The sequence below is a fragment of the Chiloscyllium punctatum genome, chromosome 12 (assembly GCF_047496795.1).
Source record: "Chiloscyllium punctatum isolate Juve2018m chromosome 12, sChiPun1.3, whole genome shotgun sequence".
NCBI classification, from domain to species: Eukaryota; Metazoa; Chordata; class Chondrichthyes; order Orectolobiformes; family Hemiscylliidae; genus Chiloscyllium; species Chiloscyllium punctatum.
In genome coordinates, this window is record NC_092750.1 from 61,662,236 (window position 1) to 61,733,919 (window position 71,684).

Here is a 71,684-nt window from a genome sequence, read left to right on the forward strand (position 1 = left end):
AGTGTGGTTTCGAATGCAGTGTGGTTGCGAATGCAGTGTGATTGTGAATGCAGTGTGTATGAGAATTCAGTTTGAGTGAGAATGCAGTCTGAGTGAGAATGCAGTGTGGGTTGGAATGCAGTGTGTGTTAGAATGCACTTTGAGTGATAGTGCAGTGTGAATGAGAATGAAGTGTTAGTTGAGTATGCAGTGTGAGATAAAATGCTGTATAAATGAGAATGCAGTGAGAGTGAGAATGCAGTGTGAGTGAGAATGCAGCGTGTGTTAGACTGCAGTGTGAATGACAATTATGTGAGATTGAGAATGCAGTGTGAGTTACAATGAAGTGTGAATGAGAATCTGTGTGAGTGCGAATACAGTCTGAGTGAGAATGCAATGTGAGCGAGAATGCAGTGTGAGTGAGAACGCAGTGTGAGTGAGAATGCAGTGTGAATGAGAATGCAATGTGAATTAGAATGCAGAGTGAGATAGAATGTAGTGCATGAATGAGAATGCAGTGTGAATGAGAATACACTCCAAGTCATAATGCAGTGTGTTAGAATGCAGTGTGAGTGAGACTGCAGTGAGTGAGGTTGCAGTGTGAGTTAGAATGCAGTGTGAATAAGAATGCACTCCGAGTGAGGTTGCAGTGTGAGTTAGAATGCATTGTGATTGAGAATGCATTGTGAGAGAGATTGCAGTGTAAATGAGAATGCAGAGTGAGAATGTGGAATGAGAGAGAATGCAGTCTGAGTGAAAATGCAGTATGAGTGAGAATGCAGTGTGAGTTGAGAATGCACTGTGTGAGAATGCAGGATGAGTGAGAATGCAGTTTGAACGATAGTGCAGTCTGAGTGAGAATGCAGTGTGAGTGAGAATGTTGTTTGATGGAGAATGCAGTTTGAATGAGAATGCAGAGTGAGTGAGAATGCTGTGAGATTGAGAATGCAGTGTGAATGAGAATGTGTGTGAGTGCGAATACAGTCTGAGTGAGAATGCAGTGAGGGTGAGAATGCACTCTGAGTGAGAATGCAGTGTGGCTTAGAATGCAATGTGGTTGTGAATGCAGTGTGATTGCGGACGCAGTGTGAGTGAGAATGCAGTGTGAGTGAGAATGTTGTGCGATTGAGAATGCACTCTGAGTGAGAATGCAGTGTGAATGAGAATACACCCAATTCAGAATGCAGTGTGTTAGAATGCAGTGTGAGTGAGAATGTAGTTAGAACGAGAATGCAGTGTGAGTGAGAATGCAGCGCGAGTGAGAATGGTGTGAGATTGAGAATGCACTCTGAGTGAGAATGCAGTGTGAGTGAGAATGCAGTGTGAGTGAGAATGTTGTTTGATTGAGAATGCAGTTTGAATGAGAATGCAGAGTGAGTTAGAATGCTGTGAGATTGCGAATGCAGTGAGTTACAATGAAGTGTGAATGAGAATGTGTGTGAGTGCGAATACAGTCTGAGTGAGAATGCAGTCTGAGTGAGAATACAGTGTGGGTTAGAATGCAGTCTGAGTTAGAATGCACTATGAGTGAGAATGAAGGGTGAATGAGAATGCAGTTTGAACGAGAATGCAGTGTGAGTGGGAATGCAGGGTGAGTGAGAATGCACAGAGAGTTAGAATGCTGTGAGATTGACAATGCAGTGTGAGTTACAATGAAGTGTGAATGAGAATGTGTGTGAGTGCGAATACAGTCTGAGTGAGAATGCAGTGAGGGTGAGAATGCAGTGTTAATGAGAATGCAGTGTGAGTGAGAATTCAGTGTGAATCAGAATGCAGAGTGAGTGAGGATGCTGTGAGATTGAGAATGCAGTGTGAGTTACAATGAAGTGTGAATGAGAATGTGTGTGAGTGTGAATACAGTCTGAGTGAGAATGCATTGTGAGTGAGAATGGAGTGTTAATGAGAATGCAGTGTGAGTGAGATTGCAGTGAGTGAGAATGCAGTGTGAATGAGAATGCAATGTGAATTAGAATGCAGACTGAGATAGAATGTAGTGCATGTTGAGATTACACTGACTGAGAAAATTGTGTCAGTTAGAATGCAGTGATACTGAGAATGATGTGTGAGTGAGAATGCAGTGTGTATGAAAATGCAGTTGGAATGAGAATGCAGTCTGAGTGAGAATGCAGTGTGGGTTATTTGGAATGTGAGTTAGAATGCACTATGAGTGCGAATGAAGGGTGAGTGAGAAAGCAGTTTGAACGAGAATGCAGTGTGAGTGAGAATGCAGAGTGAGTGAGAATGCTGTGAGATTGAGAATGCAGTGTGAGTTACAATGAAGTGTGAATGAGAATGTGTGTGAGTGCGAATACAGTCTGAGTGAGAATGCAGTGAGGTTGAGAATGCACTCGGAGTGAGAATGCAGTGTAATTTAGAATGCACTGTGGTTGTGAATGCAGTGTGATTGAGAATGCAGTGTGTATGAGAATGCAGTTTGAGTGAGAATGCAGTCTGAGTGAGAATGCAGTGTGGGTTAGAATGCAGTGTGGGTTAGAATGCACATTGAGCGAGAATGCAGTGTGAGTGAGAATGAAGTGTGAGTTGAGTATACATTGTGAGATAAAATGCCGTGTGAATGAGAATGCAGTGGGAGTGAGAATGCAATGTGAATGAGAATGCAGCGTGTGTTATGACTGCAGTGTGAATGAGAATGATGTGAGATTGAGAATGCACTCTGTGTGAGAATGCAGGGTGAGTGAGAATGCCGTTTGACCGATAGTGCAGTGTGTGTGAGAATGCAGTGTGAGTGAGAATGTTGTTTGATTGAGAATGCAGTTTGAATGAGAATGCAGAGTGAGTGAGAATGCTGTGAGATTGAGAATGCAGTGTGAGTTACAATGAAGTGTGAATGAGAATGTGTGTGAGTGCGAATACAGTCTGAGTGAGAATGCAGTGAGGTTGAGAATGCACTCTGAGTGAGAATGCAGTGTGATTTAGAATGCAATCTGGTTGTGAATGCAGTGTGATTGAGAATGCAGTGTGTATGAGAATGCAGTTTGAGTGAGAATGCAGTCTGAGTGAGAATGCAGTGTGGGTTAGAATGCACATTGAGCGAGAATGCAGTGTGAGTGAGAATGAAGTGTGAGTTGAGTATACATTGTGAGATAATATGCCGTGTGAATGAGAATGCAGTGAGAGTGAGAATGCAGTGTGAATGAGAATGCAGCGTGTGTTAGACTGCAGTGCGAATGAGAATGATGTGAGATTGAGAATGCACTCTGTGTGAGAATGCAGGGTGAGTGAGAATGCCGTTTGACCGATAGTGCAGTGTGTGTGAGAATGCAGCGTGAGTGAGAATGTTGTTTGATTGAGAATGCAGTTTGAATGAGAATGCAGAGTGAGTGAGAATGCTGTGTGATTGAGAATGCAGTGTGAGTTACAATGAAGTGTGTATGAGAATGTGTGTGAGTGCAAATATAGTCTGAGTGAGAATGCAGTGTTAATGAGAATGCAGTGTGAGTTACAATGAAGTGTGAATGAGAATGTGTGTGAGTGCGAATACAGTCTGAGTGAGAATGCAGTGAGGGTGAGAATGCAGTGTGAATGAGAACGCAGTGTGCGTGAGAATGCAGCATGAGTGAGAATGATGTGAGGGTGAGAATGCACTCTGAGTGAGAATGCTGTGTAGGTTAGAATGCAGTGTTAGTGTGAGTGAGAATGCAGTGTGAGTGAGAATGTAGGGAGAGTTAGAATGCAGTGTGAATGAGAATGCAGTGTGAATGAGAATGCAGAGTGAGTGAGAATGCTGTGAGATTGAGGATGCAGTGTGAGTTACAATGAAGTGTGAATGAGAATGTGTGTGAGTGTGAATACAGTCTCAGTGAGAATGCAGTGAGGGTGAGAATGCACTCTGAGTGAGAATGCAGTGTGGTTTAGAATGCACTGTGATTGCGAATACAGTGTGATTGAGAATGCAGTGTGTATGAGAATGCAGTTTGAGTGAGAATGCAGTCTGAGTGAGAATACAGTGTGGGTTAGAATGCAGTCTGAGTTAGAATGCACTATGAGTGAGAATGAAGGGTGAGTGAGAATGCAGTATGAACGAGAATGCAGTGTGAGTGAGAATGCAGCGTGAGTGAGAATGCAGAGAGAGTTAGAATGCTGTGAGATTGAGAATGCAGTGTGAGTTACAATGAAGTGTGAATGAGAATGTGTGTGAGTGCGAATACAGTCTGAGTGAGAATGCAGTGTTAATGAGAGTGCAGTGTGAGTGAGAATGCAGAGTGAGTGAGAATGCTGTGAGATTGAGAATGCAGTGAGTTACAATAAAGTGTGAATGAGAATGTGTGTGAGTGCGAATACAGTCTGAGTGAGAATGCAGTGAGGGTGAGAATGCACTCTGAGTGAGAATGCAGTGTGGTTTAGAATGCACTGTGATTGCGAATATAGTGTGATTGAGAATGCAGTGTGTATGAGAATGCAGTTTGAGTGAGAATGCAGTCTGAGTGAGAATACAGTGTGGGTTAGAATGCAGTCTGAGTTAGAATGCACTATGAGTGAGAATGAAGGGTGAGTGAGAATGCAGTATGAACGAGAATGCAGTGTGAGTGAGAATGCAGCGTGAGTGAGAATGCAGAGAGAGTTAGAATGCTGTGAGATTGAGAATGTAGTGTGAGTTACAATGAAGTGTGAATGAGAATATGTGTGAGTGCGAATACAGTCTGAGTGAGAATGCAGTGAGGGTGAGAATGCAGTGTTAATGAGAATGCAGTGTGAGTGAGAATGCAGTGAGAGTGAGAATGCAGTGTGAGTTAGAATTCAGTGTGAATGAGAATGCAGTGTGAATGAGAATGCAGAGTGAGTGAGAATGCTGTGAGATTGAGAATGCAGTGTGAGTTACAATGAAGTGTGAATGAGAATGTGTGTGAGTGTGAATACAGTCTGAGTGAGAATGCATTGTGAGTGAGAATGGAGTGTTAATGAGAATGCAGTGTGAGTGAGAATGCAGTGAGTGAGAATGCAGTGTGAATGAGATTGCAGTGTGAATGAGAATGCAATGTGAATTAGAATGCAGAGTGAGATAGAATGTAGAGCATGTTGAGATTACACTGCCTGAGAAAATTGTGAGAATACAGAGTGGGTTAGAATGCAGTCTGAGTTAGAATGCACTATGAGTGAGAATGAAGGGTGAGTGAGAATGCAGTATGAACGAGAATGCAGTGTGAGTGAGAATGCAGCGTGAGTGAGAATGCAGAGAGAGTTAGAATGCTGTGAGATTGAGAATGCAGTGTGAGTTACAATGAAGTGTGAATGAGAATGTGTGTGAGTGCGAATACAGTCTGAGTGAGAATGCAGTGAGGGTGAGAATGCAGTGTTAATGAGAGTGAAGTGTGAGTGAGAATGCAGTGCGAGTGAGAATGCAGTGTGAGTTAGAATTCAGTGTGAATGAGAATGCAGTGTGAATTAGAATGCAGAGTGAGTGAGAATGCTGTGAGATTGAGAATGCAGTGTGAGTTACAATGAAGTGTGAATGAGAATGTGTGTGACTGTGAATACAGTCTGAGTGAGAATGCATTGTGAGTGAGAATGGAGTGTTAATGAGAATGCAGTGTGAGTGAGAATGCAGTGTGAATGAGATTGCACTGTGAATGAGAATGCAATGTGAATTAGAATGCAGAGTGAGATAGAATGTAGTGCATGTTGAGATTACACTGACTGAGAAAATTGTGTCAGTTAGAATGCAGTGATAGTGAGAATGATGTGTGAGTGAGAATGCAGTGTGTATGAAAATGCAGTTGGAATGAGAATGCAGTCTGGGTGAGAATGCAGTGTGGGTTATTTGGAATGTGAGTTAGAATGCACTATGAGTGCGAATGAAGGGTGAGTGAGAAAGCAGTTTGAACGAGAATGCAGTGTGAGTGAGAATGCAGAGTGAGTGAGAATGCTGTGAGATTGAGAATGCAGTGTGAGTTACAATGAAGTGTGAATGAGAATGTGTGTGAGCGCGAATACAGTCTGAGTGAGAATGCAGTGAGGGTGAGAATGCAGTGTTAATGGGAATGCAGTGTGAGTGAGAATGTAGTGCGAGTGAGAATGCAGTGTGAGTTAGAATTCAGTGTGAATGAGAATGCAGTGTGAATGAGAATGCAGTGTGAGTGAGAATGTTGTTTGATTGAGAATGCAGTTTGAATGAGAATGCAGAGTGAGTGAGAATGCTGTGAGATTGAGAATGCAGTGTGAGTTACAATGAAGTGTGAATGAGAATGTGTGTGAGTGCGAATACAATCTGAGTGAGAATGCAGTGAGGGTGAGAATGCACTCTGAGTGAGGGTGCAATGTGGTTTAGAATGCAGTGTGATTGCGAATACAGTGTGATTGAGAATGCAGTGTGTATGAGAATGCAGTTTGAGTGAGAATGCAGTCTGAGTGAGAATACAGTGTGGGTTAGAATGCAGTCTGAGTTAGAATGCACTATGAGTGAGAATGAAGGGTGAGTGAGAATGCAGTATGAACAAGAATGCAGTGTGAGTGAGAATGCAGCGTGAGTGAGAATGCAGAGAGAGTTAGAATGCTGTGAGATTGAGAATGCAGTGTGAGTTACAATGAAGTGTGAATGAGAATGTGTGTGAGTGCGAATACAGTCTGAGTGAGAATGCACTCTGAGTGAGAATGCAGTGTTAATGAGAGTGCAGTGTGAGTGAGAATGCAGTGCGAGTGAGAATGCAGTGTGAGTTAGAATTCAGTGTGAATGAGAATGCAGTGTGAATTAGAATGCAGAGTGAGTGAGAATGCTGTGAGATTGAGAATGCAGTGTGAGTTACAATGAAGTGTGAATGAGAATGTGTGTGACTGTGAATACAGTCTGAGTGAGAATGCATTGTGAGTGAGAATGGAGTGTTAATGAGAATGCATTGTGAGTGAGAATGCAGTGAGTGAGAATGCAGTGTGAATGAGATTGCAGTGTGAATGAGAATGCAATGTGAATTAGAATGCATAGTGAGATAGAATGTAGTGCATGTTGAGATTACACTGACTGAGAAAATTGTGTCAGTTAGAATGCAGTGATAGTGAGAATGATGTGTGAGTGAGAATGCAGTGTGTATGAAAATGCAGTTGGAATGAGAATGCAGTCTGAGTGAGAATGCAGTGTGGGTTATTTGGAATGTGAGTTAGAATGCACTATGAGTGCGAATGAAGGGTGAGTGAGAAAGCAGTTTGAACGAGAATGCAGTGTGAGTGAGAATGCAGAGTGAGTGAGAATGCTGTGAGATTGAGAATGCAGTGTGAGTTACAATGAAGTGTGAATGAGAATGTGTGTTATTGCGAATACAGTCTGAGTGAGAATGCAGTGAGGTTGAGAATGCACTCGGAGTAAGAATGCAGTGTGATTTAGAATGCACTGTGGTTGCGAATGCAGTGTGATTGAGAATGCAGTGTGTATGAGAATGCAGTTTGAGTGAGAATGCAGTCTGAGTGAGAATGCAGTGTGGGTTAGAATGCAGTGTGGGTTAGAATGCACATTGAGCGAGAATGCAGTGTGAGTGAGAATGAAGTGTGAGTTGAGTATACATTGTGAGATAATATGCCGTGTGAATGAGAATGCAGTGAGAGTGAGAATGCAGTGTGAATGAGAATGCAGCGTGTGTTAGACTGCAGTGTGAATGAGAATGATGTGAGATTGAGAATGCACTCTGTGTGAGAATGCAGGGTGAGTGAGAATGCCGTTTGACCGATAGTGCAGTGTGTGTGAGAATGCAGTGTGAGTGAGAATGTTGTTTGATTGAGAATGCAGTTTGAATGAGAATGCAGAGTGAGTGAGAATACAGTGTGGGTTAGAATGCTGCCTGAGTTAGAATGCACTATGAGTGAGAATGAAGGGTGAGTGAGAATGCAGTTTGAACGAGAATGCAGTGTGAGTGAGAATGCAGCGTGAGTGTGAATGCAGAGAGAGTTAGAATGCTGTGAGATTGAGAATGCAGTGTGAGTTACAATGAAGTGTGAATGAGAATGTGTGTGAGTGCGAATACAGTCTGAGTGAGAATGCATTGTGAGTGAGAATGGAGTGTTAATGAGAATGCAGTGTGTGTGAGAATGCAGTGTGAATGAGAATGCAATGTGAATTAGAATGCAGAGTGAGATAGAATGTAGTGCATGTTGAGATTACACTGACTGAGAAAATTGTGTCATTCAGAATGCAGTGATAGTGAGAATGATGTGTGAGTGAGAATGCAGTGTGTATGAAAATGCAGTTGGAATGAGAATGCAGTCTGAGTGAGAATGCAGTGTGGGTTGTTTGGAATGTGAGTTAGAATGCACTATGAGTGAGAATGAAGGGTGAGTGAGAAAGCAGTTTGAACGAGAATGCAGTGTGAATGAGAATGCAGAGTGAGTGAGAATGCTGTGAGATTGAGAATGCAGTGTGATTTACAATGAAGTGTGAATGAGAATGTGTGTGAGTGCGAATACAGTCTGAGTGAGAATGCAGTGAGATTGAGAATGCACTCTGAGTGAGAATGCAGTGTGATTTAGAATGCAATGTGGTTGTGAATGCAGTGTGATTGAGAATGCAGTTTGAGTGAGAATGCAGTCTGAGTGAGAATGCAGTGTGGGTTAGAATGCAGTGTGGGTTAGAATGCACATTGAGCGAGAATGCAGTGTGAGTGAGAATGAAGTGTGAGTTGAGTATACATTGTGAGATAAAATGCCGTGTGAATGAGAATGCAGTGAGAGTGAGAATGCAGTGTGAATGAGAATGCAGCGTGTGTTAGACTGCAGTGTGAATGAGAATGATGTGAGATTGAGAATGCACTCTGTGTGAGAATGCAGGGTGAGTGAGAATGCCGTTTGACCGATAGTGCAGTGTGTGTGAGAATGCAGTGTGAGTGAGAATGTTGTTTGATTGAGAATGCAGTTTGAATGAGAATGCAGAGTGAGTGAGAATGCTGTGTGATTGAGAATGCAGTGTGAGTTACAATGAAGTGTGTATGAGAATGTGTGTGAGTGCAAATATAGTCTGAGTGAGAATGCAGTGTTAATGAGAATGCAGTGTGAGTTACAATTAAGTGTGAATGAGAATGTGTGTGAGTGCGAATACAGTCTGAGTGAGAATGCAGTGAGGGTAACAATGCAGCGTGAATGAGAATGCAGTGTGCGTGAGAATGCAGCGTGAGTGAGAATGCTGTGAGATTGAGAATGCAGTGAGTTACAATGAAGTGTGAATGAGAATGTGTGTGAGTGCGAATACAGTCTGAGTGAGAATGCAGTGAGGGTGAGAATGCAGTGTGAGTTAGAATTCAGTGTGAATGAGAATGCAGTGTGAATGAGAATGCTGAGTGAGTGAGAATGCTGTGAGATTGAGAATGCAGTGTGAGTTACAATGAAGTGTGAATGAGAATGTGTGTGACTGTGAATACAGTCTGAGTGAGAATGCATTGTGAGTGAGAATGGAGTGTTAATGAGAATGCAGTGTGAGTGAGAATGCAGTGAGTGAGAATGCAGTGTGAATGAGAATGCAATGTGAATTAGAATGCAGAGTGAGATAGAATGTAGTGCATGTTGAGATTACACTGACTGAGAAAATTGTGTCAGTTAGAATGCAGTGATAGTGAGAATGATGTGTGAGTGAGAATGCAGTGTGTATGAAAATGCAGTTGGAATGAGAATGCAGTCTGAGTGAGAATGCAGTGTGGGTTATTTGGAATGTGAGGTAGAATGCACTATGAATGCGAATGAAGGGTGAGTGAGAAAGCAGTTTGAACGAGAATGCAGTGTGAGTGAGAATGCAGAGTGAGTGAGAATGCTGTGAGATTGAGAATGCCGTGTGAGTTACAATGAAGTGTGAATGAGAATGTGTGTGAGTGCGAATACAGTCTGAGTGAGAATGCAGTGAGGGTGAGAATGCAGTGTGAATGAGAATGATGTGAGATTGAGAATGCACTCTGAGTGAGAATGCAGTGAGGGTGAGAATGCACTCTGAGTAAGAATGCTGTGTAGGTTAGAATGCAGTGTTAGTGTGAGTGAGAATGCAGTGTGAGTGAGAATGCAGGGTGAGTGAGAATGCAGTGTGAATGAGAATGCAGAGTGAGTGAGGATGCTGTGAGATTGAGAATGCAGTGTGAGTTACAATGAAGTGTGAATGAGAATGTGTGTGAGTGCGAATACAGTCTGAGTGAGAATGCAGTGAGGTTGAGAATGCACTCTGAGTGAGAATGCAGTGTGATTTAGAATGCAATCTGGTTGCGAATGCAGTGTGATTGAGAATGCAGTGTGTATGAGAATGCAGTTTGAGTGAGAATGCAGTCTGAGTGAGAATGCAGTGTGGGTTAGAATGCAGTGTGGGTTAGAATGCACATTGAGCGAGAATGCAGTGTGAGTGAGAATGAAGTGTGAGTTGAGTATACATTGTGAGATAAAATGCCGTGTGAATGAGAATGCAGTGAGAGTGAGAATGCAGTGTGAATGAGAATGATGTGAGATTGAGAATGCACTCTGTGTGAGAATGCAGGGTGAGTGAGAATGCCGTTTGACCGATAGTGCAGTGTGTGTGAGAATGCAGTGTGAGTGAGAATGTTGTTTGATTGAGAATGCAGTTTGAATGAGAATGCAGAGTGAGTGAGAATGCTGTGTGATTGACAATGCAGTGTGAGTTACAATGAAGTGTGTATGAGAATGTGTGTGAGTGCAAATATAGTCTGAGTGAGAATGCAGTGTTAATGAGAATGCAGTGTGAGTTACAATTAAGTGTGAATGAGAATGTGTGTGAGTGCGAATACAGTCTGAGTGAGAATGCAGTGAGGGTGAGAATGCAGTGTGAATGAGAATGCAGTGTGCGTGAGAATGCAGCGTGAGTGAGAATGATGTGAGGGTGAGAATGCACTCTGAGTGAGAATGCTGTGTAGGTTAGAATGCAGTGTTAGTGTGAGTGAGAATGCAGTGTGAGTGAGAATGCAGGGTGAGTTAGAATGCAGTGTGAATGAGAATGCAGAGTGAGTGAGGATGCTGTGAGATTGAGAATGCAGTGTGAGTTACAATGAAGTGTGAATGAGAATGTGTGTGAGTGCGAATACAGTCTGAGTGAGAATGCAGTGAGGTTGAGAATGCACTCTGAGTGAGAATGCAGTGTGGTTTAGAATGCAGTGTGATTGCGAATACAGTGTGATTGAGAATGCAGTGTGTATGAGAATGCAGTTTGAGTGAGAATGCAGTCTGAGTGAGAATACAGGGTGGGTTAGAATGCAGTCTGAGTTAGAATGCACTATGAGTGAGAATGAAGGGTGAGTGAGAATGCAGTTTGAATGAGAATGCAGTGTGAGTGAGAATGCAGCGTGAGTGAGAATGCAGAGAGAGTTAGAATGCTGTGAGATTGAGAATGCAGTGTGAGTTACAATGAAGTGTGAATGAGAATGTGTGTGAGTGCGAATACAGTCTGAGTGAGAATGCATTGTGAGTGAGAATGATGTGTGAGTGAGAATGCAGTGTGAGTGAGAACGCAGTGTGAATGAGAATGCAATGTGAATTAGAATGCAGAGTGAGATAGAATGTAGTGCATGTTGAGATTACACTGACTGAGAAAATTCTGTCAGTTAGATTGCAGTGATAGTGAGAATGATGTGTGAGTGAGAATGCAGTGTGTATGAAAATGCAGTTGGAAAGAGAATGCAGTCTGAGTGAGAATGCAGTGTGGGTTGTTTGGAATGTGAGTTAGAATGCACTATGAGTGAGAATGAAGGGTGAGTGAGAAAGCAGTTTGAACGAGAATGCAGTGTGAGTGAGAATGCATAGTGAATGAGAATGCTGTGAGATTGAGAATGCAGTGTGAGTTACAATGAAGTGTGAATGAGAATGTGTGTGAGTGCGAATATAGTCTGAGTGAGAATGCAGTGAGATTGAGAATGCACTCTGAGGGAGAATGCAGTGTGATTTAGAATGCAATGTGGTTGCGAATGCAGTGTGATTGAGAATGCAGTGTAGATGAGAATGCAGTTTGAGTGAGAATGCAGTCTGAGTGAGAATGCAGTGTGGGTTAGAATGCAGTGTGGGTTAGAATGCACATTGAGCGAGAATGCAGTGTGAGTGAGAATGTTGTTTGATTGAGAATGCAGTTTGAATGAGAATGCAGAGTGAGTGAGAATGCTGTGTGATTGAGAATGCAGTGTGAGTTACAATGAAGTGTGTATGAGAATGTGTGTGAGTGCAAATATAGTCAGAGTGAGAATGCAGTGTTAATGAGAATGCAGTGTGAGTTACAATTAAGTGTGAATGAGAATGTGTGTGAGTGCGAATACAGTCTGAGTGAGAATGCAGTGAGGGTGAGAATGCAGTGTGAATGAGAATGCAGTGTGCGTGAGAATGCAGCGTGAGTGAGAATGATGTGAGGGTGAGAATGCACTCTGAGTGAGAATGCTGTGTAGGTTAGAATGCAGTGTTAGTGTGAGTGAGAATGCAGTGTGAGTGAGAATGCTGGGTGAGTTAGAATGCAGTGTGAATGAGAATGCAGTGTGAATGAGAATGCAGAGTGAGTGAGGATGCTGTGAGATTGAGAATGCAGTGTGAGTTACAATGAAGTGTGAATGAGAATGTGTGTGAGTGCGAATACAGTCTGAGTGAGAATGCAGTGAGGTTGAGAATGCACTCTGAGTGAGAATGCAGTGTGGTTTAGAATGCAGTGTGATTGCGAATACAGTGTGATTGAGAATGCACTGTGTATGAGAATGCAGTTTGAGTGAGAATGCAGTCTGAGTGAGAATACAGTGTGGGTTAGAATGCAGTCTGAGTTAGAATGCACTATGAGTGAGAATGAAGGGTGAGTGAGAATGCAGTTTGAACGAGAACGCAGTGTGAGTGAGAATGCAGCGTGAGTGAGAATGCAGGGAGAGTTAGAATGCTGTGAGATTGAGAATGCAGTGTGAGTTACAATGAAGTGTGAATGAGAATGTGTGTGAGTGCGAATACAGTCTGAGTGAGAATGCAGTGAGGGTGAGAATGCAGTGTGAGTTAGAATTCAGTGTGAATGAGAATGCAGTGTGAATGAGAATGCAGAGTGAGTGAGAATGCTGTGAGATTGAGAATGCAGTGTGAGTTACAATGAAGTGTGAATGAGAATGTGTGTGAGTGTGAATACAGTCTGAGTGAGAATGCATTGTGAGTGAGAATGGAGTGTTAATGAGAATGCAGTGTGAGTGAGAATGCAGTGAGTGAGAATGCAGTGTGAATGAGAATGCAATGTGAATTAGAATGCAGAGTGAGATAGAATGTAGAGCATGTTGAGATTCCACTGACTTAGAAAATTGTGTCAGTTAGAATGCAGTGATAGTGAGAATGATGTGTGAGTGAGAATGCAGTGTGTATGAAAATGCAGTTGGAATGAGAATGCAGTCTGAGTGAGAATGCAGTGTGGGTTATTTGGAATGTGAGTTAGAATGCACTATGAGTGCGAATGAAGGGTGAGTGAGAAAGCAGTTTGAACGAGAATGCAGTGTGAGTGAGAATGCAGAGTGAGTGAGAATGCTGTGAGATTGAGAATGCAGTGTGAGTTACAATGAAGTGTGAATGAGAATGTGTGTGAGTGCGAATACAGTCTGAGTGAGAATGCAGTGAGGTTGAGAATGCACTCTGAGTGAGAATGCAGTGTGATTTAGAATGCAATGTGGTTGCGAATGCAGTGTGATTGAGAATGCAGTGTGTATGAGAATGCAGTTTGAGTGAGAATGCAGTCTGAGTGAGAATGCAGTGTGGGTTAGAATGCAGTGTGGGTTAGAATGCACATTGAGCGAGAATGCAGTGTGAGTGAGAATGAAGTGTGAGTTGAGTATACATTGTGAGATTAAATGCCGTGTGAATGAGAATGCAGTGAGAGTGAGAATGCAGTGTGAATGAGAATGCAGCGTGTGTTAGACTGCAGTGTGAATGAGAATGATGTGAGATTGAGAATGCACTCTGTGTGAGAATGCAGGGTGAGTGAGAATGCCGTTTGACCGATAGTGCAGTGTGTGTGAGAATGCAGTGTGAGTGAGAATGTTGTTTGATTGAGAATGCAGTTTGAATGAGAAGGCAGAGTGAGTGAGAATGCTGTGTTAATGAGAATGCAGTGTGAGTTACAATTAAGTGTGAATGAGAATGTGTGTGAGTGCGAATACAGTCTGAGTGAGAATGCAGTGAGGGTGAGAATGCAGTGTGAATGAGAACGCAGTGTGCGTGAGAATGCAGCGTGAGTGAGAATGATGTGAGGGTGAGAATGCACTCTGAGTGAGAATGCTGTGTCGGTTAGAATGCAGTGTTAGTGTGAGTGAGAATGCAGTGTGAGTGAGAAGGCAGGGTGAGTTAGAATGCAGTGTGAATGTGAATGCAGTGTGAATGAGAATGCAGAGTGAGTGAGAATGCTGTGAGATTGAGAATGCAGTGTGAGTTACAATGAAGTGTGAATGAGAATGTGTGTGAGTGCGAATACAGTCTGAGTGAGAATGCAGTGAGGGTGAGAATGCGCTCTGAGTGAGAATGCAGTGTGGTTTAGAATGCACAGTGATTGCGAATACAGTGTGATTGAGAATGCAGTGTGTATGAGAATGCAGTTTGAGTGCGAATACAGTCTGAGTGAGAATGCAGTGAGGGTGAGAATGCAGTGTTAATGAGAATGCAGTGTGAGGGAGAATGCAGTGCGAGTGAGAATGCAGTGTGAGTGAGAATGCTGTGAGATTGAGAATGCAGTGTGAGTTACAACGAAGTGTGAATGAGAATGTGTGTGAGTGTGAATACAGTCTGAGTGAGAATGCATTGTGAGTGAGAATGGAGTGTTAATGAGAATGCAGTGTGAGTGAGAATGCAGCGTGTGTTAGACTGCAGTGTGAATGAGAATGATGTGAGATTGAGAATGCACTCTGTGTGAGAATGCAGGGTGAGTGAGAATGCCGTTTGACCGATAGTGCAGTGTGTGTGAGAATGCAGTGTGAGTGAGAATGTTGTTTGATTGAGAATGCAGTTTGAATGAGAATGCAGAGTGAGTGAGAATGCTGTGAGATTGAGAATGCAGTGTGAGTTACAATGAAGTGTGAATGAGAATGTGTGTGAGTGCGAATACAGTCTGAGTGAGAATGCAGTGAGGTTGAGAATGCACTCTGAGTGAGAATGCAGTGTGATTTAGAATGCAATCTGGTTGCGAATGCAGTGTGATTGAGAATGCAGTGTGTATGAGAATGCAGTTTGAGTGAGAATGCAGTCAGAGTGAGAATGCAGTGTGGGTTAGAATGCAGTGTGGGTTAGAATGCACATTGAGCGAGAATGCAGTGTGAGTGAGAATGAAGTGTGAGTTGAGTATACATTGTGAGATAAAATGCCGTGTGAATGAGAATGCAGTGAGAGTGAGAATGCAGTGTGAATTAGAATGCAGCGTGTGTTAGACTGCAGTGTGAATGAGAATGATGTGAGATTGAGAATGCACTCTGTGTGAGAATGCAGGGTGAGTGAGAATGCCGTTTGACCGATAGTGCAGTGTGTGTGAGAATGCAGCGTGAGTGAGAATGTTGTTTGATTGAGAATGCAGTTTGAATGAGAATGCAGAGTGAGTGAGAATGCTGTGTGATTGAGAATGCAGTGTGAGTTACAATGAAGTGTGTATGAGAATGTGTGTGAGTGCAAATATAGTCTGAGTGAGAATGCAGTGTTAATGAGAATGCAGTGTGAGTTACAATTAAGTGTGAATGAGAATGTGTGTGAGTGCGAATACAGTCTGAGTGAGAATGCAGTGAGGGTGAGAATGCAGTGTGAATGAGAACGCAGTGTGCGTGAGAATGCAGCGTGAGTGAGAATGATGTGAGGGTGAGAATGCACTCTGAGTGAGAATGCTGTGTAGGTTAGAATGCAGTGTTAGTGTGAGTGAGAATGCAGTGTGAGTGAGAATGCAGGGTGAGTTAGAATGCAGTGTGAATGAGAATGCAGTGTGAATGAGAATGCAGAGTGAGTGATAATGCTGTGAGATTGAGAATGCAGTGTGAATTACAATGAAGTGTGAATGAGAATGTGTGTGAGTGCGAATACAGTCTGAGTGAGAATGCAGTGAGGGTGAGAATGCACTCTGAGTGAGAATGCAGTGTGGTTTAGAATGCACTGTGATTGCGATTACAGTGTGATTGAGAATGCAGTGTGTATGAACATGCAGTTTGAGTGAGAATGCAGTCTGAGTGAGAATGCAGTGTGGGTTAGAATGCAGTCTGAGTTAGAATGCATTATGAGTGAGAATGAAGGGTGAGTGAGAATGCAGTTTGAACGAGAATGCAGTGTGAGTGAGAATGCAGCGTGAGTGAGAATGCAGAGAGAGTTAGAATGCTGTGAGATTGAGAATGCAGTGAGTTACAATGAAGTGTGAATGAGAATGTGTGTGAGTGTGAATACAGTCTCAGTGAGAATGCAGTGAGGGTGAGAATGCACTCTGAGTGAGAATGCAGTGTGGTTTAGAATGCACTGTGATTGCGAATACAGTGTGATTGACAATGCAGTGTGTATGAGAATGCAGTTTGAGTGAGAATGCAGTCTGAGTGAGAATACAGTGTGGGTTAGAATGCAGTCTGAGTTAGAATGCACTATGAGTGAGAATGAAGGGTGAGTGAGAATGCAGTATGAACGAGAATGCAGTGTGAGTGAGAATGCAGCGTGAGTGAGAATGCAGAGAGAGTTAGAATGCTGTGAGATTGAGAATGCAGTGTGAGTTACAATGAAGTGTGAATGAGAATGTGTGTGAGTGCGAATACAGTCTGAGTGAGAATGCAGTGTTAATGAGAGTGCAGTGTGAGTGAGAATGCAGTGCGAGTGAGAATGCAGTGTGAGTTAGAATTCAGTGTGAATGAGAATGCAGTGTGAATGAGAATGCAGAGTGAGTGAGAATGCTGTGAGATTGAGAATGCAGTGTGAGTTACAATGAAGTGTGAACGAGAATGCGTGTGAGTGTGAATGCAGTCTGAGTGAGAATGCATTGTGAGTGAGAATGGAGTGTTAATAAGAATGCAGTGTGAGTGAGAATGCAGTGAGTGAGAATGCAGTGTGAATGAGATTGCAGTGTGAATGAGAATGCAATGTGAATTAGAATGCAGAGTGAGATAGAATGTAGAGCATGTTGAGATTACACTGCCTGAGAAAATTGTGAGAATACAGAGTGGGTTAGAATGCAGTCTGAGTTAGAATGCACTATGAGTGAGAATGAAGGGTGAGTGAGAATGCAGTATGAACGAGAATGCAGTGTGAGTGAGAATGCAGCGTGAGTGAGAATGCAGAGAGAGTTAGAATGCTGTGAGATTGAGAATGCAGTGTGAGTTACAATGAAGTGTGAATGAGAATGTGTGTGAGTGCGAATACAGTCTGAGTGAGAATGCAGTGAGGGTGAGAATGCAGTGTTAATGAGAGTGCAGTGTGAGTGAGAATGCAGTGCGAGTGAGAATGCAGTGTGAGTTAGAATTCAGTGTGAATGAGAATGCAGTGTGAATTAGAATGCAGAGTGAGTGAGAATGCTGTGAGATTGAGAATGCAGTGTGAGTTACAATGAAGTGTGAATGAGAATGTGTGTGACTGTGAATACAGTCTGAGTGAGAATGCATTGTGAGTGAGAATGGAGTGTTAATGAGAATGCAGTGTGAGTGAGAATGCAGTGAGTGAGAATGCAGTGTGAATGAGATTGCACTGTGAATGAGAATGCAATGTGAATTAGAATGCAGAGTGAGATAGAATGTAGTGCATGTTGAGATTACACTGACTGAGAAAATTGTGTCAGTTAGAATGCAGTGATAGTGAGAATGATGTGTGAGTGAGAATGCAGTGTGTATGAAAATGCAGTTGGAATGAGAATGCAGTCTGGGTGAGAATGCAGTGTGGGTTATTTGGAATGTGAGTTAGAATGCACTATGAGTGCGAATGAAGGGTGAGTGAGAAAGCAGTTTGAACGAGAATGCAGTGTGAGTGAGAATGCAGAGTGAGTGAGAATGCTGTGAGATTGAGAATGCAGTGTGAGTTACAATGAAGTGTGAATGAGAATGTGTGTGAGTGCGAATACAGTCTGAGTGAGAATGCAGTGAGGGTGAGAATGCAGTGTTAATGGGAATTCAGTGTGAATGAGAATGCAGTGTGAATGAGAATGCAGTGTGTGTGAGAATGTTGTTTGATTGAGAATGCAGTTTGAATGAGAATGCAGAGTGAGTGAGAATGCTGTGAGATTGAGAATGCAGTGTGAGTTACAATGAAGTGTGAATGAGAATGTGTGTGAGTGCGAATACAATCTGAGTGAGAATGCAGTGAGGGTGAGAATGCACTCTGAGTGAGGGTGCAATGTGGTTTAGAATGCAGTGTGATTGCGAATACAGTGTGATTGAGAATGCAGTGTGTATGAGAATGCAGTTTGAGTGAGAATGCAGTCTGAGTGAGAATACAGTGTGGGTTAGAATGCAGTCTGAGTTAGAATGCACTATGAGTGAGAATGAAGGGTGAGTGAGAATGCAGTATGAACAAGAATGCAGTGTGAGTGAGAATGCAGCGTGAGTGAGAATGCAGAGAGAGTTAGAATGCTGTGAGATTGAGAATGCAGTGTGAGTTACAATGAAGTGTGAATGAGAATGTGTGTGAGTGCGAATACAGTCTGAGTGAGAATGCAGTGAGGGTGAGAATGCAGTGTTAATGAGAGTGCAGTGTGAGTGAGAATGCAGTGCGAGTGAGAATGCAGTGTGAGTTAGAATTCAGTGTGAATGAGAATGCAGTGTGAATGAGAATGCAGAGTGAGTGAGAATGCTGTGAGATTGAGAATGCAGTGTGAGTTACAATGAAGTGTGAATGAGAATGTGTGTGACTGTGAATACAGTCTGAGTGAGAATGCATTGTGAGTGAGAATGGAGTGTTAATGAGAATGCATTGTGAGTGAGAATGCAGTGAGTGAGAATGCAGTGTGAATGAGATTGCAGTGTGAATGAGAATGCAATGTGAATTAGAATGCAGAGTGAGATAGAATGTAGTGCATGTTGAGATTACACTGACTGAGAAAATTGTGTCAGTTAGAATGCAGTGATAGTGAGAATGATGTGTGAGTGAGAATGCAGTGTGTATGAAAATGCAGTTGGAATGAGAATGCAGTCTGAGTGAGAATGCAGTGTGGGTTATTTGGAATGTGAGTTAGAATGCACTATGAGTGCGAATGAAGGGTGAGTGAGAAAGCAGTTTGAACGAGAATGCAGTGTGAGTGAGAATGCAGAGTGAGTGAGAATGCTGTGAGATTGAGAATGCAGTGTGAGTTACAATGAAGTGTGAATGAGAATGTGTGTTATTGCGAATACAGTCTGAGTGAGAATGCAGTGAGGTTGAGAATGCACTCGGAGTAAGAATGCAGTGTGATTTAGAATGCACTGTGGTTGCGAATGCAGTGTGATTGAGAATGCAGTGTGTATGAGAATGCAGTTTGAGTGAGAATGCAGTCTGAGTGAGAATGCAGTGTGGGTTAGAATGCAGTGTGGGTTAGAATGCACATTGAGCGAGAATGCAGTGTGAGTGAGAATGAAGTGTGAGTTGAGTATACATTGTGAGATAATATGCCGTGTGAATGAGAATGCAGTGAGAGTGAGAATGCAGTGTGAATGAGAATGCAGCGTGTGTTAGACTGCAGTGTGAATGAGAATGATGTGAGATTGAGAATGCACTCTGTGTGAGAATGCAGGGTGAGTGAGAATGCCGTTTGACCGATAGTGCAGTGTGTGTGAGAATGCAGTGTGAGTGAGAATGTTGTTTGATTGAGAATGCAGTTTGAATGAGAATGCAGAGTGAGTGAGAATACAGTGTGGGTTAGAATGCAGCCTGAGTTAGAATGCACTATGAGTGAGAATGAAGGGTGAGTGAGAATGCAGTTTGAACGAGAATGCAGTGTGAGTGAGAATGCAGCGTGAGTGAGAATGCAGAGAGAGTTAGAATGCTGTGAGATTGAGAATGCAGTGTGAGTTACAATGAAGTGTGAATGAGAATGTGTGTGAGTGCGAATACAGTCTGAGTGAGAATGCATTGTGAGTGAGAATGGAGTGTTAATGAGAATGCAGTGTGTGTGAGAATGCAGTGTGAATGAGAATGCAATGTGAATTAGAATGCAGAGTGAGATAGAATGTAGTGCATGTTGAGATTACACTGACTGAGAAAATTGTGTCATTCAGAATGCAGTGATAGTGAGAATGATGTGTGAGTGAGAATGCAGTGTGTATGAAAATGCAGTTGGAATGAGAATGCAGTCTGAGTGAGAATGCAGTGTGGGTTGTTTGGAATGTGAGTTAGAATGCACTATGAGTGAGAATGAAGGGTGAGTGAGAAAGCAGTTTGAACGAGAATGCAGTGTGAGTGAGAATGCAGAGTGAGTGAGAATGCTGTGAGATGGAGAATGCAGTGTGATTTACAATGAAGTGTGAATGAGAATGTGTGTGAGTGCGAATACAGTCTGAGTGAGAATGCAGTGAGATTGAGAATGCACTCTGAGTGAGAATGCAGTGTGATTTAGAATGCAATGTGGTTGTGAATGCAGTGTGATTGAGAATGCAGTTTGAGTGAGAATGCAGTCTGAGTGAGAATGCAGTGTGGGTTAGAATGCAGTGTGGGTTAGAATGCACAATGAGCGAGAATGCAGTGTGAGTGAGAATGAAGTGTGAGTTGAGTATACATTGTGAGATAAAATGCCGTGTGAATGAGAATGCAGTGAGAGTGAGAATGCAGTGTGAATGAGAATGCAGCGTGTGTTAGACTGCAGTGTGAATGAGAATGATGTGAGATTGAGAATGCACTCTGTGTGAGAATGCAGGGTGAGTGAGAATGCCGTTTGACCGATAGTGCAGTGTGTGTGAGAATGCAGTGTGAGTGAGAATGTTGTTTGATTGAGAATGCAGTTTGAATGAGAATGCAGAGTGAGTGAGAATGCTGTGTGATTGACAATGCAGTGTGAGTTACAATGAAGTGTGTATGAGAATGTGTGTGAGTGCAAATATAGTCTGAGTGAGAATGCAGTGTTAATGAGAATGCAGTGTGAGTTACAATTAAGTGTGAATGAGAATGTGTGTGAGTGCGAATACAGTCTGAGTGAGAATGCAGTGAGGGTAAGAATTCAGCGTGAATGAGAATGCAGTGTGCGTGAGAATGCAGCGTGAGTGAGAATGCTGTGAGATTGAGAATGCAGTGTGAGTTACAATGAAGTGTGAATGAGAATGTGTGTGAGTGCGAATACAGTCTGAGTGAGAATGCAGTGAGGGTGAGAATGCACTCTGAGTGAGAATGCAGTGTGGTTTAGAATGCACTGTGATTGCGATTACAGTGTGATTGAGAATGCAGTGTGTATGAGAATGCAGTTTGAGTGAGAATGCAGTCTGAGTGAGAATGCAGTGTGGGTTAGAATGCAGTCTGAGTTAGAATGCATTATGAGTGAGAATGAAGGGTGAGTGAGAATGCAGTTTGAACGAGAATGCAGTGTGAGTGAGAATGCAGCGTGAGTGAGAATGCAGAGAGAGTTAGAATGCTGTGAGATTGAGAATGCAGTGAGTTACAATGAAGTGTGAATGAGAATGTGTGTGAGTGTGAATACAGTCTGAGTGAGAATGCAGTGTGAGTGAGAATGGAGTGTTAATGAGAATGCAGTGTGAGTGAGAATGCAGTGCGAGTGAGAATGCAGTGTGAGTTAGAATTCAGTGTGAATGAGAATGCAGTGTGAATGAGAATGCAGAGTGAGTGAGAATGCTGTGAGATTGAGAATGCAGTGTGAGTTACAATGAAGTGTGAATGAGAATGTGTGTGAGTGTGAATACAGTCTGAGTGAGAATGCATTGTGAGTGAGAATGGAGTGTTAATGAGAATGCAGTGTGAGTGAGAATGCAGTGAGTGAGAATGCAGTGTGAATGAGATTGCACTGTGAATGAGAATGCAATGTGAATTAGAATGCAGAGTGAGATAGAATGTAGTGCATGTTGAGATTACACTGACTGAGAAAATTGTGTCAGTTAGAATGCAGTGATAGTGAGAATGATGTGTGAGTGAGAATGCAGTGTGTATGAAAATGCAGTTGGAATGAGAATGCAGTCTGGGTGAGAATGCAGTGTGGGTTATTTGGAATGTGAGTTAGAATGCACTATGAGTGCGAATGAAGGGTGAGTGAGAAAGCAGTTTGAACGAGAATGCAGTGTGAGTGAGAATGCAGAGTGAGTGAGAATGCTGTGAGATTGAGAATGCAGTGTGAGTTACAATGAAGTGTGAATCAGAATGTGTGTGAGCGCGAATACAGTCTGAGTGAGAATGCAGTGAGGGTGAGAATGCAGTGTTAATGGGAATGCAGTGTGAGTGAGAATGTAGTGCGAGTGAGAATGCAGTGTGAGTTAGAATTCAGTGTGAATGAGAATGCAGTGTGAATGAGAATGCAGTGTGAGTGAGAATGTTGTTTGATTGAGAATGCAGTTTGAATGAGAATGCAGAGTGAGTGAGAATGCTGTGAGATTGAGAATGCAGTGTGAGTTACAATGAAGTGTGAATGAGAATGTGTGTGAGTGCGAATACAATCTGAGTGAGAATGCAGTGAGGGTGAGAATGCACTCTGAGTGAGGGTGCAATGTGGTTTAGAATGCAGTGTGATTGTGAATACAGTGTGATTGAGAATGCAGTGTGTATGAGAATGCAGTTTGAGTGAGAATGCAGTCTGAGTGAGAATACAGTGTGGGTTAGAATGCAGTCTGAGTTAGAATGCACTATGAGTGAGAATGAAGGGTGAGTGAGAATGCAGTATGAACAAGAATGCAGTGTGAGTGAGAATGCAGCGTGAGTGAGAATGCAGAGAGAGTTAGAATGCTGTGAGATTGAGAATGCAGTGTGAGTTACAATGAAGTGTGAATGAGAATGTGTGTGAGTGCGAATACAGTCTGAGTGAGAATGCAGTGAGGGTGAGAATGCAGTGTTAATGAGAGTGCAGTGTGAGTGAGAATGCAGTGCGAGTGAGAATGCAGTGTGAGTTAGAATTCAGTGTGAATGAGAATGCAGTGTGAATTAGAATGCAGAGTGAGTGAGAATGCTGTGAGATTGAGAATGCAGTGTGAGTTACAATGAAGTGTGAATGAGAATGTGTGTGACTGTGAATACAGTCTGAGTGAGAATGCATTGTGAGTGAGAATGGAGTGTTAATGAGAATGCATTGTGAGTGAGAATGCAGTGAGTGAGAATGCAGTGTGAATGAGATTGCAGTGTGAATGAGAATGCAATGTGAATTAGAATGCAGAGTGAGATAGAATGTAGTGCATGTTGAGATTACACTGACTGAGAAAATTGTGTCAGTTAGAATGCAGTGATAGTGAGAATGATGTGTGAGTGAGAATGCAGTGTGTATGAAAATGCAGTTGGAATGAGAATGCAGTCTGAGTGAGAATGCAGTGTGGGTTATTTGGAATGTGAGTTAGAATGCACTATGAGTGCGAATGAAGGGTGAGTGAGAAAGCAGTTTGAATGAGAATGCAGTGTGAGTGAGAATGCAGAGTGAGTGAGAATGCTGTGAGATTGAGAATGCAGTGTGAGTTACAATGAAGTGTGAATGAGAATGTGTGTTATTGCGAATACAGTCTGAGTGAGAATGCAGTGAGATTGAGAATGGAACTCGGAGTAAGAATGCAGTGTGATTTAGAATGCACTGTGGTTGCGAATGCAGTGTGATTGAGAATGCAGTGTGTATGAGAATGCAGTTTGAGTGAGAATGCAGTCTGAGTGAGAATGCAGTGTGGGTTAGAATGCAGTGTGGGTTAGAATGCACATTGAGCGAGAATGCAGTGTGAGTGAGAATGAAGTGTGAGTTGAGTATACATTGTGAGATAATATGCCGTGTGAATGAGAATGCAGTGAGAGTGAGAATGCAGTGTGAATGAGAATGCAGCGTGTGTTAGACTGCAGTGTGAATGAGAATGATGTGAGATTGAGAATGCACTCTGTGTGAGAATGCAGGGTGAGTGAGAATGCCGTTTGACCGATAGTGCAGTGTGTGTGAGAATGCAGTGTGAGTGAGAATGTTGTTTGATTGAGAATGCAGTTTGAATGAGAATGCAGAGTGAGTGAGAATGCTGTGTGATTGACAATGCAGTGTGAGTTACAATGAAGTGTGTATGAGAATGTGTGTGAGTGCAAATATAGTCTGAGTGAGAATGCAGTGTTAATGAGAATGCAGTGTGAGTTACAATTAAGTGTGAATGAGAATGTGTGTGAGTGCGAAAACAGTCTGAGTGAGAATGCAGTGAGGGTAAGAATGCAGCGTGAATGAGAATGCAGTGTGCGTGAGAATGCAGCGTGAGTGAGAATGCTGTGAGATTGAGAATGCAGTGTGAGTTACAATGAAGTGTGAATGAGAATGTGTGTGAGTGCGAATACAGTCTGAGTGAGAATGCAGTGAGGGTGAGAATGCAGTGTGAGTTAGAATTCAGTGTGAATGAGAATGCAGTGTGAATGAGAATGCTGAGTGAGTGAGAATGCTGTGAGATTGAGAATGCAGTGTGAGTTACAATGAAGTGTGAATGAGAATGTGTGTGAGTGCGAATACAGTCTGAGTGAGAATGCAGTGAGGGTGAGAATGCAGTGTTAATGGGAATGCAGTGTGAGTGAGAATGTAGTGCGAGTGAGAATGCAGTGTGAGTTAGAATTCAGTGTGAATGAGAATGCAGTGTGAATGAGAATGCAGTGTGAGTGAGAATGTTGTTTGATTGAGAATGCAGTTTGAATGAGAATGCAGAGTGAGTGAGAATGCTGTGAGATTGAGAATGCAGTGTGAGTTACAATGAAGTGTGAATGAGAATGTGTGTGAGTGCGAATACAATCTGAGTGAGAATGCAGTGAGGGTGAGAATGCACTCTGAGTGAGGGTGCAATGTGGTTTAGAATGCAGTGTGATTGCGAATACAGTGTGATTGAGAATGCAGTGTGTATGAGAATGCAGTTTGAGTGAGAATGCAGTCTGAGTGAGAATACAGTGTGGGTTAGAATGCAGTCTGAGTTAGAATGCACTATGAGTGAGAATGAAGGGTGAGTGAGAATGCAGTATGAACAAGAATGCAGTGTGAGTGAGAATGCAGCGTGAGTGAGAATGCAGAGAGAGTTAGAATGCTGTGAGATTGAGAATGCAGTGTGAGTTACAATGAAGTGTGAATGAGAATGTGTGTGAGTGCGAATACAGTCTGAGTGAGAATGCAGTGAGGGTGAGAATGCAGTGTTAATGAGAGTGCAGTGTGAGTGAGAATGCAGTGCGAGTGAGAATGCAGTGTGAGTTAGAATTCAGTGTGAATGAGAATGCAGTGTGAATTAGAATGCAGAGTGAGTGAGAATGCTGTGAGATTGAGAATGCAGTGTGAGTTACAATGAAGTGTGAATGAGAATGTGTGTGACTGTGAATACAGTCTGAGTGAGAATGCATTGTGAGTGAGAATGGAGTGTTAATGAGAATGCATTGTGAGTGAGAATGCAGTGAGTGAGAATGCAGTGTGAATGAGATTGCAGTGTGAATGAGAATGCAATGTGAATTAGAATGCAGAGTGAGATAGAATGTAGTGCATGTTGAGATTACACTGACTGAGAAAATTGTGTCAGTTAGAATGCAGTGATAGTGAGAATGATGTGTGAGTGAGAATGCAGTGTGTATGAAAATGCAGTTGGAATGAGAATGCAGTCTGAGTGAGAATGCAGTGGGGGTTATTTGGAATGTGAGTTAGAATGCACTATGAGTGCGAATGAAGGGTGAGTGAGAAAGCAGTTTGAACGAGAATGCAGTGTGAGTGAGAATGCAGAGTGAGTGAGAATGCTGTGAGATTGAGAATGCAGTGTGAGTTACAATGAAGTGTGAATGAGAATGTGTGTTATTGCGAATACAGTCTGAGTGAGAATGCAGTGAGATTGAGAATGCACTCGGAGTAAGAATGCAGTGTGATTTAGAATGCGCTGTGGTTGCGAATGCAGTGTGATTGAGAATGCAGTGTGTATGAGAATGCAGTTTGAGTGAGAATGCAGTCTGAGTGAGAATGCAGTGTGGGTTAGAATGCAGTGTGGGTTAGAATGCACATTGAGCGAGAATGCAGTGTGAGTGAGAATGAAGTGTGAGTTGAGTATACATTGTGAGATAATATGCCGTGTGAATGAGAATGCAGTGAGAGTGAGAATGCAGTGTGAATGAGAATGCAGCGTGTGTTAGACTGCAGTGTGAATGAGAATGATGTGAGATTGAGAATGCACTCTGTGTGAGAATGCAGGGTGAGTGAGAATGCCGTTTGACCGATAGTGCAGTGTGTGTGAGAATGCAGTGTGAGTTACAATGAAGTGTGTATGAGAATGTGTGTGAGTGCAAATATAGTCTGAGTGAGAATGCAGTGTTAATGAGAATGCAGTGTGAGTTACAATTAAGTGTGAATGAGAATGTGTGTGAGTGCGAATACAGTCTGAGTGAGAATGCAGTGAGGGTAAGAATGCAGCGTGAATGAGAATGCAGTGTGCGTGAGAATGCAGCGTGAGTGAGAATGCTGTGAGATTGAGAATGCAGTGTGAGTTACAATGAAGTGTGAATGAGAATGTGTGTGAGTGCGAATACAGTCTGAGTGAGAATGCAGTGAGGGTGAGAATGCAGTGTGAGTTAGAATTCAGTGTGAATGAGAATGCAGTGTGAATGAGAATGCTGAGTGAGTGAGAATGCTGTGAGATTGAGAATGCAGTGTGAGTTACAATGAAGTGTGAATGAGAATGTGTGTGACTGTGAATACAGTCTGAGTGAGAATGCATTGTGAGTGAGAATGGAGTGTTAATGAGAATGCAGTGTGAGTGAGAATGCAGTGAGTGAGAATGCAGTGTGAATGAGATTGCACTGTGAATGAGAATGCAATGTGAATTAGAATGCAGAGTGAGATAGAATGTAGTGCATGTTGAGATTACACTGACTGAGAAAATTGTGTCAGTTAGAATGCAGTGATAGTGAGAATGATGTGTGAGTGAGAATGCAGTGTGTATGAAAATGCAGTTGGAATGAGAATGCAGTCTGGGTGAGAATGCAGTGTGGGTTATTTGGAATGTGAGTTAGAATGCACTATGAGTGCGAATGAAGGGTGAGTGAGAAAGCAGTTTGAACGAGAATGCAGTGTGAGTGAGAATGCTGTGAGATTGAGAATGCAGTGTGAGTTACAATGAAGTGTGAATGAGAATGTGTGTGACTGTGAATACAGTCTGAGTGAGAATGCATTGTGAGTGAGAATGGAGTGTTAATGAGAATGCAGTGTGAGTGAGAATGCAGTGAGTGAGAATGCAGTGTGAATGAGAATGCAATGTGAATTAGAATGCAGAGTGAGATAGAATGTAGTGCATGTTGAGATTACACTGGCTGAGAAAATTGTGTCAGTTAGAATGCAGTGATAGTGAGAATGATGTGTGAGTGAGAATGCAGTGTGTATGAAAATGCAGTTGGAATGAGAATGCAGTCTGAGTGAGAATGCAGTGTGGGTTATTTGGAATGTGAGGTAGAATGCACTATGAATGCGAATGAAGGGTGAGTGAGAAAGCAGTTTGAACGAGAATGCAGTGTGAGTGAGAATGCAGAGTGAGTGAGAATGCTGTGAGATTGAGAATGCAGTGTGAGTTACAATGAAGTGTGAATGAGAATGTGTGTGAGTGCGAATACAGTCTGAGTGAGAATGCAGTGAGGGTGAGAATGCAGTGTGAATGAGAATGATGTGAGATTGAGAATGCACTCTGAGTGAGAATGCAGTGAGGGTGAGAATGCACTCTGAGTGAGAATGCTGTGTAGGTTAGAATGCAGTGTTAGTGTGAGTGAGAATGCAGTGTGAGTGAGAATGCAGTGTGAATGAGAATGCAGAGTGAGTGAGGATGCTGTGAGATTGAGAATGCAGTGTGAGTTACAATGAAGTGTGAATGAGAATGTGTGTGAGTGCGAATACAGTCTGAGTGAGAATGCAGTGAGGTTGAGAATGCACTCTGAGTGAGAATGCAGTGTGATTTAGAATGCAATCTGGTTGCGAATGCAGTGTGATTGAGAATGCAGTGTGTATGAGAATGCAGTTTGAGTGAGAATGTAGTCTGAGTGAGAATGCAGTGTTGGTTAGAATGCAGTGTGGGTTAGAATGCACATTGAGCGAGAATGCAGTGTGAGTGAGAATGAAGTGTGAGTTGAGTATACATTGTGAGATAAAATGCCGTGTGAATGAGAATGCAGTGAGAGTGAGAATGCAGTGTGAATGAGAATGCAGCGTGTGTTAGACTGCAGTGTGAATGAGAATGATGTGAGATTGAGAATGCACTCTGTGTGAGAATGCAGGGTGAGTGAGAATGCCGTTTGACCGATAGTGCAGTGTGTGTGAGAATGCAGTGTGAGTGAGAATGTTGTTTGATTGAGAATGCAGTTTGAATGAGAATGCAGAGTGAGTGAGAATGCTGTGTGATTGACAATGCAGTGTGAGTTACAATGAAGTGTGTATGAGAATGTGTGTGAGTGCAAATATAGTCTGAGTGAGAATGCAGTGTTAATGAGAATGCAGTGTGAGTTACAATTAAGTGTGAATGAGAATGTGTGTGAGTGCGAATACAGTCTGAGTGAGAATGCAGTGAGGGTGAGAATGCAGTGTGAATGAGAATGCAGTGTGCGTGAGAATGCAGCGTGAGTGAGAATGATGTGAGGGTGAGAATGCACTCTGAGTGAGAATGCTGTGTAGGTTAGAATGCAGTGTTAGTGTGAGTGAGAATGCAGTGTGAGTGAGAATGCAGGGTGAGTTAGAATGCAGTGTGAATGAGAATGCAGAGTGAGTGAGGATGCTGTGAGATTGAGAATGCAGTGTGAGTTACAATGAAGTGTGAATGAGAATGTGTGTGAGTGCGAATACAGTCTGAGTGAGAATGCAGTGAGGTTGAGAATGCACTCTGAGTGAGAATGCAGTGTGGTTTAGAATGCAGTGTGATTGCGAATACAGTGTGATTGAGAATGCAGTGTGTATGAGAATGCAGTTTGAGTGAGAATGCAGTCTGAGTGAGAATACAGGGTGGGTTAGAATGCAGTCTGAGTTAGAATGCACTATGAGTGAGAATGAAGGGTGAGTGAGAATGCAGTTTGAATGAGAATGCAGTGTGAGTGAGAATGCAGTGTGAGTGAGAATGCAGAGAGAGTTAGAATGCTGTGAGATTGAGAATGCAGTGTGAGTTACAATGAAGTGTGAATGAGAATGTGTGTGAGTGTGAATACAGTCTGAGTGAGAATGCATTGTGAGTGAGAATGGAGTGTTAATGAGAAGGCAGTGTGAGTGAGAACGCAGTGTGAATGAGAATGCAATGTGAATTAGAATGCAGAGTGAGATAGAATGTAGTGCATGTTGAGATTACACTGACTGAGAAAATTCTGTCAGTTAGAATGCAGTGATAGTGAGAATGATGTGTGAGTGAGAATGCAGTGTGTATGAAAATGCAGTTGGAAAGAGAATGCAGTCTGAGTGAGAATGCAGTGTGGGTTGTTGGGAATGTGAGTTAGAATGCACTATGAGTGCGAATGAAGGGTGAGTGAGAAAGCAGTTTGAACGAGAATGCAGTGTGAGTGAGAATGCAGAGTGAGTGAGAATGCTGTGAGATTGAGAATGCAGTGTGAGTTACAATGAAGTGTGAATGAGAATGTGTGTTATTGCGAATACAGTCTGAGTGAGAATGCAGTGAGATTGAGAATGCACTCGGAGTAAGAATGCAGTGTGATTTAGAATGCACTGTGGTTGCGAATGCAGTGTGATTGAGAATGCAGTGTGTATGAGAATGCAGTTTGAGTGAGAATGCAGTCTGAGTGAGAATGCAGTGTGGGTTAGAATGCAGTGTGGGTTAGAATGCACATTGAGCGAGAATGCAGTGTGAGTGAGAATGAAGTGTGAGTTGAGTATACATTGTGAGATAATATGCCGTGTGAATGAGAATGCAGTGAGAGTGAGAATGCAGTGTGAATGAGAATGCAGCGTGTGTTAGACTGCAGTGTGAATGAGAATGATGTGAGATTGAGAATGCACTCTGTGTGAGAATGCAGGGTGAGTGAGAATGCCGTTTGACCGATAGTGCAGTGTGTGTGAGAATGCAGTGTGAGTGACAATGTTGTTTGATTGAGAATGCAGTTTGAATGAGAATGCAGAGTGAGTGAGAATGCTGTGTGATTGACAATGCAGTGTGAGTTACAATGAAGTGTGTATGAGAATGTGCGTGAGTGCAAATATAGTCTGAGTGAGAATGCAGTGTTAATGAGAATGCAGTGTGAGTTACAATTAAGTGTGAATGAGAATGTGTGTGAGTGCGAATACAGTCTGAGTGAGAATGCAGTGAGGGTAAGAATGCAGCGTGAATGAGAATGCAGTGTGCGTGAGAATGCAGCGTGAGTGAGAATGCTGTGAGATTGAGAATGCAGTGTGAGTTACAATGAAGTGTGAATGAGAATGTGTGTGAGTGTGAATACAGTCTGAGTGAGAATGCAGTGAGGGTGAGAATGCAGTGTGAGTTAGAATTCAGTGTGAATGAGAATGCAGTGTGAATGAGAATGCTGAGTGAGTGAGAATGCTGTGAGATTGAGAATGCAGTGTGAGTTACAATGAAGTGTGAATGAGAATGTGTGTGACTGTGAATACAGTCTGAGTGAGAATGCATTGTGAGTGAGAATGGAGTGTTAATGAGAATGCAGTGTGAGTGAGAATGCAGTGAGTGAGAATGCAGTGTGAATGAGATTGCACTGTGAATGAGAATGCAATGTGAATTAGAATGCAGAGTGAGATAGAATGTAGTGCATGTTGAGATTACACTGACTGAGAAAATTGTGTCAGTTAGAATGCACTGATAGTGAGAATGATGTGTGAGTGAGAATGCAGTGTGTATGAAAATGCAGTTGGAATGAGAATGCAGTCTGGGTGAGAATGCAGTGTGGGTTATTTGGAATGTGAGTTAGAATGCACTATGAGTGCGAATGAAGGGTGAGTGAGAAAGCAGTTTGAACGAGAATGCAGTGTGAGTGAGAATGCAGAGTGAGTGAGAATGCTGTGAGATTGAGAATGCAGTGTGAGTTACAATGAAGTGTGAATGAGAATGTGTGTGAGTGCGAATACAGTCTGAGTGAGAATGCAGTGAGGGTGAGAATGCAGTGTTAATGGGAATGCAGTGTGAGTGAGAATGTAGTGCGAGTGAGAATGCAGTGTGAGTTAGAATTCAGTGTGAATGAGAATGCAGTGTGAATGAGAATGCAGTGTGAGTGAGAATGTTGTTTGATTGAGAATGCAGTTTGAATGAGAATGCAGAGTGAGTGAGAATGCTGTGAGATTGAGAATGCAGTGTGAGTTACAATGAAGTGTGAATGAGAATGTGTGTGAGTGCGAATACAATCTGAGTGAGAATGCAGTGAGGGTGAGAATGCACTCTGAGTGAGGGTGCAATGTGGTTTAGAATGCAGTGTGATTGCGAATACAGTGTGATTGAGAATGCAGTGTGTATGAGAATGCAGTTTGAGTGAGAATGCAGTCTGAGTGAGAATACAGTGTGGGTTAGAATGCAGTCTGAGTTAGAATGCACTATGAGTGAGAATGAAGGGTGAGTGAGAATGCAGTATGAACAAGAATGCAGTGTGAGTGAGAATGCAGCGTGAGTGAGAATGCAGAGAGAGTTAGAATGCTGTGAGATTGAGAATGCAGTGTGAGTTACAATGAAGTGTGAATGAGAATGTGTGTGAGTGCGAATACAGTCTGAGTGAGAATGCAGTGAGGGTGAGAATGCAGTGTTAATGAGAGTGCAGTGTGAGTGAGAATGCAGTGCGAGTGAGAATGCAGTGTGAGTTAGAATTCAGTGTGAATGAGAATGCAGTGTGAATTAGAATGCAGAGTGAGTGAGAATGCTGTGAGATTGAGAATGCAGTGTGAGTTACAATGAAGTGTGAATGAGAATGTGTGTGACTGTGAATACAGTCTGAGTGAGAATGCATTGTGAGTGAGAATGGAGTGTTAATGAGAATGCATTGTGAGTGAGAATGCAGTGAGTGAGAATGCAGTGTGAATGAGATTGCAGTGTGAATGAGAATGCAATGTGAATTAGAATGCAGAGTGAGATAGAATGTAGTGCATGTTGAGATTACACTGACTGAGAAAATTGTGTCAGTTAGAATGCAGTGATAGTGAGAATGATGTGTGAGTGAGAATGCAGTGTGTATGAAAATGCAGTTGGAATGAGAATGCAGTCTGAGTGAGAATGCAGTGTGGGTTATTTGGAATGTGAGTTAGAATGCACTATGAGTGCGAATGAAGGGTGAGTGAGAAAGCAGTTTGAACGAGAATGCAGTGTGAGTGAGAATGCAGAGTGAGTGAGAATGCTGTGAGATTGAGAATGCAGTGTGAGTTACAATGAAGTGTGAATGAGAATGTGTGTTATTGCGAATACAGTCTGAGTGAGAATGCAGTGAGATTGAGAATGGAACTCGGAGTAAGAATGCAGTGTGATTTAGAATGCACTGTGGTTGCGAATGCAGTGTGATTGAGAATGCAGTGTGTATGAGAATGCAGTTTGAGTGAGAATGCAGTCTGAGTGAGAATGCAGTGTGGGTTAGAATGCAGTGTGGGTTAGAATGCACATTGAGCGAGAATGCAGTGTGAGTGAGAATGAAGTGTGAGTTGAGTATACATTGTGAGATAATATGCCGTGTGAATGAGAATGCAGTGAGAGTGAGAATGCAGTGTGAATGAGAATGCAGCGTGTGTTAGACTGCAGTGTGAATGAGAATGATGTGAGATTGAGAATGCACTCTGTGTGAGAATGCAGGGTGAGTGAGAATGCCGTTTGACCGATAGTGCAGTGTGTGTGAGAATGCAGTGTGAGTGAGAATGTTGTTTGATTGAGAATGCAGTTTGAATGAGAATGCAGAGTGAGTGAGAATGCTGTGTGATTGACAATGCAGTGTGAGTTACAATGAAGTGTGTATGAGAATGTGTGTGAGTGCAAATATAGTCTGAGTGAGAATGCAGTGTTAATGAGAATGCAGTGTGAGTTATAATTAAGTGTGAATGAGAATGTGTGTGAGTGCGAATACAGTCTGAGTGAGAATGCAGTGAGGGTAAGAATGCAGCGTGAATGAGAATGCAGTGTGCGTGAGAATGCAGCGTGAGTGAGAATGCTGTGAGATTGAGAATGCAGTGTGAGTTACAATGAAGTGTGAATGAGAATGTGTGTGAGTGCGAATACAGTCTGAGTGAGAATGCAGTGAGGGTGAGAATGCAGTGTGAGTTAGAATTCAGTGTGAATGAGAATGCAGTGTGAATGAGAATGCTGAGTGAGTGAGAATGCTGTGAGATTGAGAATGCAGTGTGAGTTACAATGAAGTGTGAATGAGAATGTGTGTGACTGTGAATACAGTCTGAGTGAGAATGCATTGTGAGTGAGAATGGAGTGTTAATGAGAATGCAGTGTGAGTGAGAATGCAGTGAGTGAGAATGCAGTGTGAATGAGATTGCACTGTGAATGAGAATGCAATGTGAATTAGAATGCAGAGTGAGATAGAATGTAGTGCATGTTGAGATTACACTGACTGAGGAAATTGTGTCAGTTAGAATGCAGTGATAGTGAGAATGATGTGTGAGTGAGAATGCAGTGTGTATGAAAATGCAGTTGGAATGAGAATGCAGTCTGGGTGAGAATGCAGTGTGGGTTATTTGGAATGTGAGTTAGAATGCACTATGAGTGCGAATGAAGGGTGAGTGAGAAAGCAGTTTGAACGAGAATGCAGTGTGAGTGAGAATGCAGAGTGAGTGAGAATGCTGTGAGATTGAGAATGCAGTGTGAGTTACAATGAAGTGTGAATGAGAATGTGTGTGACTGTGAATACAGTCTGAGTGAGAATGCATTGTGAGTGAGAATGGAGTGTTAATGAGAATGCAGTGTGAGTGAGAATGCAGTGAGTGAGAATGCAGTGTGAATGAGAATGCAATGTGAATTAGAATGCAGAGTGAGATAGAATGTAGTGCATGTTGAGATTACACTGGCTGAGAAAATTGTGTCAGTTAGAATGCAGTGATAGTGAGAATGATGTGTGAGTGAGAATGCAGTGTGTATGAAAATGCAGTTGGAATGAGAATGCAGTCTGAGTGAGAATGCAGTGTGGGTTATTTGGAATGTGAGGTAGAATGCACTATGAATGCGAATGAAGGGTGAGTGAGAAAGCAGTTTGAACGAGAATGCAGTGTGAGTGAGAATGCAGAGTGAGTGAGAATGCTGTGAGATTGAGAATGCAGTGTGAGTTACAATGAAGTGTGAATGAGAATGTGTGTGAGTGCGAATACAGTCTGAGTGAGAATGCAGTGAGGGTGAGAATGCAGTGTGAATGAGAATGATGTGAGATTGAGAATGCACTCTGAGTGAGAATGCAGTGAGGGTGAGAATGCACTCTGAGTGAGAATGCTGTGTAGGTTAGAATGCAGTGTTAGTGTGAGTGAGAATGCAGTGTGAGTGAGAATGCAGTGTGAATGAGAATGCAGAGTGAGTGAGGATGCTGTGAGATTGAGAATGCAGTGTGAGTTACAATGAAGTGTGAATGAGAATGTGTGTGAGTGCGAATACAGTCTGAGTGAGAATGCAGTGAGGTTGAGAATGCACTCTGAGTGAGAATGCAGTGTGATTTAGAATGCAATCTGGTTGCGAATGCAGTGTGATTGAGAATGCAGTGTGTATGAGAATGCAGTTTGAGTGAGAATGTAGTCTGAGTGAGAATGCAGTGTTGGTTAGAATGCAGTGTGGGTTAGAATGCACATTGAGCGAGAATGCAGTGTGAGTGAGAATGAAGTGTGAGTTGAGTATACATTGTGAGATAAAATGCCGTGTGAATGAGAATGCAGTGAGAGTGAGAATGCAGTTTGAATGAGAATGCAGCGTGTGTTAGACTGCAGTGTGAATGAGAATGATGTGAGATTGAGAATGCACTCTGTGTGAGAATGCAGGGTGAGTGAGAATGCCGTTTGACCGATAGTGCAGTGTGTGTGAGAATGCAGTGTGAGTGAGAATGTTGTTTGATTGAGAATGCAGTTTGAATGAGAATGCAGAGTGAGTGAGAATGCTGTGTGATTGACAATGCAGTGTGAGTTACAATGAAGTGTGTATGAGAATGTGTGTGAGTGCAAATATAGTCTGAGTGAGAATGCAGTGTTAATGAGAATGCAGTGTGAGTTACAATTAAGTGTGAATGAGAATGTGTGTGAGTGCGAATACAGTCTGAGTGAGAATGCAGTGAGGGTGAGAATGCAGTGTGAATGAGAATGCAGAGTGCGTGAGAATGCAGCGTGAGTGAGAATGATGTGAGGGTGAGAATGCACTCTGAGTGAGAATGCTGTGTAGGTTAGAATGCAGTGTTAGTGTGAGTGAGAATGCAGTGTGAGTGAGAATGCAGGGTGAGTTAGAATGCAGTGTGAATGAGAATGCAGAGTGAGTGAGGATGCTGTGAGATTGAGAATGCAGTGTGAGTTACAATGAAGTGTGAATGAGAATGTGTGTGAGTGTGAATACAGTCTGAGTGAGAATGCATTGTGAGTGAGAATGGAGTGTTAATGAGAATGCAGTGTGAGTGAGAATGCAGTGAGTGAGAATGCAGTGTGAATGAGAATGCAATGTGAATTAGAATGCAGAGTGAGATAGAATGTAGTGCATGTTGAGATTACACTGACTGAGAAAATTGTGTCAGTTAGAATGCAGTGATAGTGAGAATGATGGGTGAGTGAGAATGCAGTGTGTATGAAAATGCAGTTGGAATGAGAATGCAGTCTGAGTGAGAATGCAGTGTGGGTTATTTGGAATGTGAGGTAGAATGCACTATGAATGCGAATGAAGGGTGAGTGAGAAAGCAGTTTGAACGAGAATGCAGTGTGAGTGAGAATGCAGAGTGAGTGAGAATGCTGTGAGATTGAGAATGCAGTGTGAGTTACAATGAAGTGTGAATGAGAATGTGTGTGAGTGCAAATACAGTCTGAGTGAGAATGCAGTGAGGGTGAGAATGCAGTGTGAATGAGAATGATGTGAGATTGAGAATGCACTCTGAGTGAGAATGCAGTGAGGGTGAGAATGCACTCTGAGTGAGAATGCTGTGTAGGTTAGAATGCAGTGTTAGTGTGAGTGAGAATGCAGTGTGAGTGAGAATGCAGTGTGAATGAGAATGCAGAGTGAGTGAGGATGCTGTGAGATTGAGAATGCAGTGTGAGTTACAATGAAGTGTGAATGAGAATGTGTGTGAGTGCGAATACAGTCTGAGTGAGAATGCAGTGAGGTTGAGAATGCACTCTGAGTGAGAATGCAGTGTGATTTAGAATGGAATCTGGTTGCGAATGCAGTGTGATTGAGAATGCAGTGTGTATGAGAATGCAGTTTGAGTGAGAATGTAGTCTGAGTGAGAATGCAGTGTTGGTTAGAATGCAGTGTGGGTTAGAATGCACATTGAGCGAGAATGCAGTGTGAGTGAGAATGAAGTGTGAGTTGAGTATACATTGTGAGATAAAATGCCGTGTGAATGAGAATGCAGTGAGAGTGAGAATGCAGTGTGAATGAGAATGCAGCGTGTGTTAGACTGCAGTGTGAATGAGAATGATGTGAGATTGAGAATGCACTCTGTGTGAGAATGCAGGGTGAGTGAGAATGCCGTTTGACCGATAGTGCAGTGTGTGTGAGAATGCAGTGTGAGTGAGAATGTTGTTTGATTGAGAATGCAGTTTGAATGAGAATGCAGAGTGAGTGAGAATGCTGTGTGATTGACAATGCAGTGTGAGTTACAATGAAGTGTGTATGAGAATGTGTGTGAGTGCAAATATAGTCTGAGTGAGAATGCAGTGTTAATGAGAATGCAGTGTGAGTTACAATTAAGTGTGAATGAGAATGTGTGTGAGTGCGAATACAGTCTGAGTGAGAATGCAGTGAGGGTGAGAATGCAGTGTGAATGAGAATGCAGTGTGCGTGAGAATGCAGCGTGAGTGAGAATGATGTGAGGGTGAGAATGCACTCTGAGTGAGAATGCTGTGTAGGTTAGAATGCAGTGTTAGTGTGAGTGAGAATGCAGTGTGAGTGAGAATGCAGGGTGAGTTAGAATGCAGTGTGAATGAGAATGCAGAGTGAGTGAGGATGCTGTGAGATTGAGAATGCAGTGTGAGTTACAATGAAGTGTGAATGAGAATGTGTGTGAGTGCGAATACAGTCTGAGTGAGAATGCAGTGAGGTTGAGAATGCACTCTGAGTGAGAATGCAGTGTGGTTTAGAATGCAGTGTGATTGCGAATACAGTGTGATTGAGAATGCAGTGTGTATGAGAATGCAGTTTGAGTGAGAATGCAGTCTGAGTGAGAATACAGGGTGGGTTAGAATGCAGTCTGAGTTAGAATGCACTATGAGTGAGAATGAAGGGTGAGTGAGAATGCAGTTTGAATGAGAATGCAGTGTGAGTGAGAATGCAGTGTGAGTGAGAATGCAGAGAGAGTTAGAATGCTGTGAGATTGAGAATGCAGTGTGAGTTACAATGAAGTGTGAATGAGAATGTGTGTGAGTGCGAATACAGTCTGAGTGAGAATGCATTGTGAGTGAGAATGGAGTGTTAATGAGAATGCATTGTGAGTGAGAACGCAGTGTGAATGAGAATGCAATGTGAATTAGAATGCAGAGTGAGATAGAATGTAGTGCATGTTGAGATTACACTGACTGAGAGAATTCTGTCAGTTAGAATGCAGTGATAGTGAGAATGATGTGTGAGTGAGAATGCAGTGTGTATGAAAATGCAGTTGGAAAGAGAATGCAGTCTGAGTGAGAATGCAGTGTGGGTTGTTTGGAATGTGAGTTAGAATGCACTATGAGTGAGAATGAAGGGTGAGTGAGAAAGCAGTTTGAACGAGAATGCAGTGTGAGTGAGAATGCATAGTGAATGAGAATGCTGTGAGATTGAGAATGCAGTGTGAGTTACAATGAAGTGTGAATGAGAATGTGTGTGAGTGCGAATACAGTCTGAGTGAGAATGCAGTGAGATTGAGAATGCACTCTGAGGGAGAATGCAGTGTGATTTAGAATGCAATGTGGTTGCGAATGCAGTGTGATTGAGAATGCAGTGTAGATGAGAATGCAGTTTGAGTGAGAATGCAGTCTGAGTGAGAATGCAGTGTGGGTTAGAATGCAGTGTGGGTTAGAATGCACATTGAGCGAGAATGCAGTGTGAGTGAGAATGAAGTGTGAGTTGAGTATACATTGTGAGATAAAATGCTGTGTGAATGAGAATGCAGTGAGAGTCAGAATGCAGTGTGAATGAGAATGCAGCGTGTGTTAGACTGCAGTGTAAATGAGAATGATGTGAGATTGAGAATGCACTCTGTGTGAGAATGCAGGGTGAGTGAGAATGCCGTTTGACCGATAGTGCAGTGTGTGTGAGAATGCAGTGTGAGTGAGAATGTTGTTTGATTGAGAATGCAGTTTGAATGAGAATGCAGAGTGAGTGAGAATGCTGTGTGATTGACAATGCAGTGTGAGTTACAATGAAGTGTGTATGAGAATGTGTGTGAGTGCAAATATAGTCTGAGTGAGAATGCAGTGTTAATGAGAATGCAGTGTGAGTTACAATTAAGTGTGAATGAGAATGTGTGTGAGTGCGAATACAGTCTGAGTGAGAATGCAGTGAGGGTGAGAATGCAGTGTGAATGAGAATGCAGTGTGCGTGAGAATGCAGCGTGAGTGAGAATGATGTGAGGGTGAGAATGCACTCTGAGTGAGAATGCTGTGTAGGTTAGAATGCAGTGTTAGTGTGAGTGAGAATGCAGTGTGAGTGAGAATGCAGGGTGAGTTAGAATGCAGTGTGAATGAGAATGCAGTGTGAATGAGAATGCAGAGTGAGTGAGGATGCTGTGAGATTGAGAATGCAGTGTGAGTTACAATGAAGTGTGAATGAGAATGTGTGTGAGTGCGAATACAGTCTGAGTGAGAATGCAGTGAGGTTGAGAATGCACTCTGAGTGAGAATGCAGTGTGGTTTAGAATGCAGTGTAATTGCGAATACAGTGTGATTGAGAATGCAGTGTGTATGAGAATGCAGTTTGAGTGAGAATGCAGTCTGAGTGAGAATACAGTGTGGGTTAGAATGCAGTCTGAGTTAGAATGCACTATGAGTGAGAATGAAGGGTGAGTGAGAATGCAGTTTGAACGAGAACGCAGTGTGAGAGAGAATGCAGCGTGAGTGAGAATGCAGGGAGAGTTAGAATGCTGTGAGATTGAGAATGCAGTGTGAGTTACAATGAAGTGTGAATGAGAATGTGTGTGAGTGCGAATACAGTCTGAGTGAGAATGCAGTGAGGGTGAGAATGCAGTGTGAGTTAGAATTCAGTGTGAATGAGAATGCAGTGTGAATGAGAATGCAGAGTGAGTGAGAATGCTGTGAGATTGAGAATGCAGTGTGAGTTACAATGAAGTGTGAATGAGAATGTGTGTGAGTGTGAATACAGTCTGAGTGAGAATGCATTGTGAGTGAGAATGGAGTGTTAATGAGAATGCAGTGTGAGTGAGAATGCAGTGAGTGAGAATGCAGTGTGAATGAGAATGCAATGTGAATTAGAATGCAGAGTGAGATAGAATGTAGAGCATGTTGAGATTCCACTGACTTAGAAAATTGTGTCAGTTAGAATGCAGTGATAGTGAGAATGATGTGCGAGTGAGAATGCAGTGTGTATGAAAATGCAGTTGGAATGAGAATGCAGTCTGAGTGAGAATGCAGTGTGGGTTATTTGGAATGTGAGTTAGAATGCACTATGAGTGCGAATGAAGGGTGAGTGAGAAAGCAGTTTGAACGAGAATGCAGTGTGAGTGAGAATGCAGAGTGAGTGAGAATGCTGTGAGATTGAGAATGCAGTGTGAGTTACAATGAAGTGTGAATGAGAATGTGTGTGAGTGCGAATACAGTCTGAGTGAGAATGCAGTGAGGTTGAGAATGCACTCGGAGTGAGAATGCAGTGTGATTTAGAATGCAATCTGGTTGCGAATGCAGTGTGATTGAGAATGCAGTGTGTATGAGAATGCAGTTTGAGTGAGAATGCAGTCTGAGTGAGAATGCAGTGTGGGTTAGAATGCAGTGTGGGTTAGAATGCACATTGAGCGAGAATGCAGTGTGAGTGAGAATGAAGTGTGAGTTGAGTATACATTGTGAGATAAAATGCCGCGTGAATGAGAATGCAGTGAGAGTGTGAATGCAATGTGAATGAGAATGCAGCGTGTGTTAGACTGCAGTGTGAATGAGAATGATGTGAGATTGAGAATGCACTCTGTGTGAGAATGCAGGGTGAGTGAGAATGCCGTTTGACCGATAGTGCAGTGTGTGAGAGAATGCAGTGTGAGTGAGAATGTTGATTGATTGAGAATGCAGTTTGAATGAGAATGCAGAGTGAGTGAGAATGCTGTGCGATTGAGAATGCAGTGTGAATTACAATGAAGTGTGTATGAGAATGTGTGTGAGTGCAAATATAGTCTGAGTGAGAATGCAGTGTTAATGAGAATGCAGTGTGAGTTACAATTAAGTGTGAATGAGAATGTGTGTGAGTGCGAATACAGTCTGAGTGAGAATGCAGTGAGGGTGAGAATGCAGTGTGAATGAGAATGCAGTGTGCGTGAGAATGCAGCGTGAGTGAGAATGATGTGAGATTGAGAATGCACTCTGAGTGAGAATGCAGTGAGGGTGAGAATGCACTCTGAGTGAGAATGCTGTGTAGGTTAGAATGCAGTGTTAGTGTGAGTGAGAATGCAGTGTGAGTGAGAATGCAGGGTGAGTTAGAATGCAGTGTGAATGAGAATGCAGTGTGAATGAGAATGCAGAGTGAGTGAGGATGCTGTGAGATTGAGAATGCAGTGTGAGTTACAATGAAGTGTGAATGAGAATGTGTGTGAGTGCGAATACAGTCTGAGTGAGAATGCAGTGAGGTTGAGAATGCACTCTGAGTGAGAATGCAGTGTGATTTAGAATGCAATCTGATTGCGAATGCAGTGTGATTGAGAATGCAGTGTGATTTAGAATGCAATCTGGTTGCGAATGCAGTGTGATTGAGAATGCAGTGTGTATGAGAATGCAGTTTGAGTGAGAATGCAGTCTGAGTGAGAATGCAGTGTGGGTTAGAATGCAGTGTGGGTTAGAATGCACATTGAGCGAGAATGCAGTGTGAGTGAGAATGAAGTGTGAGTTGAGTATACATTGTGAGATTAAATGCCGTGTGAATGAGAATGCAGCGTGTGTTAGACTGCAGTGTGAATGAGAATGATGTGAGATTGAGAATGCACTCTGTGTGAGAATGCAGGGTGAGTGAGAATGCCGTTTGACCGATAGTGCAGTGTGTGTGAGAATGCAGTGTGAGTGAGAATGTTGTTTGATTGAGAATGCAGTTTGAATGAGAATGCAGAGTGAGTGAGAATGCTGTGTTAATGAGAATGCAGTGTGAATTACAATTAAGTGTGAATGAGAATGTGTGTGAGTGCGAATACAGTCTGAGTGAGAATGCAGTGAGGGTGAGAATGCAGTGTGAATGAGAACGCAGTGTGCGTGAGAATGCAGCGTGAGTGAGAATGATGTGAGGGTGAGAATGCACTCTGAGTGAGAATGCTGTGTAGGTTAGAATGCAGTGTTAGTGTGAGTGAGAATGCAGTGTGAGTGAGAATGCAGGGTGAGTTAGAATGCAGTGTGAATGTGAATGCAGTGTGAATGAGAATGCAGAGTGAGTGAGAATGCTGTGAAATTGAGAATGCAGTGTGAGTTACAATGAAGTGTGAATGAGAATGTGTGTGAGTGCGAATACAGTCTGAGTGAGAATGCAGTGAGGGTGAGAATGCGCTCTGAGTGAGAATGCAGTGTGGTTTAGAATGCACAGTGATTGCGAATACAGTGTGATTGAGAATGCAGTGTGTATGAGAATGCAGTTTGAGTGCGAATACAGTCTGAGTGAGAATGCAGTGAGGGTGAGAATGCAGTGTTAATGAGAATGCAGTGTGAGTGAGAATGCAGTGCGAGTGAGAATGCAGTGTGAGTGAGAATGCTGTGAGATTGAGAATGCAGTGTGAGTTACAACGAAGTGTGAATGAGAATGTGTGTGAGTGTGAATACAGTCTGAGTGAGAATGCATTGTGAGTGAGAATGGAGTGTTAATGAGAATGCAGTGTGAGTGAGAATGCAGTGAGTGAGAATGCAGTGTGAATGAGATTGCAGTGTGAATGAGAATGCAATGTGAATTAGAATGCAGAGTGAGATAGAATGTAGTGCATGTTGAGATTACACTGACTGAGAAAATTGTGTCAGTTAGAATGCAGTAATAGTGAGAATGATGTGTGAGTGAGAATGCAGTGTGTATGAAAATGCAGTTGGAATGAGAATGCAGTCTGAGTGAGAATGCAGTGTGGGTTATTTGGAATGTGAGTTAGAATGCACTATGAGTGCGAATGAAGGGTGAGTGAGAAAGCAGTTTGAACGAAAATGCAGTGTGAGTGAGAATGCAGAGTGAGTGAGAATGCTGTGAGATTGAGAATGCAGTGTGAGTTACAATGAAGCGTGAATGAGAATGTGTGTGAGTGCGAATACAGTCTGAGTGAGAATGCAGTGAGGGTGAGAATGCAGTGTTAATGGGAATGCAGTGTGAGTGAGAATGCAGTGCGAGTGAGAATGCAGTGAGTTAGAATTCAGTGTGAATTAGAATGCAGTGTGAATGAGAATGCAGAGTGAGTGAGGATGCTGTGAGATTGAGAATGCAGTGTGAGTTACAATGAAGTGTGAATGAGAATGTGTGTGAGTGCGAATACAGTCTGAGTGAGAATGCAGTGAGGTTGAGAATGCACTCTGAGTGAGAATGCAGTGTGGTTTAGAATGCAGTGTGATTGCGAATACAGTGTGTTTGAGAATGCAGTGTGTATGAGAATGCAGTTTGAGTGAGAATGCGGTCGGAGTGAGAATACAGTGTGGGTTAGAATGCAGTCTGAGTTAGAATGCACTATGAGTGAGAATGAAGGGTGAGTGAGAATGCAGTATGAACAAGAATGCAGTGTAAGTGAGAATGCAGTGTGAGTTACAATGACGTGTGAATGAGAATGTGTGTGAGTGCGAATACAGTCTGAGTGAGAATGCAGTGAGGATGAGAATGCAGTGTGAATGAGAATGATGTGAGATTGAGAATGCACTCTGAGTGAGAATGCAGTGAGGGTGAGAATGCACTCTGAGTGAGAATGCTGTGTAGGTTAGAATGCAGTGTTAGTGTGAGTGAGAATGCAGTGTGAGTGAGAATGCAGGGTGAGTGAGAATGCAGTGTGAATGAGAATGCAGAGTGAGTGAGGATGCTGTGAGATTGAGAATGCAGTGTGAGTTACAATGAAGTGTGAATGAGAATGTGTGTGAGTGCGAATACAGTCTGAGTGAGAATGCAGTGAGGTTGAGAATGCACTCTGAGTGAGAATGCAGTGTGATTTAGAATGCAATCTGGTTGCGAATGCAGTGTGATTGAGAATGCAGTGTGTATGAGAATGCAGTTTGAGTGAGAATGCAGTCTGAGTGAGAATGCAGTGTGGGTTAGAATGCAGTGTGGGTTAGAATGCACATTGAGCGAGAATGCAGTGTGAGTGAGAATGAAGTGTGAGTTGAGTATACATTGTGAGATAAAATGCCGTGTGAATGAGAATGCAGTGAGAGTGAGAATGCAGTGTGAATGAGAATGCAGCGTGTGTTAGACTGCAGTGTGAATGAGAATGATGTGAGATTGAGAATGCACTCTGTGTGAGAATACAGGGTGAGTGAGAATGCCGTTTGACCGATAGTGCAGTGTGTGTGAGAATGCAGTGTGAGTGAGAATGTTGTTTGATTGAGAATGCAGTTTGAATGAGAATGCAGAGTGAGTGAGAATGCTGTGTGATTGACAATGCAGTGTGAGTTACAATGAAGTGTGTATGAGAATGTGTGTGAGTGCAAATATAGTCTGAGTGAGAATGCAGTGTTAATGAGAATGCAGTGTGAGTTACAATTAAGTGTGAATGAGAATGTGTGTGAGTGCGAATACAGTCTGAGTGAGAATGCAGTGAGGGTGAGAATGCAGTGTGAATGAGAATGCAGTGTGCGTGAGAATGCAGCGTGAGTGAGAATGATGTGAGGGTGAGAATGCACTCTGAGTGAGAATGCTGTGTAGGTTAGAATGCAGTGTTAGTGTGAGTGAGAATGCAGTGTGAGTGAGAATGCAGGGTGAGTTAGAATGCAGTGTGAATGAGAATGCAGAGTGAGTGAGGATGCTGTGAGATTGAGAATGCAGTGTGAGTTACAATGAAGTGTGAATGAGAATGTGTGTGAGTGCGAATACAGTCTGAGTGAGGATGCTGTGAGATTGAGAATGCAGTGTGTATGAAAATGCAGTTGGAAAGAGAATGCAGTCTGAGTGAGAATGCAGTGTGGGTTGTTTGGAATGTGAGTTAGAATGCACTATGAGTGAGAATGAAGGGTGAGTGAGAAAGCAGTTTGAACGAGAATGCAGTGTGAGTGAGAATGCATAGTGAATGAGAATGCTGTGAGATTGAGAATGCAGGGTGAGTTAGAATGCAGTGTGAATGAGAATGCAGTGTGAATGAGAATGCAGAGTGAGTGAGAATGCTGTGAGATTGAGAATGCTGTGAGTTACAATGAAGTGTGAATGAGAATGTGTGTGAGTGCGAATACAGTCTGAGTGAGAATGCAGTTAGATTGAGAATGCACTCTGAGTGAGAATGCAGTGTGATTTAGAATGCAATGTGGTTGCGAATGCAGTGTGATTGAGAATGCAGTGTGTATGAGAATGCAGTTTGAGTGAGAATGCAGTCTGAGTGAGAATGCAGGGTGGGTTCGAATGCAGTCTGAGTTAGAATGCAGTGAGGGTGAGAATGCAGTGTTAATGAGAATGCAGTTTGAATGAGAATGCAGTGTGAGTGAGAATGCAGCGTGAGTGAGAATGCAGAGAGAGTTAGAATGCTGTGAGATTGAGAATGCAGTGTGAGTTACAATGAAGTGTGAATGAGAATGTGTGTGAGTGCGAATACAGTCTGAGTGAGAATGCAGTGAGGGTGAGAATGCAGTGTTAATGAGAATGTAGTGTGACTGAGAATGCAGTGAGAGTGAGAATGCAGTGTGAGTTAGAATTCAGTGTGTATGAGAATGCAGTTTGAGTGAGAATGCAGTCTGAGTGAGAATACAGTGTGGGTTAGAATGCAGTCTGAGTTAGAATGCACTATGAGTGAGAATGAAGGGTGAGTGAGAATGCAGTTTGAACGAGAATGCAGTGTGAGTGAGAATGCAATGTGAATTAGAATGCAGAGTGAGATAGAATGTAGTGCATGTGAGGTTACACTGACTGAGAAAATTGTGTCAGTTAGAATGCAGTGATAGTGAGAATGATGTGTGAGTGAGAATGCAGTGTGTATGAAAATGCAGTTGGAATGAGAATGCAGTCTGAGTGAGAATGCAGTGTGGGTTGTTTGGAATGTGAGTTAGAATGCACTATGAGTGAGAATGAAGGGTGAGTGAGAAAGCAGTTTGAACGAGAATGCAGTGTGAGTGAGAATGCAGAGTGAGTGAGAATGCTGTGAGATTGAGAATGCAGTGTGAGTTAGAATGCAGTGTGAATGAGAATGTGTGTGAGTGCGAATACAGTCTGAGTGAGAATGCAGTGAGGGTGAGAATGCAGTGTGAATGAGAATGCAGTGTGAGTGAGAATGATGTGAGATTGAGAATGCAGTGTGAGTTAGAATGCAGTGTGAATGAGAATGTGTGTGAGTGCGAATACAGTCTGAGTGAGAATGCAGTTAGATTGAGAATGCACTCTGAGTGAGAATGCAGTGTGATTTAGAATGCAATGTGGTTGCGAATGCAGTGTGATTGAGAATGCAGTGTGTATGAGAATGCAGTTTGAGTGAGAATGCAGTCTGAGTGAGAATGCAGTGTGGGTTAGAATGCAGTGTGGGTTAGAATGCACATTGAGCGAGAATGCAGTGTGAGTGAGAATGAAGTGTGAGTTGAGTATACATTGTGAGATAAAATGCCGTGTGAATGAGAATGCAGTGAGAGTGAGAATGCAGTGTGAATGAGAATGCAGCGTGTGTTAGACTGCAGTGTGAATGAGAATGATGTGAGAATGAGAATGCACTCTGTGTGAGAATGCAGGGTGAGTGAGAATGCCGTTTGACCGATAGTGCAGTGTGTGTGAGAATGCAGTGTGAGTGAGAATGTTGTTTGATTGAGAATGCAGTTTGAATGAGAATGCAGAGTGAGTGAGAATGCTGTGTGATTGACAATGCAGTGTGAGTTACAATGAAGTGTGTATGAGAATGTGTGTGAGTGCAAATATAGTCTGAGTGAGAATGCAGTGTTAATGAGAATGCAGTGTGAGTTACAATTAAGTGTGAATGAGAATGTGTGTGAGTGCGAATACAGTCTGAGTGAGAATGCAGTGAGGGTGAGAATGCAGTGTGAATGAGAATGCAGTGTGCGTGAGAATGCAGCGTGAGTGAGAATGATGTGACGGTGGGAATGCACTCTGAGTGAGAATGCTGTGTAGGTTAGAATGCAGTGTTAGTGTGAGTGAGAATGCAGTGTGAGTGAGAATGCTGGGTGAATTAGAATGCAGTGTGAATGAGAATGCAGTGTGAATGAGAATGCAGAGTGAGTGAGGATGTTGTGAGATTGAGAATGGAGTGTGAGTTACAATGAAGTGTGAATGAGAATGTGTGTGAGTGCGAATACAGTCTGAGTGAGAATGCAGTGAGGTTGAGAATGCACTCTGAGTGAGAATGCAGTGTGGTTTAGAATGCAGTGTGATTGCGAATACAGTGTGATTGAGAATGCAGTGTGTATGAGAATGCAGTTTGAGTGAGAATGCAGTCTGAGTGAGAATACAGTGTGGGTTAGAATGCAGTCTGAGTTAGAATGCACTATGAGTGAGAATGAAGGGTGAGTGAGAATAGAGTTTGAACGAGAATGCAGTGTGAGTGAGAATGCAGCGTGAGTGAGAATGCAGAGAGAGTTAGAATGCTGTGAGATTGAGAATGCAGTGTGAGTTACAATGAAGTGTGAATGAGAATGTGTGTGAGTGCGAATACAGTCTGAGTGAGAATGCAGTGTGAGTTAGAATTCAGTGTGAATGAGAATGCAGTGTGAATGAGAATGCAGAGTGAGTGAGAATGCTGTGAGATTGAGAATGCAGTGTGAGTTACAATGAAGTGTGAATGAGAATGTGTGTGAGTGTGAATACAGTCTGAGTGAGAATGCATTGTGAGTGAGAATGGAGTGTTAATGAGAATGCAGTGTGAGTGAGAATGCAGTGAGTGTGAATGCAGTGTGAATGAGAATGCAATGTGAATTAGAATGCAGAGTGAGATAGAATGTAGTGCATGTTGAGATTACACTGACTGAGAAAATTGTGTCAGTTAGAATGCAGTGATAGTGAGAATGATGTGTGAGTGAGAATGCAGTGTGCATGAAAATGCAGTTGGAATGAGAATGCAGTCTGAGTGAGAATGCAGTGTGGGTTATTTGGAATGTGAGTTAGAATGCACTATGAGTGCGAATGAAGGGTGAGTGAGAAAGCAGTTTGAACGAGAATGCAGTGTGAGTGAGAATGCAGAGTGAGTGAGAATGCTGTGAGATTGAGAATGCAGTGTGAGTTACAATGAAGTGTGAATGAGAATGTGTGTGAGTGCGAATACAGTCTGAGTGAGAATGCAGTGAGGTTGAGAATGCACTCGGAGTGAGAATGCAGTGTGACTTAGAATGCACTGTGGTTGCGAATGCAGTGTGATTGAGAATGCAGTGTGTATGAGAATGCAGTTTGAGTGAGAATGCAGTCTGAGTGAGAATGCAGTGTGGGTTAGAATGCAGTGTGGGTTAGAATGCACATTGAGCGAGAATGCAGTGTGAGTGAGAATGAAGTGTGAGTTGAGTATACATTGTGAGATAAAATGCCGTGTGAATGAGAATGCAGTGAGAGTGAGAATGCAGTGTGAATGAGAATGCAGCATGTGTTACACTGCAGTGTGAATGAGAATGATGTGAGAATGAGAATGCACTCTGTGTGAGAATGCAGGGTGAGTGAGAATGCCGTTTGACCGATAGTGCAGTGTGTGTGAGAATGCAGTGTGAGTGAGAATGTTGTTTGATTGAGAATGCAGTTTGAATGAGAATGCAGAGTGAGTGAGAATGCTGTGTGATTGACAATGCAGTGTGAGTTACAATGAAGTGTGTATGAGAATGTGTGTGAGTGCAAATATAGTCTGAGTGAGAATGCAGTGTTAATGAGAATGCAGTGTGAGTTACAATTAAGTGTGAATGAGAATGTGTGTGAGTGCGAATACAGTCTGAGTGAGAATGCAGTGAGGGTGAGAATGCAGTGTGAATGAGAATGCAGTGTGAGTGAGAATGATGTGAGGGTGAGAATGCACTCTGAGTGAGAATGCTGTGTAGGTTAGAATGCAGTGTCAGTGTGAGTGAGAATGCAGTGTGAGTGAGAATGCAGGGTGAGTTAGAATGCAGTGTGAATGAGAATGCAGTGTGAATGAGAATGCAGAGTGAGTGAGGATGCTGTGAGATTGAGAATGCAGTGTGAGTTACAATGAAGTGTGAATGAGAATGTGTGTGAGTGCGAATACAGTCTGAGTGAGAATGCAGTGAGGTTGAGAATGCACTCTGAGTGAGAATGCAGTGTGGTTTAGAATGCAGTGTGATTGCGAATACAGTGTGATTGAGAATGCAGTGTGTATGAGAATGCAGTTTGAGTGAGAATGCGGTCGGAGTGAGAATACAGTGTGGGTTAGAATGCAGTCTGAATTAGAATGCAGTGAGGGTGAGAATGCAGTGTTAATGAGAATGCAGTTTGAATGAGAATGCAGTGTGAGTGAGAATGCAGCGTGAGTGAGAATGCAGAGAGAGTTAGAATGCTGTGAGATTGAGAATGCAGTGTGAGTTACAATGAAGTGTGAATGAGAATGTGTGTGAGTGCGAATACAGTCTGAGTGAGAATGCAGTGAGGGTGAGAATGCAGTGTTAATGAGAATGTAGTGTGACTGAGAATGCAGTGAGAGTGAGAATGCAGTCTGAGTGAGAATACAGTGTGGGTTAGAATGCAGTCTGAGTTAGAATGCACTATGAGTGAGAATGAAGGGTGAGTGAGAATGCAGTTTGAACGAGAATGCAGTGTGAGTGAGAATGCAATGTGAATTAGAATGCAGAGTGAGATAGAATGTAGTGCATGTGAGGTTACACTGACTGAGAAAATTGTGTCAGTTAGAATGCAGTGATAGTGAGAATGATGTGTGAGTGAGAATGCAGTGTGTATGAAAATGCACTTGGAATGAGAATGCAGTCTGAGTGAGAATGCAGTGTGGGTTGTTTGGAATGTGAGTTAGAATGCACTATGAGTGAGAATGAAGGGTGAGTGAGAAAGCAGTTTGAACGAGAATGCAGTGTGAGTGAGAATGCAGAGTGAGTGAGAATGCTGTGAGATTGAGAATGCAGTGTGAGTTAGAATGCAGTGTGAATGAGAATGTGTGTGAGTGCGAATACAGTCTGAGTGAGAATGCAGTTAGATTGAGAATGCACTCTGAGTGAGAATGCAGTGTGATTTAGAATGCAATGTGGTTGCGAATGCAGTGTGATTGAGAATGCAGTGTGAGTTACAATTAAGTGTGAATGAGAATGTGTGTGAGTGCGAATACAGTCTGAGTGAGAATGCAGTGAGGGTGAGAATGCAGTGTGAATGAGAATGCAGTGTGAGTGAGAATGATGTGAGATTGAGAATGCAGTGTGAGTTAGAATGCAGTGTGAATGAGAATGTGTGTGAGTGCGAATACAGCCTGAGTGAGAATGCAGTTAGATTGAGAATGCACTCTGAGTGAGAATGCAGTGTGATTTAGAATGCAATGTGGTTGCGAATGCAGTGTGATTGAGAATGCAGTGTGTATGAGAATGCAGTTTGAGTGAGAATGCAGTCTGAGTGAGAATGCAGTGTGGGTTAGAATGCAGTGTGGGTTAGAATGCACATTGAGCGAGAATGCAGTGTGAGTGAGAATGAAGTGTGAGTTGAGTATACATTGTGAGATAAAATGCCGTGTGAATGAGAATGCAGTGAGAGTGAGAATGCAGTGTGAATGAGAATGCAGCGTGTGTTACACTGCAGTGTGAATGAGAATGATGTGAGAATGAGAATGCACTCTGTGTGAGAATGCAGGGTGAGTGAGAATGCCGTTTGACCGATAGTGCAGTGTGTGTGAGAATGCAGTGTGAGTGAGAATGTTGTTTGATTGAGAATGCAGTTTGAATGAGAATGCAGAGTGAGTGAGAATGCTGTGTGATTGACAATGCAGTGTGAGTTACAATGAAGTGTGTATGAGAATGTGTGTGAGTGCAAATATAGTCTGAGTGAGAATGCAGTGTTAATGAGAATGCAGTGTGAGTTACAATTAAGTGTGAATGAGAATGTGTGTGAGTGCGAATACAGTCTGAGTGAGAATGCAGTGAGGGTGAGAATGCAGTGTGAATGAGAATGCAGTGTGCGTGAGAATGCAGCGTGAGTGAGAATGATGTGACGGTGAGAATGCACTCTGAGTGAGAATGCTGTGTAGGTTAGAATGCAGTGTTAGTGTGAGTGAGAATGCAGTGTGAGTGAGAATGCTGGGTGAATTAGAATGCAGTGTGAATGAGAATGCAGTGTGAATGAGAATGCAGAGTGAGTGAGGATGTTGTGAGATTGAGAATGGAGTGTGAGTTACAATGAAGTGTGAATGAGAATGTGTGTGAGTGCGAATACAGTCTGAGTGAGAATGCAGTGAGGTTGAGAATGCACTCTGAGTGAGAATGCAGTGTGGTTTAGAATGCAGTGTGATTGCGAATACAGTGTGATTGAGAATGCAGTGTGTATGAGAATGCAGTTTGAGTGAGAATGCAGTCTGAGTGAGAATACAGTGTGGGTTAGAATGCAGTCTGAGTTAGAATGCACTATGAGTGAGAATGAAGGGTGAGTGAGAATAGAGTTTGAACGAGAATGCAGTGTGAGTGAGAATGCAGCGTGAGTGAGAATGCAGGGAGAGTTAGAATGCTGTGAGATTGAGAATGCAGTGTGAGTTACAATGAAGTGTGAATGAGAATGTGTGTGAGTGCGAATACAGTCTGAGTGAGAATGCAGTGTGAGTTAGAATTCAGTGTGAATGAGAATGCAGTGTGAATGAGAATGCAGAGTGAGTGAGAATGCTGTGAGATTGAGAATGCAGTGTGAGTTACAATGAAGTGTGAATGAGAATGTGTGTGAGTGTGAATACAGTCTGAGTGAGAATGCATTGTGAGTGAGAATGGAGTGTTAATGAGAATGCAGTGTGAGTGAGAATGCAGTGAGTGAGAATGCAGTGTGAATGAGAATGCAATGTGAATTAGAATGCAGAGTGAGATAGAATGTAGTGCATGTTGAGATTACACTGACTGAGAAAATTGTGTCAGTTAGAATGCAGTGATAGTGAGAATGATGTGTGAGTGAGAATGCAGTGTGTATGAAAATGCAGTTGGAATGAGAATGCAGTCTGAGTGAGAATGCAGTGTGGGTTATTTGGAATGTGAGTTAGAATGCACTATGAGTGCGAATGAAGGGTGAGTGAGAAAGCAGTTTGAACGAGAATGCAGTGTGAGTGAGAATGCAGAGTGAGTGAGAATGCTGTGAGATTGAGAATGCAGTGTGAGTTACAATGAAGTGTGAATGAGAATGTGTGTGAGTGCGAATACAGTCTGAGTGAGAATGCAGTGAGGTTGAGAATGCACTCGGAGTGAGAATGCAGTGTGATTTAGAATGCACTGTGGTTGCGAATGCAGTGTGATTGAGAATGCAGTGTGTATGAGAATGCAGTTTGAGTGAGAATGCAGTCTGAGTGAGAATGCAGTGTGGGTTAGAATGCAGTGTGGGTTAGAATGCACATTGAGCGAGAATGCAGTGTGAGTGAGAATGAAGTGTGAGTTGAGTATACATTGTGAGATAAAATGCCGTGTGAATGAGAATGTAGTGAGAGTGAGAATGCAGTGTGAATGAGAATGCAGCGTGTGTTACACTGCAGTGTGAATGAGAATGATGTGAGAATGAGAATGCACTCTGTGTGAGAATGCAGGGTGAGTGAGAATGCCGTTTGACCGATAGTGCAGTGTGTGTGAGAATGCAGTGTGAGTGAGAATGTTGTTGGATTGAGAATGCAGTTTGAATGAGAATGCAGAGTGAGTGAGAATGCTGTGTGATTGACAATGCAGTGTGAGTTACAATGAAGTGTGTATGAGAATGTGTGTGAGTGCAAATATAGTCTGAGTGAGAATGCAGTGTTAATGAGAATGCAGTGTGAGTTACAATTAAGTGTGAATGAGAATGTGTGTGAGTGCGAATACAGTCTGAGTGAGAATGCAGTGAGGGTGAGAATGCAGTGTTAATGAGAATGTAGTGTGACTGAGAATGCAGTGAGAGTGAGAATGCAGTCTGAGTGAGAATACAGTGTGGGTTAGAATGCAGTCTGAGTTAGAATGCACTATGAGTGAGAATGAAGGGTGAGTGAGAATGCAGTTTGAACGAGAATGCAGTGTGAGTGAGAATGCAATGTGAATTAGAATGCAGAGTGAGATAGAATGTAGTGCATGTGAGGTTACACTGACTGAGAAAATTGTGTCAGTTAGAATGCAGTGATAGTGAGAATGATGTGTGAGTGAGAATGCAGTGTGTATGAAAATGCACTTGGAATGAGAATGCAGTCTGAGTGAGAATGCAGTGTGGGTTGTTTGGAATGTGAGTTAGAATGCACTATGAGTGAGAATGAAGGGTGAGTGAGAAAGCAGTTTGAACGAGAATGCAGTGTGAGTGAGAATGCAGAGTGAGTGAGAATGCTGTGAGATTGAGAATGCAGTGTGAGTTACAATGAAGTGTGAATGAGAATGTGTGTGAGTGCGAATACAGTCTGAGTGAGAATGCTGTTAGATTGAGAATGCACTCTGAGTGAGAATGCAGTGTGATTTAGAATGCAATGTGGTTGCGAATGCAGTGTGATTGAGAATGCAGTGTGTATGAGAATGCAGTTTGAGTGAGAATGCAGTCTGAGTGAGAATGCAGTGTGGGTTAGAATGCAGTGTGGGTTAGAATGCACATTGAGCGAGAATGCAGTGTGAGTTAGAATGAAGTGTGAGTTGAGTATACATTGTGAGATAAAATGCCGTGTGAATGAGAATGCAGTGAGAGTGAGAATGCAGTGTGAATGAGAATGCAGCATGTGTTACACTGCAGTGTGAATGAGAATGATGTGAGAATGAGAATGCACTCTGTGTGAGAATGCAGGGTGAGTGAGAATGCCGTTTGACCGATAGTGCAGTGTGTGTGAGAATGCAGTGTGAGTTAGAATTCAGTGTGTATGAGAATGCAGTTTGAGTGAGAATGCAGTCTGAGTGAGAATACAGTGTGGGTTAGAATGCAGTCTGAGTTAGAATGCACGATGAGTGAGAATGAAGGGTGAGTGAGAATGCAGTTTGAACGAGAATGCAGTGTGAGTGAGAATGCAATGTGAATTAGAATGCAGAGTGAGATAGAATGTAGTGCATGTGAGGTTACACTGACTGAGAAAATTGTGTCAGTTAGAATGCAGTGATAGTGAGAATGATGTGTGAGTGAGAATGCAGTGTGTATGAAAATGCACTTGGAATGAGAATGCAGTCTGAGTGAGAATGCAGTGTGGGTTGTTTGGAATGTGAGTTAGAATGCACTATGAGTGAGAATGAAGGGTGAGTGAGAAAGCAGTTTGAACGAGAATGCAGTGTGAGTGAGAATGCAGAGTGAGTGAGAATGCTGTGAGATTGAGAATGCAGTGTGAGTTACAATGAAGTGTGAATGAGAATGTGTGTGAGTGCGAATACAGTCTGAGTGAGAATGCAGTGAGATTGAGAATGCACTCTGAGTGAGAATGCAGTGTGATTTAGAATGCAATGTGGTTGCGAATGCAGTGTGATTGAGAATGCAGTGTGTATGAGAATGCAGTTTGAGTGAGAATGCAGTCTGAGTGAGAATGCAGTGTGGGTTAGAATGCAGTGTGGGTTAGAATGCACATTGAGCGAGAATGCAGTGTGAGTGAGAATGAAGTGTGAGTTGAGTATACATTGTGAGATAAAATGCCGTGTGAATGAGAATGCAGTGAGAGTGAGAATGCAGTGTGAATGAGAATGCAGCATGTGTTACACTGCAGTGTGAATGAGAATGATGTGAGAATGAGAATGCACTCTGTGTGAGAATGCAGGGTGAGTGAGAATGCCGTTTGACCGATAGTGCAGTGTGTGTGAGAATGCAGTGTGAGTGAGAATGTTGTTTGATTGAGAATGCAGTTTGAATGAGAATGCAGAGTGAGTGAGAATGCTGTGTGATTGACAATGCAGTGTGAGTTACAATGAAGTGTGTATGAGAATGTGTGTGAGTGCAAATATAGTCTGAGTGAGAATGCAGTGTTAATGAGAATGCAGTGTGAGTTACAATTAAGTGTGAATGAGAATGTGTGTGAGTGCGAATACAGTCTGAGTGAGAATGCAGTGAGGGTGAGAATGCAGTGTGAATGAGAATGCAGAGTGAGTGAGGATGTTGTGAGATTGAGAATGGAGTGAGTTACAATGAAGTGTGAATGAGAATGTGTGTGAGTGCGAATACAGTCTGAGTGAGAATGCAGTGAGGTTGAGAATGCACTCTGAGTGAGAATGCAGTGTGGTTTAGAATGCAGTGTGATTGCGAATACAGTGTGATTGAGAATGCAGTGTGTATGAGAATGCAGTTTGAGTGAGAATGCAGTCTGAGTGAGAATACAGTGTGGGTTAGAATGCAGTCTGAGTTAGAATGCACTATGAGTGAGAATGAAGGGTGAGTGAGAATAGAGTTTGAACGAGAATGCAGTGTGAGTGAGAATGCAGCGTGAGTGAGAATGCAGGGAGAGTTAGAATGCTGTGAGATTGAGAATGCAGTCTGAGTTACAATGAAGTGTGAATGAGAATGTGTGTGAGTGCGAATACAGTCTGAGTGAGAATGCAGTGTGAGTTAGAATTCAGTGTGAATGAGAATGCAGTGTGAATGAGAATGCAGAGTGAGTGAGAATGCTGTGAGATTGAGAATGCAGTGTGAGTTACAATGAAGTGTGAATGAGAATGTGTGTGAGTGTGAATACAGTCTGAGTGAGAATGCATTGTGAGTGAGAATGGAGTGTTAATGAGAATGCAGTGTGAGTGAGAATGCAGTGAGTGAGAATGCAGTGTGAATGAGAATGCAATGTGAATTAGAATGCAGAGTGAGATAGAATGTAGTGCATGTTGAGATTACACTGACTGAGAAAATTGTGTCAGTTAGAATGCAGTGATAGTGAGAATGATGTGTGAGTGAGAATGCAGTGTGTATGAAAATGCAGTTGGAATGAGAATGCAGTCTGAGTGAGAATGCAGTGTGGGTTATTTGGAATGTGAGTTAGAATGCACTATGAGTGCGAATGAAGGGTGAGTGAGAAAGCAGTTTGAATGAGAATGCAGTGTGAGTGAGAATGCAGAGTGAGTGAGAATGCTGTGAGATTGAGAATGCAGTGTGAGTTACAATGAAGTGTGAATGAGAATGTGTGTGAGTGCGAATACAGTCTGAGTGAGAATGCTGTTAGATTGAGAATGCACTCTGAGTGAGAATGCAGTGTGATTTAGAATGCAATGTGGTTGCGAATGCAGTGTGATTGAGAATGCAGTGTGTATGAGAATGCAGTTTGAGTGAGAATGCAGTCTGAGTGAGAATGCAGTGTGGGTTAGAATGCAGTGTGGGTTAGAATGCACATTGAGCGAGAATGCAGTGTGAGTGAGAATGAAGTGTGAGTTGAGTATACATTGTGAGATAAAATGCCGTGTGAATGAGAATGTAGTGAGAGTGAGAATGCAGTGTGAATGAGAATGCAGCGTGTGTTACACTGCAGTGTGAATGAGAATGATGTGAGAATGAGAATGCACTCTGTGTGAGAATGCAGGGTGAGTGAGAATGCCGTTTGACCGATAGTGCAGTGTGTGTGAGAATGCAGTGTGAGTGAGAATGTTGTTGGATTGAGAATGCAGTTTGAATGAGAATGCAGAGTGAGTGAGAATGCTGTGTGATTGACAATGCAGTGTGAGTTACAATGAAGTGTGTATGAGAATGTGTGTGAGTGCAAATATAGTCTGAGTGAGAATGCAGTGTTAATGAGAATGCAGTGTGAGTTACAATTAAGTGTGAATGAGAATGTGTGTGAGTGCGAATACAGTCTGAGTGAGAATGCAGTGAGGGTGAGAATGCAGTGTTAATGAGAATGTAGTGTGACTGAGAATGCAGTGAGAGTGAGAATGCAGTCTGAGTGAGAATACAGTGTGGGTTAGAATGCAGTCTGAGTTAGAATGCACTATGAGTGAGAATGAAGGGTGAGTGAGAATGCAGTTTGAACGAGAATGCAGTGTGAGTGAGAATGCAATGTGAATTAGAATGCAGAGTGAGATAGAATGTAGTGCATGTGAGGTTACACTGACTGAGAAAATTGTGTCAGTTAGAATGCAGTGATAGTGAGAATGATGTGTGAGTGAGAATGCAGTGTGTATGAAAATGCACTTGGAATGAGAATGCAGTCTGAGTGAGAATGCAGTGTGGGTTGTTTGGAATGTGAGTTAGAATGCACTATGAGTGAGAATGAAGGGTGAGTGAGAAAGCAGTTTGAACGAGAATGCAGTGTGAGTGAGAATGCAGAGTGAGTGAGAATGCTGTGAGATTGAGAATGCAGTGTGAGTTACAATGAAGTGTGAATGAGAATGTGTGTGAGTGCGAATACAGTCTGAGTGAGAATGCTGTTAGATTGAGAATGCACTCTGAGTGAGAATGCAGTGTGATTTAGAATGCAATGTGGTTGCGAATGCAGTGTGATTGAGAATGCAGTGTGTATGAGAATGCAGTTTGAGTGAGAATGCAGTCTGAGTGAGAATGCAGTGTGGGTTAGAATGCAGTGTGGGTTAGAATGCACATTGAGCGAGAATGCAGTGTGAGTTAGAATGAAGTGTGAGTTGAGTATACATTGTGAGATAAAATGCCGTGTGAATGAGAATGCAGTGAGAGTGAGAATGCAGTGTGAATGAGAATGCAGCATGTGTTACACTGCAGTGTGAATGAGAATGATGTGAGAATGAGAATGCACTCTGTGTGAGAATGCAGGGTGAGTGAGAATGCCGTTTGACCGATAGTGCAGTGTGTGTGAGAATGCAGTGTGAGTTAGAATTCAGTGTGTATGAGAATGCAGTTTGAGTGAGAATGCAGTCTGAGTGAGAATACAGTGTGGGTTAGAATGCAGTCTGAGTTAGAATGCACGATGAGTGAGAATGAAGGGTGAGTGAGAATGCAGTTTGAACGAGAATGCAGTGTGAGTGAGAATGCAATGTGAATTAGAATGCAGAGTGAGATAGAATGTAGTGCATGTGAGGTTACACTGACTGAGAAAATTGTGTCAGTTAGAATGCAGTGATAGTGAGAATGATGTGTGAGTGAGAATGCAGTGTGTATGAAAATGCACTTGGAATGAGAATGCAGTCTGAGTGAGAATGCAGTGTGGGTTGTTTGGAATGTGAGTTAGAATGCACTATGAGTGAGAATGAAGGGTGAGTGAGAAAGCAGTTTGAACGAGAATGCAGTGTGAGTGAGAATGCAGAGTGAGTGAGAATGCTGTGAGATTGAGAATGCAGTGTGAGTTACAATGAAGTGTGAATGAGAATGTGTGTGAGTGCGAATACAGTCTGAGTGAGAATGCAGTGAGATTGAGAATGCACTCTGAGTGAGAATGCAGTGTGATTTAGAATGCAATGTGGTTGCGAATGCAGTGTGATTGAGAATGCAGTGTGTATGAGAATGCAGTTTGAGTGAGAATGCAGTCTGAGTGAGAATGCAGTGTGGGTTAGAATGCAGTGTGGGTTAGAATGCACATTGAGCGAGAATGCAGTGTGAGTGAGAATGAAGTGTGAGTTGAGTATACATTGTGAGATAAAATGCCGTGTGAATGAGAATGCAGTGAGAGTGAGAATGCAGTGTGAATGAGAATGCAGCATGTGTTACACTGCAGTGTGAATGAGAATGATGTGAGAATGAGAATGCACTCTGTGTGAGAATGCAGGGTGAGTGAGAATGCCGTTTGACCGATAGTGCAGTGTGTGTGAGAATGCAGTGTGAGTGAGAATGTTGTTTGATTGAGAATGCAGTTTGAATGAGAATGCAGAGTGAGTGAGAATGCTGTGTGATTGACAATGCAGTGTGAGTTACAATGAAGTGTGTATGAGAATGTGTGTGAGTGCAAATATAGTCTGAGTGAGAATGCAGTGTTAATGAGAATGCAGTGTGAGTTACAATTAAGTGTGAATGAGAATGTGTGTGAGTGCGAATACAGTCTGAGTGAGAATGCAGTGAGGGTGAGAATGCAGTGTGAATGAGAATGCAGAGTGAGTGAGGATGTTGTGAGATTGAGAATGGAGTGAGTTACAATGAAGTGTGAATGAGAATGTGTGTGAGTGCGAATACAGTCTGAGTGAGAATGCAGTGAGGTTGAGAATGCACTCTGAGTGAGAATGCAGTGTGGTTTAGAATGCAGTGTGATTGCGAATACAGTGTGATTGAGAATGCAGTGTGTATGAGAATGCAGTTTGAGTGAGAATGCAGTCTGAGTGAGAATACAGTGTGGGTTAGAATGCAGTCTGAGTTAGAATGCACTATGAGTGAGAATGAAGGGTGAGTGAGAATAGAGTTTGAACGAGAATGCAGTGTGAGTGAGAATGCAGCGTGAGTGAGAATGCAGGGAGAGTTAGAATGCTGTGAGATTGAGAATGCAGTCTGAGTTACAATGAAGTGTGAATGAGAATGTGTGTGAGTGCGAATACAGTCTGAGTGAGAATGCAGTGTGAGTTAGAATTCAGTGTGAATGAGAATGCAGTGTGAATGAGAATGCAGAGTGAGTGAGAATGCTGTGAGATTGAGAATGCAGTGTGAGTTACAATGAAGTGTGAATGAGAATGTGTGTGAGTGTGAATACAGTCTGAGTGAGAATGCATTGTGAGTGAGAATGGAGTGTTAATGAGAATGCAGTGTGAGTGAGAATGCAGTGAGTGAGAATGCAGTGTGAATGAGAATGCAATGTGAATTAGAATGCAGAGTGAGATAGAATGTAGTGCATGTTGAGATTACACTGACTGAGAAAATTGTGTCAGTTAGAATGCAGTGATAGTGAGAATGATGTGTGAGTGAGAATGCAGTGTGTATGAAAATGCAGTTGGAATGAGAATGCAGTCTGAGTGAGAATGCAGTGTGGGTTATTTGGAATGTGAGTTAGAATGCACTATGAGTGCGAATGAAGGGTGAGTGAGAAAGCAGTTTGAATGAGAATGCAGTGTGAGTGAGAATGCAGAGTGAGTGAGAATGCTGTGAGATTGAGAATGCAGTGTGAGTTACAATGAAGTGTGAATGAGAATGTGTGTGAGTGCGAATACAGTCTGAGTGAGAATGCAGTGAGGTTGAGAATGCACTCAGAGTGAGAATGCAGTGTGATTTAGAATGCACTGTGGTTGCGAATGCAGTGTGATTGAGAATGCAGTGTGTATGAGAATGCAGTTTGAGTGAGAATGCAGTCTGAGTGTGAATGCAGTGTGGGTTAGAATGCAGTGTGGGTTAGAATGCACATTGAGCGAGAATGCAGTGTGAGTGAGAATGAAGTGTGAGTTGAGTATACATTGTGAGATAATATGCCGTGTGAATGAGAATGCAGTGAGAGTGAGAATGCTGTGTGAATGAGAATGCAGCGTGTGTTAGACTGCAGTGTGAATGAGAATGATGTGAGATTGAGAATGCACTCTGTGTGAGAATGCAGGGTGAGTGAGAATGCCGTTTGACCGATAGTGCAGTGTGTGTGAGAATGCAGTGTGAGTGAGAATGTTGTTTGATTGAGAATGCAGTTTGAATGAGAATGCAGAGTGAGTGAGAATACTGTGTGATTGAGAATGCAGTGTGAGTTACAATGAAGTGTGTATGAGAATGTGTGTGAGTGCAAATATAGTCTGAGTGAGAATGCAGTGTTAATGAGAATGCAGTGTGAGTTACAATTAAGTGTGAATGAGAATGTGTGTGAGTGCGAATACAGTCTGAGTGAGAATGCAGTGAGGGTGAGAATGCGGTGTGAATGAGAATGCAGTGTGCGTGAGAATGAAGCGTGAGTGAGAATGATGTGAGGGTGAGAATGCACTCTGAGTGAAAATGCTGTGTAGGTTAGAATGCAGTGTTAGTGTGAGTGAGAATGCAGTGTGAGTGAGAATGCAGGGTGAGTTAGAATGCAGTGTGAATGAGAATGCAGTGTGAATGAGAATGCAGAGTGAGTGAGAATGCTGTGAGATTGAGAATGCAGTGAGTTACAATGAAGCGTGAATGAGAATGTGTGTGAGTGCGAATACAGTCTGAGTGAGAATGCAGTGAGGGTGAGAATGCACTCTGAGTGAGAATGCAGTGTGGTTTAGAATGCACTGTGATTGCGAATATAGTGTGATTGAGAATGCAGTGTGTATGAGAATGCAGTTTGAGTGAGAATGCAGTCTGAGTGAGAATACAGTGTGGGTTAGAATGCAGTCTGAGTTAGAATGCACTATGAGTGAGACTGAAGGGTGAGTGAGAATGCAGTATGAACGAGAATGCAGTGTGAGTGAGAATGCAGCGTGAGTGAGAATGCAGTGAGAGTTAGAATGCTGTGAGATTGAGAATGCAGTGTGAGTTACAATGAAGTGTGAATGAGAATGTGTGTGAGTGCGAATACAGTCTGAGTGAGAATGCAGTGAGGGTGAGAATGCAGTGTTAATGAGAATGCAGTGTGAGTGAGAATGCAGTGAGAGTGAGAATGCAGTGTGAGTTAGAATTCAGTGTGAATGAGAATGCAGTGTGAATGAGAATGCAGAGTGAGTGAGAATGCTGTGAGATTGAGAATGCAGTGTGAGTTACAATGAAGTGTGAATGAGAATGTGTGTGAGTGTGAATACAGTCTTAGTGAGAATGCATTGTGAGTGAGAATGGAGTGTTAATGAGAATGCAGTGTGAGTGAGAATGCAGTGTGAATGAGATTGCAGTGTGAATGAGAATGCAATGTGAATTAGAATGCAGAGTGAGATAGAATGTAGTGCATGTTGAGATTACACTGACTGAGAAAATTGTGTCAGTTAGAATGCAGTGATAGTGAGAATGATGTGTGAGTAAGAATGCAGTGTGTATGAAAATGCAGTTGGAATGAGAATGCAGTCTGAGTGAGAATGCAGTGTGGGTTGTTTGGAATGTGAGTTAGAATGCACTATGAGTGCGAATGAAGGGTGAGTGAGAAAGCAGTTTGAACGAGAATGCAGTGTGAGTGAGAATGCAGAGTGAGTGAGAATGCTGTGAGATTGAGAATGCAGTGTGAGTTACAATGAAGTGTGAATGAGAATGTGTGTGAGTGCGAATACAGTCTGAGTGAGAATGCAGTGAGGTTGAGAATGCACTCGGAGTGAGAATGCAGTGTGATTTAGAATGCACTGTGGTTGCGAATGCAGTGTGATTGAGAATGCAGTGTGTATGAGAATGCAGTGTGGGTTAGAATGCAGTGTGGGTTAGAATGCACATTGAGCGAGAATGCAGTGTGAGTGAGAATGAAGTGTGAGTTGAGTATACATTGTGAGATAAAATGCCGTGTGAATGAGAATGCAGTGAGAGTGAGAATGCAGTGTGAATGAGAATGCAGCGTGTGTTAGACTGCAGTGTGAATGAGAATGATGTGAGATTGAGAATGCACTCTGTGTGAGAATGCAGGGTGAGTGAGAATGCCGTTTGACCGATAGTGCAGTGTGTGTGAGAATGCAGTGTGAGTGAGAATGTTGTTTGATTGAGAATGCAGTTTGAATGTGAATGCAGAGTGAGAGGGAATGCTGTGTGATTGAGAATGCAATGTGAGTTACAATGAAGTGTGTATGAGAATGTGTGTGAGTGCAAATATAGTCTGAGTGAGAATGCAGTGTTAATGAGAATGCAGTGTGAGTTACAATTAAGTGTGAATGAGAATGTGTGTGAGTGCGAATACAGTCTGAGTGAGAATGCAGTGAGGGTGAGAATGCAGTGTGAATGAGAACGCAGAGTGCGTGAGAATGCAGCGTGAGTGAGAATGATGTGAGGGTGAGAATGCACTCTGAGTGAGAATGCTGTGTAGGTTAGAATGCAGTGTTAGTGTGAGTGAGAATGCAGTGTGAGTGAGAATGCAGGGTGAGTTAGAATGCAGTGTGAATGAGAATGCAGTGTGAATGAGAATGCAGATTGAGTGAGAATGCTGTGAGATTGAGAATGCAGTGTGAGTTACAATGAAGTGTGAATGAGAATGTGTGTGAGTGCGAATACAGTCTGAGTGAGAATGCAGTGAGGGTGAGAATGCACTCTGAGTGAGAATGCAGTGTGGTTTAGAATGCAGTGTGATTGCGAATACAGTGTGATTGAGAATGCAGTGTGTATGAGAATTCAGTTTGAGTGAGAATGCAATCTGAGTGAGAATACAGGGTGGGTTCGAATGCAGTCTGAGTTAAAATGCAGTGAGGGTGAGAATGCAGTGTTAATGAGAATGCAGTTTGAATGAGAATGCAGTGTGAGTGAGAATGCAGCGTGAGTGAGAATGCAGAGAGAGTTAGAATGCTGTGAGATTGAGAATGCAGTGTGAGTTACAATGAAGTGTGAATGAGAATGTGTGTGAGTGCGAATACAGTCTGAGTGAGAATGCAGTGAGGGTGAGAATGCAGTGTTAATGAGAATGCAGTGTGAGTGAGAATGCAGTGCGAGTGAGAATTCAGTGTGTATGAGAATGCAGTTTGAGTGAGAATGCAGTCTGAGTGAGAATACAGTGTGGGTTAGAATGCAGTCTGAGTTAGAATGCACTATGAGTGAGAATGAAGGGTGAGTGAGAATGCAGTTTGAACGAGAATGCAGTGTGAGTGAGAATGCAATGTGAATTAGAATGCAGAGTGAGATAGAATGTAGTGCATGTGAGGTTACACTGACTGAGAAAATTGTGTCAGTTAGAATGCAGTGATAGTGAGAATGATGTGTGAGTGAGAATGCAGTGTGTATGAAAATGCACTTGGAATGAGAATGCAGTCTGAGTGAGAATGCAGTGTGGGTTGTTTGGAATGTGAGTTAGAATGCACTATGAGTGAGAATGAAGGGTGAGTGAGAAAGCAGTTTGAACGAGAATGCAGTGTGAGTGAGAATGCAGAGTGAGTGAGAATGCTGTGAGATTGAGAATGCAGTGTGAGTTACAATGAAGTGTGAATGAGAATGTGTGTGAGTGCGAATACAGTCTGAGTGAGAATGCAGTGAGATTGAGAATGCACTCTGAGTGAGAATGCAGTGTGATTTAGAATGCAATGTGGTTGCGAATGCAGTGTGATTGAGAATGCAGTGTGTATGAGAATGCAGTTTGAGTGAGAATGCAGTCTGAGTGAGAATGCAGTGTGGGTTAGAATGCAGTGTGGGTTAGAATGCACATTGATCGAGAATGCAGTGTGAGTGAGAATGAAGTGTGAGTTGAGTATACATTGTGAGATAAAATGCCGTGTGAATGAGAATGCAGTGAGAGTGAGAATGCAGTGTGAATGAGAATGCAGCATGTGTTACACTGCAGTGTGAATGAGAATGATGTGAGAATGAGAATGCACTCTGTGTGAGAATGCAGGGTGAGTGAGAATGCCGTTTGACCGATAGTGCAGTGTGTGTGAGAATGCAGTGTGAGTGAGAATGTTGTTTGATTGAGAATGCAGTTTGAATGAGAATGCAGAGTGAGTGAGAATGCTGTGTGATTGACAATGCAGTGTGAGTTACAATGAAGTGTGTATGAGAATGTGTGTGAGTGCAAATATAGTCTGAGTGAGAATGCAGTGTTAATGAGAATGCAGTGTGAGTTACAATTAAGTGTGAATGAGAATGTGTGTGAGTGCGAATACAGTCTGAGTGAGAATGCAGTGAGGGTGAGAATGCAGTCTGAATGAGAATGCAGTGTGCGTGAGAATGCAGCGTGAGTGAGAATGATGTGAGGGTGAGAATGCACTCTGAGTGAGAATGCTGTGTAGGTTAGAATGCAGTGTTAGTGTGAGTGAGAATGCAGTGTGAGTGAGAATGCTGGGTGAGTTAGAATGCAGTGTGAATGAGAATGCAGTGTGAATGAGAATGCAGAGTGAGTGAGGATGTTGTGAGATTGAGAATGCAGTGTGAGTTACAATGAAGTGTGAATGAGAATGTGTGTGAGTGCGAATACAGTCTGAGTGAGAATGCAGTGAGGTTGAGAATGCACTCTGAGTGAGAATGCAGTGTGGTTTAGAATGCAGTGTGATTGCGAATATAGTGTGATTGAGAATGCAGTGTGTATGAGAATGCAGTTTGAGTGAGAATGCAGTCTGAGTGAGAATACAGTGTGGGTTAGATTGCAGTCTGAGTTAGAATGCACTATGAGTGAGAATGAAGGGTGAGTGAGAATAGAGTTTGAACGAGAATGCAGTGTGAGTGAGAATGCAGCGTGAGTGAGAATGCAGGGAGAGTTAGAATGCTGTGAGATTGAGAATGCAGTGTGAGTTACAATGAAGTGTGAATGAGAATGTGTGTGAGTGCGAATACAGTCTGAGTGAGAATGCAGTGTGAGTTAGAATTCAGTGTGAATGAGAATGCAGTGTGAGTGAGAATGCAGAGTGAGTGAGAATGCTGTGAGATTGAGAATGCAGTGTGAGTTACAATGAAGTGTGAATGAGAATGTGTGTGAGTGTGAATACAGTCTGAGTGAGAATGCATTGTGAGTGAGAATGGAGTGTTAATGAGAATGCAGTGTGAGTGAGAATGCAGTGAGTGAGAATGCAGTGTTAATGAGAATGCAATGTGAATTAGAATGCAGAGTGAGATAGAATGTAGTGCATGTTGAGATTACACTGACTTAGAAAATTGTGTCAGTTAGAATGCAGTGATAGTGAGAATGATGTGTGAGTGAGAATGCAGTGTGCGTGAAAATGCAGTTGGAATGAGAATGCAGTCTGAGTGAGAATGCAGTGTGGGTTATTTGGAATGTGAGTTAGAATGCACTATGAGTGCGAATGAAGGGTGAGTGAGAAAGCAGTTTGAACGAGAATGCAGTGTGAGTGAGAATGCAGAGTGAGTGAGAATGCTGTGAGATTGAGAATGCAGTGTGAATGAGAATGTGTGTGAGTGCGAATACAGTCTGAGTGAGAATGCAGTGAGGTTGAGAATGCACTCTGAGTGAGAATGCAGTGTGATTTAGAATGCAATCTGGTTGCGAATGCAGTGTGATTGAGAATGCAGTGTGTATGAGAATGCAGTTTGAGTGAGAATGCAGTCTGAGTGAGAATGCAGTGTGGGTTAGACTGCAGTGTGAATGAGAATGATGTGAGATTGCGAATGCACTCTGTGTGAGAATACAGGGTGAGTGAGAATGCCGTTTGACCGATAGTGCAGTGTGTGTGAGAATGCAGTGTGAGTGAGAATGTTGTTTGATTGAGAATGCAGTTTGAATGAGAATGCAGAGTGAGTGAGAATGCTGTGTGATTGAGAATGCAGTGTGAATTACAATGAAGTGTGTATGAGAATGTGTGTGAGGGCAAATATAGTCTGAGTGAGAATGCAGTGTTAATGAGAATGCAGTGTGAGTTACAATTAAGTGTGAATGAGAATGTGTGTGAGTGCGAATACAGTCTGAGTGAGAATGCAGTGAGGGTGAGAATGCAGTGTGAATGAGAATGCAGTGTGCGTGAGAATGCAGCGTGAGTGAGAATGATGTGAGATTGAGAATGCACTCTGAGTGAGAATGCAGTGAGGGTGAGAATGCACTCTGAGTGAGAATGCTGTGTAGGTTAGAATGCAGTGTTAGTGTGAGTGAGAATGCAGTGTGAGTGAGAATGCAGGGTGAGTTAGAATGCAGTGTGAATGAGAATGCAGTGTGAATGAGAATGCAGAGTGAGTGAGGATGCTGTGAGATTGAGAATGCAGTGTGAGTTACAATGAAGTGTGAATGAGAATGTGTGTGAGTGCGAATACAGTCTGAGTGAGAATGCAGTGAGGTTGAGAATGCACTCTGAGTGAGAATGCATTTGATTTAGAATGCAATCTGGTTGTGAATGCAGTGTGATTGAGAATGCAGTGTGTATGAGAATGCAGTTTGAGTGAGAATGCAGTCTGAGTGAGAATGCAGTGTGGGTTAGAATGCAGTGTGGGTTAGAATGCACATTGAGCGAGAATGCAGTGTGAGTGAGAATGAAGTGTGAGTTGAGTACACATTGTGAGATAAAATGCCGTGTGAATGAGAATGCAGTGAGAGTGAGAATGCAGCGTGAATGAGAATGCAGCGTGTGTTAGACTGCAGTGTGAATGAGAATGATGTGAGATTGAGAATGCACTCTGTGTGAGAATGCAGGGTGAGTGAGAATGCCGTTTGACCGATAGTGCAGTGTGTGTGAGAATGCAGTGTGAGTGAGAATGTTGTTTGATTGAGAATGCAGTTTGAATGAGAATGCAGAATGAGTGAGAATGTTGTGTTAATGAGAATGCAGTGTGAGTTACAATTAAGTGTGAATGAGAATGTGTTTGAGTGCGAATACAGTCTGAGTGAGAATGCAGTGAGGGAGAGAATGCAGTGTGAATGAGAACGCAGAGTGCGTGAGAATGCAGCGTGAGTGAGAATGATGTGAGGGTGAGAATGCACTCTGAGTGAGAATGCTGTGTAGGTTAGAATGCAGTGTTAGTGTGAGTGAGAATGCAGTGTGAGTGAGAATGCAGGGTGAATTACAATGAAGTGTGTATGAGAATATGTGTGAATGAGAATGCAGAGTGAGTGAGAATGCTGTGAGATTGAGAATGCAGTGTGAGTTACAATGAAGTGTGAATGAGAATGTGTGTGAGTGCGAATACAGTCTGAGTGAGAATGCAGTGAGGGTGAGAATGCGCTCTGAGTGAGAATGCAGTGTCGTTTAGAATGCACAGTGATTGCGAATACAGTGTGATTGAGAATGCAGTGTGTATGAGAATGCAGTTTGAGTGCGAATACAGTCTGAGTGAGAATGCAGTGAGGGTGAGAATGCAGTGTTAATGAGAATGCAGTGTGAGTGAGAATGCAGTGCGAGTGAGAATGCAGTGTGAGTGAGAATTCTGTGAGATTGAGAATGCAGTGTGAGTTACAACGAAGTGTGAATGAGAATGTGTGAGTGTGAATACAGTCTGAGTGAGAATGCATTGTGAGTGAGAATGGAGTGTTAATGAGAATGCAGTGTGAGTGAGAATGCAGTGAGTGAGAATGCAGTGTGAATGAGATTGCAGTGTGAATGAGAATGCAATGTGAATTAGAATGCAGAGTGAGATAGAATGTAGTGCATGTTGAGATTACACTGACTGAGAAAATTGTGTCAGTTAGAATGCAGTGATAGTGAGAATGATGTGTGAGTGAGAATGTTGTTTGATTGAGAATGCAGTTTGAATGAGAATGCAGAGTGAGTGAGAATGCTGTGTGATTGAGAATGCAGTGTGAATTACAATGAAGTGTGTATGAGAATGTGTGTGAGTGCAAATATAGTCTGAGTGAGAATGCAGTGTTAATGAGAATGCAGTGAGTTACAATTAAGTGTGAATGAGAGTGTGTGTGCGTGCGAATACAGTCTGAGTGAGAATGCAGTGAGGGTGAGAATGCAGTGTGAATGAGAATGCAGTGTGAGATCGAGAATGCACTCTGAGTGAGAATGCAGTGAGGGTGAGAATGCACTCTGAGTGAGAAAGCTGTGTAGGTTAGAATGCAGTGTTAGTGTGAGTGAGAATGCAGTGTGAGTGAGAATACAGTCTGAGTGAGAATGCAGTGTGAATGAGAATGCAGTGTGAATGAGAATGCAGAGTGATTTAGAATGCAATCTGGTTGTGAATGCAGTGTGATTGAGAATGCAGTGTGTATGAGAATGCAGTTTGAGTGAGAATGCAGTCTGAGTGAGAATGCAGTGTGGGTTAGAATGCAGTGTGAGTGAGAATGAAGTGTGAGTTGAGTATACATTGTGAGATTAAATGCCGTGTGAATGAGAATGCAGTGAGAGTGAGAATGCAGTGTGAATGAGAAGGCAGCGTGTGTTAGACTGCAGTGTGAATGAGAATGATGTGAGATTGAGAATGCACTCTGTGTGAGAATGCAGGGTGAGTGAGAATGCCGAATGACCGATAGTGCAGTGTGTGTGAGAATGCAGTGTGAGTGAGAATGTTGTTTGATTGAGAATGCAGTTTGAATGAGAATGCAGAGTGAGAATGCTGTGTTAATGAGAATGCAGTGTGAGTTACAATTAAGTGTGAATGAGAATGTGTGTGAGTGCGAATACAGTCTGAGTGAGAATGCAGTGAGGGTGAGAATGCAGTGTGAATGAGAACGCAGAGTGCGTGAGAATGCAGTGTGAGTGAGAATGATGTGAGGGTGAGAATGCACTCTGAGTGAGAATGCTGTGTAGGTTAGAATGCAGTGTTAGTGTGAGTGAGAATGCAGTGTGAGTGAGAATGCAGGGTGAGTTAGAATGCAGTGTGAATGTGAATGCAGTGTGAATGAGAATGCAGAGTGAGTGAGAATGCTGTGAGATTGAGAATGCAGTGTGAGTTACAATGAAGTGTGAATGAGAATGTGTGTGAGTGCGAATACAGTCTGAGTGAGAATGCAGTGAGGGTGAGAATGCGCTCTGAGTGAGAATGCAGTGTGGTTTAGAATGCACAGTGATTGCGAATACAGTGTGATTGAGAATGCAGTGTGTATGAGAATGCAGTTTGAGTGCGAATACAGTCTGAGTGAGAATGCAGTGAGGGTGAGAAGGCAGTGTTAATGAGAATGCAGTGTGAGTGAGAATGCAGTGCCAGTGAGAATGCAGTGTGAGTGAGAATGCTGTGAGATTGAGAATGCAGTGTGAGTTACAACGAAGTGTGAATGAGAATGTGTGTGAGTGTGAATACAGTCTGAGTGAGAATGCATTGTGAGTGAGAATGGAGTGTTAATGAGAATGCAGCGTGAGTGAGAATGCAGTGAGTGAGAATGCAGTGTGAATGAGATATCAGTGTGAATGAGAATGCAATGTGAATTAGAATGCAGAGTGAGATAGAATGTAGTGCATGTTGAGATTACACTGACTGAGAAAATTGTGTCAGTTAGAATGCAGTGATAGTGAGAATGATGTGTGAGTGAGAATGCAGTGTGTATGAAAATGCAGTTGGAATGAGAATGCAGTCTGAGTGAGAATGCAGTGTGGGTTATTTGGAATGTGAGTTAGAATGCACTATGAGTGCGAATGAAGGGTGAGTGAGAAAGCAGTTTGAACGAGAATGCAGTGTGAGTGAGAATGCAGAGTGAGTGAGAATGCAGTGTGAGTGAGAATGTTGTTTGATTGAGAATGCAGTTTGAATGAGAATGCAGAGTGAGTGAGAATACTGTGTGATTGAGAATGCAGTGTGAGTTACAATGAAGTGTGTATGAGAATGTGTGTGAGTGCAAATATAGTCTGAGTGATAATGCAGTGTTAATGAGAATGCAGTGTGAGTTACAATTAAGTGTGAATGAGAATGTGTGTGAGTGCGAATACAGTCTGAGTGAGAATGCAGTGAGGGTGAGAATGCAGTGTGAATGAGAACGCAGAATGCGTGAGAATGAAGCGTGAGTGAGAATGATGTGAGGGTGAGAATGCACTCTGAGTGAAAATGCTGTGTAGGTTAGAATGCAGTGTTAGTGTGAGTGAGAATGCAGTGTGAGTGAGAATGCAGGGTGAGTTAGAATGCAGTGTGAATGAGAATGCAGTGTGAATGAGAATGCAGAGTGAGTGAGAATGCTGTGAGATTGAGAATGCAGTGAGTTACAATGAAGTGTGAATGAGAATGTGTGTAAGTGCGAATACAGTCTGAGTGAGAATGCAGTGAGGGTGAGAATGCACTCTGAGTGAGAATGCAGTGTGGTTTAGAATGCACTGTGATTGCGAATATAGTGTGATTGAGAATGCAGTGTGTATGAGAATGCAGTTTGAGTGAGAATGCAGTCTGAGTGAGAATACAGTGTGGGTTAGAATGCAGTCTGAGTTAGAATGCACTATGAGTGAGAATGAAGGGTGAGTGAGAATGCAGTATGAACGAGAATGCAGTGTGAGTGAGAATGCAGCGTGAGTGAGAATGCAGAGAGAGTTAGAATGCTGTGAGATTGAGAATGCAGTGTGAGTTACAATGAAGTGTGAATGAGAATGTGTGTGAGTGCGAATACAGTCTGAGTGAGAATGCAGTGAGGGTGAGAATGCAGTGTTAATGAGAATGCAGTGTGAGTGAGAATGCAGTGAGAGTGAGAATGCAGTGTGAGTTAGAATTCAGTGTGAATGAGAATGCAGTGTGAATTAGAATGCAGAGTGAGTGAGAATGCTGTGAGATTGAGAATGCAGTGTGAGTTACAATGAAGTGTGAATGAGAATGTGTGTGAGTGTGAATACAGTCTGAGTGAGAATGCATTGTGAGTGAGAATGGAGTGTTAATGAGAATGCAGTGTGAGTGAGAATGCAGTGTGAATGAGATTGCAGTGTGAATGAGAATGCAATGTGAATTAGAATGCAGAGTGAGATAGAATGTAGTGCATGTTGAGATTACACTGACTGAGAAAATTGTGTCAGTTAGAATGCAGTGATAGTGAGAATGATGTGTGAGTAAGAATGCAGTGTGTATGAAAATGCAGTTGGAATGAGAATGCAGTCTGAGTGAGAATGCAGTGTGGGTTGTTTGGAATGTGAGTTAGAATGCACTATGAGTGCGAATGAAGGGTGAGTGAGAAAGCAGTTTGAACGAGAATGCAGTGTGAGTGAGAATGCAGAGTGAGTGAGAATGCTGTGAGATTGAGAATGCAGTGTGAGTTACAATGAAGTGTGAATGAGAATGTGTGTGAGTGCGAATACAGTCTGAGTGAGAATGCAGTGAGGTTGAGAATGCACTCGGAGTGAGAATGCAGTGTGATTTAGAATGCACTGTGGTTGCGAATGCAGTGTGATTGAGAATGCAGTGTGTATGAGAATGCAGTGTGGGTTAGAATGCAGTGTGGGTTAGAATGCACATTGAGCGAGAATGCAGTGTGAGTGAGAATGAAGTGTGAGTTGAGTATACATTGTGAGATAAAATGCCGTGTGAATGAGAATGCAGTGAGAGTGAGAATGCAGTGTGAATGAGAATGCAGCGTGTGTTAGACTGCAGTGTGAATGAGAATGATGTGAGATTGAGAATGCACTCTGTGTGAGAATGCAGGGTGAGTGAGAATGCCGTTTGACCGATAGTGCAGTGTGTGTGAGAATGCAGTGTGAGTGAGAATGTTGTTTGATTGAGAATGCAGTTTGAATGAGAATGCAGAGTGAGTGAGAATGCTGTGTGATTGACAATGCAGTGTGAGTTACAATGAAGTGTGTATGAGAATGTGTGTGAGTGCAAATATAGTCTGAGTGAGAATGCAGTGTTAATGAGAATGCAGTGTGAGTTACAATTAAGTGTGAATGAGAATGTGTGTGAGTGCGAATACAGTCTGAGTGAGAATGCAGTGAGGGTGAGAATGCAGTCTGAATGAGAATGCAGTGTGCGTGAGAATGCAGCGTGAGTGAGAATGATGTGACGGTGAGAATGCACTCTGAATGAGAATGCTGTGTAGGT